Raw genomic sequence first — 72,089 nt, forward strand, 5'->3', positions numbered from 1 at the left:
CTTTTTTTCTTTTCTTTCACTGCAATACCCTGGGTGGAGACTGGTGTGTATATATCCACTGCATCCCCTGGGAAGGTGTGTCCTCAGATGTCACTCACATGCTGTCGTGGGGAAAGTGGTTCCCTGAGAGGCCTGAACACTTTTTTTTTTATCTTCATCCAAAATCAGTTTTTATCCTCTTGTGGAAAAACTGAAAAATCACAAAACAGAAGAACAGACAAAAATGAAGAGAATCCAAAAATCATGTCAACTTTAAATGTGCGCTGAGGAAAGACAAAGGAAACAAAGCCGAGAACATTTAATAGTTTAATTATAAGCTGCTGTATACATTCAGTGATTATTCCGATTTTCATGTTGCCAGAAGCCATGGGTGAGACCAGCAAAACATTCAGCTACAAGATCTAGTTTGTTGTATGCAATTTGTCCATTTTCATTCACATTTTTCCACATTGTACATAGTTTACTGCAAAGCAACATAAAACCACATTGCTGATGTGCAACACGGTTCTTCCGAGACCTTAGTTCATTCAAACACATTTCCACCCAGTCTGTTGTGTGGCGCTCGTAGGAGGGGAGAGCCCTGTTCGTACCACCCTGGTCTCAACCTTAACTTTGATATCAAGTGAACACAGATGGCAAAGGGTGACAGGAGTGCTGAGCAAAGCTATTCTGCACATCCGAGTGCCCTCAGTTGAAGCTGAAAAAGTCTTGTTTTAAACTTGATTGGGCCCGATAGGAAAGCGGCTCGTTAGACAGATATAGTAGGTGGAACCCTGTTACCAGCTTGGAGAACACTGGGGGCCGTTCTTTCTCCTCCTTAGATACTAAGATTAAGCAACATCCTGCAATCTGTAAGGTTTTGTTTGCATCTTTTTTGGTTTCTTTTGCTATCTCACTCTTAGCTCATTGAACTGACACACTAATGTTGGTGCTGAAATCGCTTTTTTTGTTGTTTTTTTTGTAGTTTTTTTTTGTCTTTTTACATTTTCTAGTAGCCCACACAGAAACTTGATGGCACAAGAACTGACCAATAAGAAACTCTTTACAACAAGGTAGACTGCAAGTCAACAGTTGCCAGGGGTCACACAGTAAACCAAAAAAATAATCCAAGTTCATTTTGAAAAAAAACAAAACAAATCAGGTTCAATATAAAAGCAAAGGACAAATGAACAAAAGCAAGTTAATTTCAAGTATAACTTACTCATAAAATAACTACACAGCATTAAATATTCTCATTATACATTTTTAAATTATTTATAAAATATATTTTGGCATATATGTTTTTTTTATTTTTGTGTTTGTGTAACAAACGCTACTGTAGCTTCAGTTGAACACCAATGTTTATTTGTTTTTTCTCTTGAAACAAAACATTAAAGGGATTGTCACATAACAACAGGTTATTAAAAATGATAATAGTAAACCCTATACAGAGTTTCACATAGCAAGACATGAGTGACGATCCCTTCTATCCTAGCCCCATAGTCAAAAGTCAAAAAAAGTACAAGACCAGAGCACAAAGTTCTAACTTGTGCTCCACTGGCTACAATCAAGGTTGGGCACAGGAGATTTCAAAAGCAGTAAGTCTTTTTTTTTTTTTTTTTCCATACAACTCAATTTGAACACAAGATCTGTCTGTCCCTCCTCGGGTGTTCAGAGCAGCCGGGCAGATAGTGAGAGTTCATTTAGCTCCATCCGTGATAAAATATAAATACTGTAAAGACCTCACAGTCTGATGACACTAGGATGTCCTCAGGGATACGCAAAAAAGTTTCTCTTATTAGTCAGGGAGAGGAGCAAATGAGACTGAAAGGCCTCTCCTCCCTTCTCCTGAATGCACTGAAAACCGTTGAAGTAAATTGAGGATATTTTTAGCTGAATCCTGTGTACGTCTGTTGTTGTTTATTACACTGACGGAGCTCACTATACAAAGGAACAAAGAGCGATTTTGGCAGCTAGAACAAACTGCAAAACCAAAGAAGGCAAATATCAGTTTGTGATACAAAAGTAGTTCAAAAGGCATAACTGTACTTCTGAATTGGCACCTCGGGTGTCCAAACACGGAGTCCTGCTTTGGCGCAAGGGCTGGAGAGCTCCGCCGGTCATGTCCACGCAGTCAACAGTAACCTGCCTGTCCACCAATTGCAGACTGATAACAAGAAAACTGAACAAAAAGCAAACAAGGAAAAAGTACTGCGACTACAACAAAGCCACATCCACTACCTTGGCTTGAGCACACAACTAGCTGCAGCATACTACAGTTCATCATGGTCAGCCCGAGCTGGGTCTTGAATATTGTATACTGCAAATGGGTGTGTCTCTCTACTTCCACAGCTGGACTTTCTTCTGTGTACACACTGCTATTGCGGGGTATATATATGTGAGTTTACACGGTATGTGTGTATGCATGTTGGTGTGTGTCGTGGAGAAGCTCGCTAAAGCACAATGTCCTTCAGGCGCTTGCTGCTGGGGGACTCCTTGTCTCGGCCATCGTGGAGAAGCGTGTTGATCTCCCTGACAGCCGGCTCACTGTCCTTCCCCTCTGGCTGCCGCAGCAGGCTGTGGTTGGCGATTCGCTCCGCGTCGCGGCATTTCAGTGTGTTGTAGGCAGACGACGGCTTGGACACTGGGCTCTTCAGGTGCACGGGGGAAGTGATGGGGCTGGCTGCCTCGCGCCCATTGCCAGCTTCGCGGACAGCCCCTCCATTGGCCTTGGGGCTACACACCTGAGACTCCTGAGTCCGCTTTCCCTTTAGCTCTCCCCGCTCCACGTCCTCGGGCCCATCCTTGCCGAAGGTGGCAAAAGTCCTCTTGGTGGTGCCGTCCTCGTAGTGGGGCACGTCCACTGTGGTGGCCTCGATGGACAGAGCGATGACGTTGCGGTTGTGTTCGGGCGACTTGGCACGCGCTGGGATCGGGACGCGAGGCATCCAGCAGCGGTCGGAGTGGCCTAGGATGCGACACTCATCCTGGCAGTGAAAGCCCTCACTGGGATCTGTTGAGGACAAAGAGAAAACACGGCTGTTAGCTTCGTCTGTTGATATTCAAGTTTTATACTCATTTGCACACAGATCTCATCATGTTAATTCTCCCACATGGCCCTCATTTGATTTTGGCATGCCGATTCTGCCATTAAATAGAAGAAAAAAAACAATACTGCATTGTGTTTTAATTAAAACAACCCACAAGTTAAACATTAGTGAACGATTTGCTTGACTTGTATTGCCTTCCTGCATCTGCTCAAGACTACAGTCCTGTTAACACTACTCACCGATAACTAGAGCTGGATGTTTGGGGCACTTCTAATACACCAATTAAATTATGTAATGTTAAATCAAAAGTCCATTTGCAGCTCTTGTATAATTGGGTTTTCGATAGCAACACTAGACGAAAGGCAGGTTTAAACAGTGCAATCAGATATCTCTGAGAGACACGCCAGACGAGTTGCGGTGTTGTTGCCTGGTTCGTCTCTTTCCCCCTTTCTGTCTCTGTCATCTGGCGCCGGGTTATAAATATGTAATGATGTTTAACGCTGGAGTGAAAAAAAGATTTGTCTGAGTCTGTATATCTGCACTCTTTCATACTTTGTTGTGTTGGAGGGGGGAGGACTTTCAACTCTGTTTTTGCATTGTCAAAAAAAAAAGGTGTCACGCTTCTCACACTGTAATTTTTGTTTTGCGGATTGTTAATAATTCATTTATACACTTAAATAAAATAAAAAATAAAAAACTGTACTCAATGCTTTCTCAATCTTTTCAATCTGTACATTATTTCACTTGTCTTTCACTTGTCTTAGAAAGAAAAATGATAATCAAGATAATAAAGATTAATGGATCAACTTTTCACAATTTTCAGCCTTGGAAAAACACAACAGTTCATTTTCTGGTATCTCTCTTTGCCACTGTGCGGTTGTGTTTCCCACCAGCTCCAGTCTCCAGCTTGAACTTGCCACACAGATATGCAGTGACACATTTCTAAGCCTCCCTACTGCTCGTTTCACTTCAAGCAAGAGCCATCCTCTGTTCCTCGGGCCCAAGGTGACAAGAGAGGATTGTGAGAGGGATTGCCATCAACCCAAATGCATACGTTTACATCTGGCAATCGCAGTTTGACAGATCACCTAATTAAAATCACTAATGATCTGTTTTTCTCCCTTCTTTTCCTGCACTCATGAGAGGCACCTCTGCTAAGGCCCTGGGGATCGATATTTAAAGATTGGAGACAGGCTTTTCAGAGCCAGATATGCCAAAGCTGTTTCTCATAAAGTATAATCTGATGAGACTGACAGCTAACATGGTGACTAAATGACTGAATGAATGAGTAAAGGGTATCATGGGCTGTTTGAACCCGAATATGGGCAGTAGAGCTCTGGAGGAATCATCTTGCTTGAAGGCAGGAAAAATAAACACCAGCGCCATGATTGCAGATGATGAGTGACCAGTGTCCACATGAATGCTTCATAGTGAGACAGAGGCGACACAGAATTATCTTCCTTTCATCATGTCCGTCCAAACGCAAACACGCACAATGACACACGCACACACACAGATGTGGCATTCTCTGCAGTAAAGGCAGCTTCAGACTCTCTCTCTCTTACAAAGGTTGGGATTGTAATAGGCATCTGAAACACAGTCTACACTTACACAAGCACGCTTCTTGCAGGCTTTTTTCAGAGTGGAAATATCAACGTTATGAAATAATTCTTCATACCATTATCCGCATTATCTATACTGCAGCGTAAATAGGCAGTTTACAAGATTGCTATATAGTTCAAATCATTTGATGAGACTGAAATGCAACAATGAGCAGATGGAATATATTTTCCAGAGTTGCGCTGCTGTATGTATGTAAATTTGCATGAATGCTGATTGGTCCGAGGAACTGCTCCGGCAGCAATCACGGAGACAAAAGGCATGAAGCTGGGGGTTTTGTTTAAACAGAAGGGATCCAATCAGACAGTAATAATGTAATCACAACAGAAAGTCTTTACCAGGTAGCAGGAACATGACGAGGAGCGCTGAATTAGAGGGGGAAAAAAACATGCCCACACACTCTAGATTAGATTGTCCACTGCAATGGTATTTCTAAAGCCCTTTCAAATCCCATGTTCTTTTATAATCCTATGTAACGGCTTTCTCATTAACTGTATTTTGAATTTAGCCCTTCCTGATGCCTTTTCTTTGATGGGTTGTTAACAATAAAGATGCTTTAGACAGTCAATATCTCAGCAATGGCAGCAAAACGTGGATGTGGAAAATGTGGAAAGATTACTTCATCACTGTGATGCATTAAAACCCACGTAATAAACTCATGTATAAAAGCATGTAACATGCATGTGAACATCATACTGTAACATACAGTAAATTTCAAACATTGCACTAAAATACACAAGGTGCTTGACGTGAGCTCTATATTTAGTAATCTGAAATTTCTCCCCAAATCTTGTTTGACATGTTCGACAAAGTAGATCTTTTTCTCCCCTGATTAAAGATTTACAAGCATCTTGGTAATGAATGCAGTTTCCTCTAAATACTTAGCCTTTTCTCTATAGCCTGAAGCACTTTCTAAAGCATGAAAAGCCTCAAGGCACAAAGAAATATAGACAAGTTGTGTGCTCTCAGCTTAGCAGTACATGCATATGCAGTGAATGCCATTTTCTCTCCTTTCCTTTAGGGGTCTATGGGAAAGCAACTGGGTTGTAAATGACATTGTTATGAAAGCCAAGTGCCATTAACACTCACACATCCTGCCTCAGCTCAGAGCTTCATAAAACGCAGATGTTGCTCTAAAGACCCACAAAAAATGGAAGAGGCAAAATTTAAATAAAAGAAGTGACAGGCCATCGACCTCTAACAAAACACAATCTCCTCCTAATCCAAAAAAAGGGAGCAAATTGTATAATGGTGAGCGATGAATTAATGGCTTTTAGAGCAGCAGTACAGTGGTTTGGAAGTCAGCAACTACAGAATGAAAGACAGTGAAGGCATCGCCTGCTGCGAATGTGCATTCAAAGTCATCAGGAAAATAAGCTTGCCAATCAGTTCCAGGAACAGACTTAAAGTACGGCATAGAGCAGGATGTCATTGGGAGCACTTCCTATCTACAATTTAATACCTATTAATTACTGAGGGAGCTCCATCGGGAGGCGGGGACTCAATGTGTTTTTTTAGTCTTCCACACTTAAAATACAAACAATCTAATGGCAGCAGAGGCAAGAAAAAAATCCATGTATCAAGTGCCATGGTGCTGCTATCAAATCAGACACACTGCACTTTAATACTGAATTAAGGTCCACAGACTGCCAAAGGCACAAGGGAGCACTTTGAATATGTACTGATGTGCATGGCGTTGGAAAATAATAAATATTGCCACTTCAAATAGAAAAAGCCAAATTCTCCTGATAGTGCTGGCCATGTTTTTCTGTTTGTAGTTACCTGGAATAGCATCACTTTGCATCAGCGTGGGGAGAAAACCCACACGTTCCCTGCCATTTCATCTCGCATCCGCAGCCTGCCAGCAGCCGATTCAATCCTGTGTCTCTCTCAATCAGATGAAGGCGTCTTAACTTCAAGTTACAGCGCACAGATCTCCAGCTTCAGCGTTGGGGATCCCACGACCTGACAAGCTCATTGCTCACATTACCCTCGCACAAAGCATGTAATGATCCCTTCATGTCATACAGCTAGAGGTGCTATTTGTTTGCTGCTAATGTGGAGGAAAAAGAGAGGAATCAGCGAAAGACTAAAATCCCCTGACATAAAAGGGAAGGGATGTGTTCACTGAGAGAGGCAGCTCCCCGAAAAACTCCCTGAGCTTTCGCCAGTTATTTTGCGTCCTGTTTGGCTAACACACGGAGCCTGGCTTGGAGAACACAGACGCTTCTCCCTCCAAAAGTAGCGCACACAGCCTGCAGGATGAAAACAATGATGTAATCCTATAAAATGAGTGTAAGCAGCAACAAGAAACAGGAGGCCGGATCGGAGGGCCAAAGACGGGCTTGAGTCGATGTGAACCCAGATTCAAGTGACAAAATCCTCATTCTGTGTTTCTTAGTTTAACTGGAGCCACGAGGCAACTGGGGACTCAGTATGACACAATTCAGTCAGTTTGGTTTTACAGCATGATGAACCCTAAAAAGAATTTGGAACAACAGCGTGGCATGATAAATCACTTTTACAAGGAACGTCTGCCACTTTTGGCTTAAACTACTTTTTTGTATTTCTTCTGTATGCTGACATTTCTGTTGTAGCAATAACAATAAATGTCCTGATTCTGCTTGTCATGTGAAAACAGACACTCCTGAACATGCACGCAGATAGTTTAATGTAGACGTCACTGTGATGCCACTGCTATAAAAGAAAAGTAATGATTAAAACAATATCCTTTTAGGCTTGCATAGGCTTTGCTGATTCTCTTTGATTTCCTTTAATTTGCTGTTTCTACATCACTGTCTCTCATATTTAAAGCTATCACACTGCTGTGACAAAGCTATCAAATATAGTCCTTCTATAGTCAGGGCGGACAATTAATCATCGCTGGTGATTGAAAAACCCAACAGCAACTCTGTCGTTGTGTTTCTTTTCATTTCAGTGTGAGAGGCGTAAAATCCAAAGAAATTCAATCTGTAGAAAGTTAAATAAATGTGGCTACCACCCTGCTGACCCCTGCTGAGGACAGCCTGGGAGCCAGAACTTTCTGCCATGTCTGAGTGGTTTACAGAAGGTTCTCCTTCGCAGCTATAAAATGCCGACCATTTTTCTACTCTCGTCTTGATATTCCAGTGTATCTTTGACAGTGAGATGGCTGTTTTCTAATTGCTCTCCATATTAATTTTCCATCCTGGCAGTCACATGGCAAAGATTGATTAAATCTAAATTGCTACTACAGAGTCTTGATGGAGCCTGTGATGCAGAAGCTGATGGAGGTATCACAAGGGAGGACATTTTAGAAAAACATGGCCGCAGCAGAACAGAGGAGCGACTGTGGTTGCTTGGTTGGTCGGTCGGTAGAGTCCAAAGTGCGCTCGAGACCTAACAGGCTTGGTCCCGCCTGATTCTGACGCTGGGGTTGAAGCTTAACATCTAGTCGGCCCCGGCTCCAGCAGAGGACAGTTCTGTGGCCAGCTGTAGCTGAGGTCTGGCCAAGCAGCCTCCTACACGACTCACCAGGGAGAGTCCAAGTGCTGCTGTCATCCCAGCCAGCCAATTCAGTCTGTGGGCCATAAATCAGCCTGGAGGCCTGGCTCCTGCGGGAGCGGCAAGATGGAGTGTGATGGTCTTGTTTTTACAAACAGTAGAGGGGCACCCTTACTGCACCATGCAAGCCATCATTCTCTACACAGCGCCGAGTCCTCTCCTTCTCCCCACAGCATCTGGTTCAGTCACATCAAGCTTCCCCTGCCGACACCCCCAGATTCCTCCCTCGCAGCTTCCCACACAAGCCCATCCTTTATGCTTCTCCTCCTTCTGTCCTCCTCTTTCATCTCATCAGTACTGCTGTCTCACGTACATTGGTGTAATTAAATAAATCCTTCAACCCAAAATCCTTTGCTCTCGTTTCTGCCTATCTGACCAGAGTCCCCTTTACTCTTCCAGTCAAATATTAATTGTCGAGGAAATTAGACACACTGGGCAGCCTTGTTAGTGCTGTCATGTGGCTGGTGAAGCCAAAGGTTCGTGCGGCCTTGGTTCTATTTCTGCACATTAGTACCAGTCAATTCATCAAGAACAAATTCACTGTCTAATTTATCCTGCACTGCTCTGTCTGACAACTTGTCACTTCCACCAGGCCTCCCCATGTCCTCCCAAAAGCTGATGCGACATGGCAAGTTAACTTGATTTGGAGCCAGTCCTGCACTCGCTGTTCTTTATAAGCGTTTGTCAATAATTGTTTTAAAAGGCTAACAACAGTTCAGACCAAATTCTGCAAATGTTTGCTTCCACTGCCTCTGTTCCCTCCCACACTGCTGGCCCATCCAGCTCTGCCTGTGCATTTTATAGCAGGTCCTGATATAAAGAATGAATTTCCAAACCGGTGTTGACAAACAATGCACTAGCTTCTAAATTGGTACAAACAGCATCTGTTTAACAGCTGTGTAACAGCAGCGGGAGGAAAAAAAGCAATCGCTATACTGTTTTATAAATCACTATGTCATCGCAGAGCTCTGTTTTGTTCAAAAGCAGGACCACTAGCCAATGGACTGCTTGATGTAGTGGAAACAATGCGAGCTGCTTGTCATGATGACATACGTGGGTGGGCTGCTTTCAATGCCCCGGCAACAAATACTGTTATGCTGAAAGGATTCTCTCACCTTATTGTGCCCTGCTCCCACCACCACTGGTTCCTAGAGGTTGCAGTTTGTCAGGAGCAGCGTTTTAAGGCAGTGGGAGCGTTACCCTTGGCACCTATCATAACACATACAATGCTCGGAGGGGCAGGATTTACAGAGGTCAGATCTTTTGTGATCTGTAGGTTTCCAGACCAGCCAATAACATAATTCATGCCCTGATTTTCATACATTACACACGCCAGTGACTGTTTAACTCTCTCAACAGGCGCTCTGAACTGGATTTAACCCAGACACAAAGGCACAGAGACCTAAGCCTGGCTGCATATGGCTGAACTTGGCTGAACACTAACAAAGAGAGGTTGCAGAGAGGTTCCCAAGATAAGCAACAGCACCAATACAATACATGTACGAATGTGTCCACAAAATACCAGACAGCCGCTGGGCTGTGGAGGCTGGTATCATGTCGGCCTGAACACTGCCCAACTGTTCAACCACACTGCCAATCCAGCAACATGCAGAGACAGAGAAAAAGGCATTCTTCCTTTGTGCAGTTTGTACTGGACCCTGAAATACAGATAATCATGATAGAAAAATTACCACAGCACAGATTATTTCAGGTTTCAGGTTTCTTTTAAAAAACAAAAAACAAGTGAATATAGTTGGACTTTGTTTGTAAACTACAAGCAAAAAAGACAAGCAAAATGCTATTATTTTATTCAAAAAAGACGGCCAGTCTCATGTACATAAATGGCCATAAATCTGTTGAGTAACAATGGAATGAAGATTAATATTTTCCTTGTGAATTCATGCTGATAAGAGGTTCATTAAGTGCATTTTGGTTAAAGGGGTGGGTTTATGTTCTTAGAACAAATAACTAGCAAATGTTAAAAAAAAAATTGGAATATGTCTGTGCTCTCCCCTGCTGGAAGATAATGATGCCAAACATATCGCTGTCATTGGAACAAGAAATCACCTTAATAACTTTGTGGTAGTAAATTAGATAATTTCATGGCCACATATAACATTTCCAAGAAAAACTAATCAGGGATGTAATTCAGTGATGAATTTCATCAGAGGAAATTCATCTTTGGGTTAGAAGTACTTTAAAGAGATAATTATTTTAAAATATGAAAGGTGCAGGATGAAAAAAAAAATGCAGTTAAAATCAAAATTAAACTGCAACTTGAGCTCATCTTTCTCGCATAATGTGATATATTTCCAGTTTAAGTGGGAAATTGTGGTGGAACATCATGCAGGGAGGAATCAGTGAAAAGTGTCCTGAGGCAAATGAGGGAGAATGCCAATCTTATTTGATTAGAGGGGCAAACTGTTTGTGAAATAAAAAATCAGCTTTTGTGCTTCTAATAGTTCCCGTAACCGTTTCACCACTTATAACACAAGCTTTAAGATGTTAACACGAGAAAATGCGATTGGTGTGCAGTTGCTGCTATTTCGGTGCAGCGTCACACTGCTGAGTTCTTGACCTTCATAACCCTTTCCAGCAATTCTCAGCCTGGAGTCTAACAGATAACAGATAATAGATAATAGAAATATTTTATTTAATATATGAAGGAAACCTCTATGTGTCCTGCAAGTATAATTTTTCTTTCTTGATTTGAAGGCACTAGTTTTGAGATACAAAAATCAAGGTAAATAAATGTCTAATAGTTTCGCAATTATTCAAAGAATACCACAGTGAAGAAAATTAAATAAATGAACATAAACTAATTAAACTAAGTCAAATTTGGCACAGCACCAACAATTTAGTTCCAAAGTTGTAGTTCAAGTGTGGTGTAATATTGTGATGAGATGTACTTCACTGTAATGACACAGCAAATGCCACCCTTGTCAATTCTCAGCGTCCAAATTGCCCCTCTAATGGTGGGCCTCAAATTAACCTGTGTTCTGGCGCTCCAGGCCGACAACAACAGTACAATGCACTCCCAAAACTCAGCACAGCAGGCTGCGGGTGTCCCAGTTGCAGACCCGCCCACTCTGCCATCCGAGCCAGCCAGACCGCCTGCCTGCCTCTTGTCTGCTTGGCTCGTTTCCTCCACAATGCATCGGCAGAGGACATCTTTAAATACACTGGAACAAATGCAGCATTTCTGTGTTTAAGCTTGACCGAGCTAGCAAGCTAATTTGCTCCTAAACCCTTGAGTCTGTGAGAAGCAAGGGGGACAGAAAGAGACTCTTAAATTACATCTGTGAAAGGGGTTGGGGGGGTAGATGAAAGCCACACGATGGAGAGGACAAGTGTTGGCTCGGGGACGGCGGCACTATGGAGTCATTGACGTTTAACTGCGAGAAAATAACCAGTAGTCATGTCGGATGAGTCGCCGAGGTCACTATATCATTCTGAATAAACTAAGAATGAGGTGTGTTATCAGCTGAAATTAATCCCTATTAAACAAGTGTAAGGGAGAAAACGCAAACTGCAAATGTCAGGGAAATATTTCTGTGGATGATGGAAAAATTCTTTGTGTGGCTTTGAGCTTTCCCTTAATAAACAGAGAGTCCATGACAAATTAAAGATGTTTCACCAATGCCAATATTTCTATTTGTGAATCCACGATTTTCATCCCCACAGTCAAAAAACACAACTCATCAAGTGTGGGGAAATAGATTTATGATTTAATGAATTTGAACAATGCATTATGTAAACACAATACTTCAGACCCCGTAAATGTGTCGAGCTCCAAACAACCAGGGACAGCACACTGGGCAGCATACCAATATCTTAGGATTTCCTCTCTCACTGTGAGCTTCTGTTTTGCCTCAAAAGAGTGGCCTTACATAATTAATATAATGTGGCTTCTCATTCAGTCATGTTCACTTTGTGTCAGCTAGGACTGTGTGTTTTATATTCCATTTCATCTTGTCGCAGAAGCACCAGCATGGTTCCAACTCTCCTTTTCTTCCTCTTAAAAAAAAATTCCACTTGTCCCTTTTCCCGACAATTTTAACAACCTCTGGAAGTAGGACACTGTAACACTGTGAGTGTGGTAGAATGTTTTATGATGGGCAGGTTCAGAAACATATACAGTACGAGTGGGTGGGCCACCTTGTGACATCCATTGTGGTTTGAAAAGACAGCCTCTCTGCTTCCCACCGGACCAGATTGACAGTGTCACTCAGGGACGCACGGCAAATAAAAGAAATAAGGAAAACACAGCGAGGGCCTCGCTGTGTGGAGATGCATTAGATTTACACCTGCTGGGCAGAGGAAAAAAACAAGAGGGAGGCCTTTCTAACACTATTTCCCTGCTACAAAAGGCCATTCTGGGTGGCATGGGGGAGGCAGGATGACTCTCTCCCAGGTTCTCCATTATTCACCACAGAGAGGTCTGCTCCATGATACCACTTAGTATCAGGCAGTCAAGAACCAATGTCCGTGGCATTAGCCACCCACCACCCTGCACTACACATATAGAGGATTGTCAGCAGTGAGCTAGTCAATGAGAAGAGCTGCAGCTCATATCTAAGACACACAGATTGAAATGGAGGTGGGAGCCTGGACTGAAGAAAAGAGAAGGAACTAATAGCCACATCTTCTCTGATTTCAGGAACATGACTATAGCATACATAAGGAGGATGGCAGGGGACTGACACAGTGGTAGTAATTGGATTTCTCAGGCCTTGTGCCCACTCATGATAACATGCTGAGTTGTGACATGAAAAGTCCTTATGTGTGGCGAGGGAGCAAGGTGCAGCAGAGTGGAAGTGACAGGTGTCAAAGATTCAATTCCTTCGCTCCTTGAGTTCTGTTTCTCAGGGGACAGCTGAGGAACAACCTGCCCTGTGGTAAAGCCAAACCCCGAGCTTGACATTCAGTTGCAAATCCGAGCTAGTTAAACCTATGTAGGATGCAGCGGAGGAGCCGGAGGAGGGGGATGGAGGCACGAGGGGGACGAGGGACAAGGGACGGGGGGTGGGGTGAGGCATTACTATGGATATAAGAGGTCACAGCCTGATTGCTTGCTTTATTTATTTTCTGATGCTAATGCGGGCTGAATACAGAAGGAGCGCAGGATTCCTAAGATGTGCTGGAGAACACACACAAAGGGGCCTGAGACCCCCCACTGAAGATCTTGCAGATGTTGGGTGGGGTGGGGGGTGGGGGGGTCGCGGAGTGTCTGGCCACAGTTTCCTCCCGGTCCTCGTGCCTCCAGCATTCTGGCCTCATCTTTAACGAGGACTGCACGAGAACAGGCACATCATTAAAAAGAGCCATTCTGAGACTTTCCTGTCTGCCATTAAACTTAACAGCCGACCTCTTCCATTACCTTTTTCCTCAAATTTAAGGAGGCGGGGGACAGTGGGGTTTGATAAGTGACATTTGGCCAGTAAGATGCATCCGTTGAGTGAATTCTGCCTCTCAGTTAATTATACATGGAGGGAACAACAGTGAAGCCTCCTGGAATGTATTAAAAGTATTTCCCAGACAGTTTCTGTAAATGAGCAGATGAATGTAATAAGTTATTGTAGTATTTACAGGGTCCACACTGACCTGATTTTACATAATATCCTAATGTGATATGATAATTAGGTTAATGCCCAGAAAGATGTGGTAGCCCAAAGGAAACACCTTATTAGCAGTAGCATACACAAACAGAGGGCCTTTGTGAATAATGTTTTAATGTTGATGAATTTACTTTAATTTGATTATCCGCCACCGCCAGCTACGCCACAGTAAAGATACACCACTCTGCATCCTGCTCAGCTCTTGACCTCTCTCACACATGAAAAGAGTCGCACTCATCTGACTACACAGCATGTACGCCACACCAGTCATTGAGACAGACTAGTCGGTAAACTTTGGTGTTTTGATCTTCATTCAACTATGATGACCCTGTTAAGTTCAGCGGCAGTAAGTGTTTCCTTCATCCGAATTACTTGGGCGCATGCTAATTTATTGGAGACGGAGTGCACAGAAGACAGAGGTTTCAAAGGATGAGACATTCTTCGATATGAGGACGTGCTGAAAGCTTGGTCTGGTGGAGATTGTTGGCCAAGAAAAGGTCAGCGGAGGCTCCCTGGGTCCACACACCTCAGCGGGTCCCTCCTCTCTGTGACTGTGCCTTCAGTCTCTCATCAATAGTTTATAATCTGGGTCAGTAGCAGCCACGACGTGCCTCCCACCTCTCAAAATGTTGAATTACAACATGGTGAGCTCATCCCTGCAAGGTCATCTAGGGGACAACGAGGAACACTGACACTAATTGGTGAATGAAAGATAGAAATGATAGAGGTGGTTTGGATGACTTCTCTTTAACCTCTGTTTAACTTCTGCTGAGTACAAATCCAAAGAGCACATTCTGCCATACAGTGCTTCACAGTATGTGCAGGGCCTCGGCAAGAGAAATTCTGCATTTCAGCGGCTATAAAATGTGACAGAATAAATCATTCTCACTGAATATACATGAGGGGAGCAGAATATGGAAATATTATAGCAGTATGCCTGAGGTAGTAACCTTTTGTTGCCACAACTGAGGAGGACGACATAACTTTACATATTTCTGCTACATATTCCATCTGAGTTATAATGTTGTCAAGAGAAACAAGGTGATGAGAACTTAGATAAAAACCAGGATGGATATGACAAAGGCATTGGGGGACATGGTGAAAATGAAAGAAAAATAGAACGCAGGAAATCTCAAATGGATTAAAGAGGATGGAGGTATAGTGTTTTTCCCACAGTGAGGAAGTAATAGGGGTTAAAAAAAGAAATGCACATTGCTGCAGCACAGGAGACCCCCCCCCCCCCCCTCTCTTCCTCTTCCTCCTTCACCCCAGCTGCAGTGATAAATGTCTCTTTGTATTCTGGACAGAAAACTGCAGGCTACAATATACTTGTCAGAAGACAGCTGATTTTCCCCTTAAACAGAGCAGAGTATATTCTTAATCTTTCCTTTCACAGAGGCAGGAGATAAAACAAATGCCTCACGCCAAGACACATAATGCCCAGAAAATCTCTCCCCATTCACTACACGTTTACGTGGCAAGTAGCTACCAATATCCTCCTGTGTGTACAATGTCTGTGTTTGCAGCAGGTGTAGCTGCAACGTGTGCAACTGCATGCTATTTGTACTTTCCCTAAATTTCACAGCATCCTTAATCCCTGCAGTATAGCCATGGTTCCACTATGAGGGCTCCTAAATGGGACTCAGTGCTACAGGTAATGGAGCTGATTATAGCTATCTGGGCTACGGGCCAGCTGCCAGACTCTGCCCTGCCTGGAGGGAGCACAGGCCGCCTGGTGTCTGATATCCTGGGATCCCTGTAATACAAGCCTTGCTTTGGCAGTCACTCTGTGACTATTCTGCCCACTTGCAGCCACATACCGTGGCTCCTTTGAGTTAGTCTATGTGTATAGTATGTCCTCATCAGGTTGTTTATGCCACATCAGTCTATTGTCATACCATCTCAGCAACGATTGCGGCAAGTCACACTTTTAAGGACCGTCAAGAGGCACCCTGCCTTTAATTTTCTGGTGGCCATATTTAACATTACAGCCGCAAACTGCATTTCTGACACTTCAAACAACAGTGGCTAATCAGCTGGGGACACATTGTGTTGGCACAGCCATAAAAATCTTTCTCTCAGCTGACCTCCAGCTATTAGAGTTAATATAAGAGTCACGCTCCTTCATTTTCATTCAAACTCTGAGAATTTAGATGTCAGGACCGACCCTGTCTTACATTTCTTTACAGCTAATCTGCAACAGCACATATTTTATAGGAAACATAATTGTGAATTACATTACATTATGGATTACATTTTCTATAAATGTAATGAAGATATATTGTTCATTTATTATTTGGCATCCCACAAATGTTGATATATGCTGAACGGCGGAAAAATATGCACAAACACTGTATCTATCAGATCTTCCAGCACAATCTGCTTTGGTAGTGACTACAACGTTATTACTCATTTTTATGGTTATGTTTATTCACTCGCAGCACTTGGTTAAGGTTAGGGAGAGATTAATTTGCTTTGGCTCAATGTCCCTTTTGCTGTCACGATATGGTTTCATGCAACAGCCTCTGAACTTGCACTGTTTGTGGGTGGGCAGGATATAAATAAAGTAAAGCATGGCAGAGGAGGCTTTGTTAACCTCTCATTATGTTGAATTTACATCGTGTGCAGAAACATGTATATGTAAATTATCTTCAAATTAGAATCCATGGCAGCAAGTCCACAATAAACTGGAGGTGCAAGAACCTTGTACTAAATAAAGACGCAGTGATGGTGAGAACGCCTCACACAAGTGAGCATTAAGTAGCAGTGGGAGGTGGTGTGGGTGAAGCAGGGACAGGGACATCTGGAGACAAACTAAAAAGACACGTGGTGAGTAAAATAATCAAATCTAAAGAATCTCATTAAGATTAATAAGTAATTATTGATGCATTACTTTCTCCTTTCCTGTTTTCTACCAAACAAGCAATTAGGTGCATGATTACAGTATAAAAGGAGGCTGCAATCTCTCCAGCCATACAGCCCTCTGTTTTAACCTAAGCTTGCTTTGTATTACAATGGGGATGGGGTTGTGCCCACGCAATGACCTCAAAGAATTAAAAACACAATGGTGCGAGGAGAAAAAAATGGCCACTGCCGTCCTTCTTCACACAAGAACTAGAATCAATCGGAGCCACAAAAGGCGAGGAGGCTGGAGACAATACTATAGCTCTACTACTTGAATTTCCCCCTATCCATAGTATTTGTCTCCTGTGCCCTCTCTTTATCTTTCTCCTTCTCTCTCTTACTTTTCCACTCCTCCTCTGATTAACCTTTAAAGACACACACTTGCCGGCCGCACACACACTCAATACGCTGTGTACACACTTTCAGACAGATTTAAAATTCAGGTACTCTCTCCTCCTTCCTCTCTGTTTAATGCACACTCTGCCCCCATCAACTTCGGCATATTACCTGTTCTTAATCTCCCTCCCTCTGTCTGGGATCACCCTGATCCCCCTGTTTTCCCATCTGCCGTCGATTGGGGCCCAGCTTGGCGAGATGTTCAACAAACAACTGTGATTCACTTGGTTTCTGCGGAGATTATTAACACACCTAGCATGCCACAGCATCATGAATAAGCAATGGAGATCCGGAGCCCTATTTTCTCTCCGTCTCTGTGTTTCCTCCCTCTTTCTCTTTCTCTCCCTCTCTCTTTCTCTCTCCCTCTCTTGCCCTGAACTGAATGCCAGGATTGTCTAGAAAATGAGCTGTCAGTGGAGGGCCTGCAATGAGATACATCAGGCTCATTGTGAGCCCTAGAAAATAATGAACTATTCCCATTTCTCTCTCTGATATGTTCAATACGCTATCCATGACAAGTGCAGAGAGATAAGCAGTCCCCTCTTGAGCTGATTAAATACACTGGGTATATTCAGGAGAGCTTTGGCAGAATGAGGGTTCAGGGGATGCCATTATAGTATTGTAACATTACTTTATGTTTCCCAGCCTGGGCTGGAGATGAAGACCTTTTGCGTGTGTTTTTTGTTTGTGTCTGTGTTCTTGTGTGCGCAGTTGAGGAAGAGCAGCTGGAGGCGATGCTTGTAAAAACTTAACAGAGAATCAAAACATGTCAAGTTTGTTTAAATCCTTCTTCACATCTCTTAACTTATTCCCTCTTGGAATTAACTGAAGAACTTTAGGGATAGGTCTGTGCAGGATTTTTCAAGAATTTGTTGGTTTACTTATGGAAGTACTGCAGACAAAAACCAACAGGAGGCCACAGACATTTTTTTTTTTAACTGAGAGCAGACATTAAAGTAGTGGTTTGAGCAGAGACAGACTTGCTTTACGCAAGTGAAATGTATGAAAATCACAATCTTCCATTTGAGTGATGAAGGTCTTTCCTGCTTTAACAGGGGGCAAAATCAATAATGGTCAACTCTGTGTTATTATATTAGGTGTAATTTCAAAAAGGCAGAGCCAGAGACCTCACTGAATCGCACAATTTCGTTCAGCGATGTCAGGCCGATAAAAAAAGATGAGCCTGGATGGACACGGCTTGAAAAATTTATTTTTTTTATTCCCTTCTTTTTCCTCAAGTCTCTACGTCTCTTATTGTTCATTACAGACTTTACTACACCTGCTAGCAAGCATTCTCTGGTGTGTTTGAGCATGCAGTGTGTGTGCACTCTATCTTCCTTAATGCTTGTATTGCACTGAGCTCTTTGTCACTGTCAGCCATTTTACCTCCACCACGGGTTCCACATTAGATTAGGCAAATCCAAATCAAAATGGATGGTCCCAGTATAGAGTTTATATGTTAATCTAATCATAAAACATCATAACACAACACATGTTGTTGCCAGTCCGAATCACAAGAAGAGTCTTGATGCTTAATTTAATCAAATGCAGTTTGAGAATCAGTCAAATCCTTTGGCACATTCACAGTTACGGTGGAGTGAAAGAAAGAAAAATATCAGTCCTACCTGTCAGAGAGATTGTTTCCTCTTTCTCTCTTTTTATTTTCCCTCGCTAAGACTGCTTACTAGACTCTCAGCTCATCTCTCCATCTCTGTCTCCCTCATATACACACACGCACGCACGCACCCTCCTGTGTTGTCAGCATAGCGCTGTTCCTGTTGCCTTCCTGATTCTGACACCTGTCAGCATTTTCGTTAGTAGATCAGAGAACTGCAAACTAGAAATGTTCCCGTGTTGAATTTAGGGCAAGTTTGCAGGAGAAACATGTGAGGTGCCTCTACTCTTTCTTTAATTCAACAGGGGAAGGGAACTGCTTGACTGGCACAAAGTTGAGAGATGTGGGTTGGAGATGTTTGCAGTCACTCGATGGAAACAGAGGAGAAAGACAGAGGGACATATGGAGGGAGAGGGAAAGACAGAGAGAAGGTGGAGGGGGGGAGCTGAAATCAATTAGGAACAGCGAAACCCTGTGGATCTGCTGATGGAAGAAGGGAATATGGAGAAATCTGTGGCCCACGGAGGGGGCTTCCATTCCTGGGCTCCAGCTTCAGGCACACACCCACAGGGAGCTAACAGATAGATGAGAGATATTCTCCAGAGGTGGAGGCCAAGGAATATGTCAGAAATAAAAGAGGCCTGTTCCCTGCTCTGGTTAATTGAGCAGTCGTGGATCCCTTTGAGTTTAATAAGCCAAAAGCAGGGGATTTTTTTCCCCCCACATCACACATTGACCTGGAAGTAATTCCAAAAACCAAGACCACAAACCTCTAAACCCATAAATCGGCCACTGTAAAACAGCATCATGCTCTCCATTTCCCTCCCACAGAGATAACTCGCGCGATTTAACAATGCATGAATCTTAATCCTTAAAAACCATGGCTCATCCATATCCAGGAGGAATTAAAGTATGAGCTATGACAATCAAAGTGAAAAAAAAATAGATTTAGCTCTCTTTGTCACAAGCCCCCTCTGAGTCTGTTCCCTTGCTTCTCCCCTGACACTAATGGTTCTACAGAGCCAAAGCTAGCATGTCACACATTTCAACCAAATCCCCCCCTAACTTCACAGACATGCCTATAAAGATAAAGAAGAATTCATTTTATATAGCTCTTCTTCTCAGTTTATAGTTACAGCGATATCATTCATTTTTATTCTAAAAGCAGATATGAGGGAGCCATTACATGTTAAAGATAGCCCTTCCTTTATAGATTTTAAGAGATTTAATGTAATTTGTTCTTCAGACACTTCCCAAATCTAATCCACTGGGTGAGAATATTTCAGGTCAGGCTTTCAAAAAGAGCGCACACGGCTCTTCAGAGTCTTGGCAGGGATTCAACAAAGAGGCATTCGCTGAGATTTAAGTCTAAAATCTATTCACAAGCACTTTGATGGAAGTTACCTTGGTACTGGCTGGTGCAGCGATAATGAATAGTGTTGTTGAAACCATGCCGCTGAAGAGGGGGGAAAAAAGCATAACTGTGATGGACAAAAGCCAAATCTCAAACTCCTCAATTGACACACGGGGAGAGAAAGAAAAAAAATGCTTCATGTGACATTATGCTGGGTTAGTTAGCGGCTGAAACTCGTCACACAAATGGATTCCCACATGAAAGCCCACAAGATGATGCGGATGCAGGGTCTTTGTGAAAAGGTAACGGCTTGTCTCCTGGGCAAACAACACCTTTACATGGCGCTGGGAATGGTAAACATTTGCACTGTAAAAAGCCTGAGAGTTTAACCCTTCCTCCTTCCCCCCTTCTGGCTTCCTTTTGTTCTCAGCACTTATCAACACAAGAAAACAGAACAATAATAACACACACACACACACACACACACAAAAAAAACAAAGCTTCTATCCGCAGCCTGTGTGTGTGCTGTTGTCCTTTGGCAATTGCAGTCTCTCAACTTGTTTTCTGCCTTAGCTGGCAGGAGAGGCGCACTGTACAACAGAGTTCCTCCCAGAAGACATCTAAGCAGCGGGGTGTTTAGTGAACATGCCTATTTGTTTTCTGACAATTCTCTCCTTTCACTCACAACTAGCGGATAATGTCCATTTTGTCGATTAAGACAGATGAGCTCAAAGTAAAACCACATCACCACACGGCTGTAACCACTGCGGTTCTCATATTATACCAAACTGTTCTATTTCTGCCACTGTACTCCTGTTGGTTTTCACCGAGGAAAATGAAGCAGGGAGATTGGGAGGCTGGTGTGCTCCTGAGGAGGCACACACACACACACGCACACACATTCACATACACACACACAAAAAAAACTGAGTATGTAAAATCCTCACACAACTGCGCCCTATGCTGAATCTGCCCATCTCTGTCAGCCCACCATGTCTTTTAACTATGTAATTACACCGTTGAGATGGTAATAGAGGGACGATTTCATTTGCTCAGTCATTAAATTTCTGCACGTGTAAGGATCTTTGGTCAATTCATTTAATAATTATGAACTCTCATTACTCTCTGGTGTGACCACTGCTGCTGACTGACTTGTAAAACAAAGGGAGGAGAAATTCAAGTGAAGCCATTTTTTTTTTAAGTTGTTAGTGTGGAGAATAGCCAGCCAGAAGTGAGTGTGTAAGTGACCGTAATAAGAAAAAAGAAAAGAAAAAAGAAGAGCAAAGAAAAGCCAATAACGAACCATCTAATTGTAATTCCAAACAGATACTTTGTTATCATGTATTCGTTCTGGTCAAAACAATGGACAGCACTGTGAAATAGCCTCTTGCCTCTGTTTACCAGCAATGTGGAGCTGCATTTCACATTCAGGAGGCATGCATCCATTTTGCTGAAACAGATACAATCATTGGTGGTGTTAATGAAAAAGAGCTGCCTGAGAGAGCTCTCCCCACTTGTAATATTCTTCATGTACATCATTTCTAATTGTCTCCAATAATGAGATCCCACCACTGGAAGACCTGTCAGCATGCATTTTTTAGAGGCACGGGGATTTTTGCGGGTTGTGAAGTAATTACAGTTGGCAACTAATAGTCAGCAAATTCACTTTTCATTGTTCATTACTGTCTGGTGCCACTGAGGGAACACCCAGTCCAAGTTGATTCTAATGGTCACCATACTCCCTGACCCTATATACGTCTATCTGCATCTCTCAGCTAAGTCAAAGGAAGGTATACGCTGCCAGCCATGAAGGTGGACCCACTTGCCTGACCCCATTCTTCTCTAAAAATAAATTGTAGATTGTATAATATTATTATGCCCCAATCAAAAAACACAAAGCAAAATCGCAAAATTGCTCAAAGTGAAGCATCTGGTAACTTAAACATGGCAGGAACCAGCCGAGGAAGAGCCTTCACACAGTGCTTCTTCAACCACACCCACACACTTCACAGTCCACTGATAAAAATAGATAGATAAATAATAAAAAAAAAAATCACATAATCTTCATTCCTTTATGCGGTTTTATAAAGTAGGGCTGCTTTTCGTTATCTCTTGCTCATTAAAATTTCTCCTCTATATATGAGCCGAGGAGGAAGAAAGTAGTGCGAGCGAGCGAGTAGACAGCCTCGCTCGGGCAGTGTTGGTAAAAAGGAACCAAAATTATGTCGATGTTAACTGAAGGAAGGAAAACTAAATTTGGCAAGACTTCCCGAATTGGAGCACGACACAAATGTAAAGTTCAGATACAGCCAGTGAGATCTGTAAAGTGCTGTCCTCAAGAGTGTGCTTTTAAAATGTAATGTGCGGTCTTTCCTCCTCACTCAGAATAAAATTGCTAATGTGAGTCATCCTAAAATGTCTGCAATTTTCACACACGCACATATGCGCCGGCACACACGCACAGACACACTGACTCCCGTGCTCTGCTGAGCTCTTGCACCTGTGCATGTGGTGTTTCCTTTGAGCTCGGTAAATACCCTCAGGTATAGTAACATCCTGGCCTGCTCCAGACAGCTTTATCCTACTTTTTTTGCTCCCTCTCTCTCTCTTTCTCCCCCTCTCTCTCTCTTGCTGACCCACTCTCTTCCTCAGTCTGACTGGCAGTAGTTAAGAGTGAACATGACCCTTACACTGACTTCTGCCAACCAAGTGGATGTCTTTTTAAACGGTGAGTCAGAAATGAAACATCAACATTAATTCCCTGCTAAATGATCCCACTGAATAATGGATGAGGGCACGTGGAGATATGTAGATTTCCACCTTCTACCTTTGTGAGCCTAATTGCTGCCATTCAAGCACATCTGAAGTCAGCCTGGCTTCAAGAGCAGACATGGCTACTATCAGTCAATAATGTTGCCTAAGCCTGTATCAAAGGGTAGCCTTAGCTGTCAGAGATCCCTCACATTAGCTGCTCTAACAGGACATCAAAGACAAAAAATCTGTGTTGTTATTCATACTTGCACTTCTGAGGCCTGCAATGGGCGTAATGCACCTTAAAAGATCCTCTAGTGGCATAAAAACAGACTCGAGCGCAAACACGCACAAACACAGGCCGGTCTTATCTTGGAAACTGGCAAACAAACTCCAAAGGATGTTGCAATCCTCTGCTCCGCAAACGCTCACATGCCGCACACTTCCATGCAGCAGCACATATTTTCTTACCTTGGTCTGGCAGCTGGCAAACATTGGGGGGGACAGTCATGTTCAGCACGTCATTGACAGCCGTGTCAACATAGTGTCCTCTCTGGACATCATGTTCACTGTCGGTCTGGTCGCTCTCCTCGTGGCCGCTGTCCTTCAGACTGTTCCCCTCCAGGTCCTTGAATGTCGATGTGCTACATGGGGGCCAGGAGGGAGGAGAGGAGAAATGTTGATTAACTGTCACGTCACCTTGTCTCGCATGCTCTCCTTCGTCCTTTTGCCTCTGATGGTTTGTGACTAGCTGTCCGTCTTTACCTACGTCCCTTTATGTGTCCTTTCTCTGAATTATTTGCCCTTTTTACGTGATCCATTTCCATGAATTCCAAATAGGTGAACAGTAATTTGTTTTAGGGTAAGTCTTTGTTAAACACTGCTCTTGCAGCTCCTGTGCTGGCAATAACCATGAAATAGGAAGAGGGTTTAAATCTGTTGAGAGCCTTTTTGGATTAGGTGAACATTTTTTACCTTCACAGATAGCACGGCAGCTACAGGGTGTTTCAGACAGGGACATTTTAGATGGATGCACTGACTTCAAGGACATCGCACTGAACAAACAGGAGGCACTGACTCACTACAATCAAACAAATACTGCAGTAATCAGGAATTCCTGGAAGGAAGATGGATGTAGGAAACGCTGGAAGCATACAAACTGAGCATCTGTCTTGTTTGGGGCTCACAGTCAATAAAGAGGGTGGGGTGGGGGGGGCACAATCAACAGCTGCACAGTAACAGCGTGATTTCCCTTCATTTGATTTCCATCCCACTGGAACAAATTCTGCTTTACAAACAACACTAAATAGGGGTGAATATATGAACATGTGTTCTTGTGCGAGAGAAAAAAAAATGTGTGAATGAGCGTGCGCAAAGGGAAGAAAAGAGGTTAGAAAAGAGTCAAAGGAAAGAAATAGAAAGTAGATTGAACAAAAGTGTGTAAACAAAAAGAAAGGTAGAGCAAATGAAGGACAGTACAAGGTAGCTGCATTCCCCAACCCAAGCCTCACACACTCCCGCCTTGGAAAGAGAGGACTGCAGTGGAGGTAATGTTGGCTCTCTGATGTTATCACTGTAATTGCACCTGTCCCAGACCATAGGCTCGCTGGCTCCTGAGGGAATTTCTTTGTAGTGTGCTGCAGAGGCCCCACACTTGAATACTCTTTGTTTACATTAATGCAGGGAATCTTTTGGGGGGGGAAATTGCCATAATGGCTTTTCAAAAGGCTGGGATGGCCTCAAACAAAAGAAAGCCCAGACTATTCCGTAGCTGCATGTAAAAAGGGAGAATTGTAGTTTGGAGGAGAGCCTTGTTAGAAGAACCTCTGCGGCTGGAGGGAATTATATGACCCCTCCATCCCAACCTCCAGCCCTGCATTCCTATCTAATATCTTGGCTCAGGTGGGCTGAATAACAATGCACAATGAAAACTATTCTTCATGTCTTCACCCGAGGAGAAAAAGAACATAATTATTAACTGTTTATGAATCTGTTGTGGAACAGTGGGGAAATCTTTTGAATACAATTTAATCATTAAGTACACACACAAGCCACATGTGTTACTGATGAACAGAATTACAGGAGGGTAATAAGGTTATCTGTAAATATGAAAATCATTGCGCGCAGATTCCGCTGCTCTGTGTAATCGAATAATCTGAAAGTATGAGTTTGTGGCTCTTTTCAACAAGTGTCTACTAAACACATTATTGAGTAAATGCTATTTACCCCCAAATCTTATCCTCCCATTGCACTTACACCGAATGGAAAACACAGTGGAACACATGCAGCTGCAACAGTAGCCGTGCACTCATTAGATAAAACAATTACAGATAACAACGGTAACGAGATGCTGCTAACAGTTCCTAATCAAGACATACCTTTTAATGAGGTGGGCTCTGCTGTTCACGTAACTGGAGTCAATGGAATAATTCTCCGTCTGTAAGAGAGCAATGCAGGGGGTGGGGTGGGGTGTTGGGGTTTGGGGGTGAATGGGTGGGTGTGGGGGTTGTGGTTGAGGAATGATAAGGAGAGGGGGAAGGGGGGGGGGGCAGAGAAGGAGAGAGAGAGAGAGAGGTACTTTTAATAATGGAAACAACCAAAATAATGTTACCAGTAATTGGCTTTCAGTAGAAATGTTATTTTACACAAAGGCCCCGGTGAGCAGCCGTGGCTTTCATAGGGCTGTATCCTATTCTCTTTCAAAGCACACACACAGAGAGGCTGACTGGGAGCTGAGAGCCGAGGAGAGTGCTGCAGTGAGCGCAGCCTCTCTTCTCCTCTTCACCCTCCCTGCTCTCGATCCCTTGCTCCCTCCCTCCACTGCCGGTCAGCCCACCGTCTTTAAAGTGTAGTCATTAGGGAGAACAGACTATCATGCAGACAGAGGGAGAAGAAAAGTTTCCCTTTTTTCTTCTCTGAACTCTTCACTTTTACCATGTTTGAGAAGACATTAATGTAGAAATATTAAATAAATAACTGCAAGAGAAGTAGATGAAATTAAGAGTGTACCAGGGGAATCTTAACTCTGCAATTGCAGATGAAAAGGCTTTCAGAATATGCATACGATAGATCTCTGACCCACATTAGAGAACACAGTTCAAAGGCATCCTAAATTCGCTTCTTTTTTTCCCCCAACATTTATTTAGCAAGGAGAATGAGTAAGAGCACATGGACAGTGGAGGCAACGTACACAGAGCAGGTAGCCCCTCCTGCATCTGCCAAGCATCTACTCACACCAGGCAAGATGTCAGAGGGCCAAAGGGTATCAAAGCCTCTCAAAGGACTTTCCCAGTCCTGCGAAAAGGCAGGATACGACCCTTTCGACAGTGTTTGATAAGATGCAGGTGTTTTCTGCAGAAAGAAAGCAGAACCTTCACTTAAAATTCCACCAGGCAGATACTGTATCCCGATAAAAGCTGTGAGTCAATGGCTGACTTCCGAGGGAAGTCTACAGTACCGATATCAAGGAAATGTTGAAAAAAAATTCTCCCCTATGATAAGAAAGGTTAATGTAGGCACAAGAGCACAGTTGCTGATTATCAAGCGGGCTACACATTTCAGAGAAGCCTGCTGTTGTGGTAGCAGTGGCCCTGCACAGCTGTCACACACAGTGACCAAACAGATTTGGATGTAAACTCATTGTGGGACTGTGAACACACTATCCTCATTAGATGCTAACCAGATTGAACATCTTGAACTTTTTCAGCGTTTGCGTGGAAGTGAACCAACAATGCCGAAGTGTCAGAGCAGCGAGGAGGATGGGAGTGCAGAGGAAATGTCAAACATTAGTCCTGGTCTTCTTGAATCAATTTTTGAAATAAATGCATAAATATAAATGATGCTGGCAGATCAGCTGCCAATGTGTGGTGTTTACCTCTGGCAAATAGCCCCCATGACCTGTTGGCACTCTATGAAAAATGTAAAAGCTTGTTAATCCGATCAATTGCATGTCGTTGTTTGTTTAGATTCTTGGTACTGATGCCATTTTTTCATGGCTTCAAAGACAACATGCTGGGTAGCGTTATCATCTAACTGAAGCTGGCGCTTGTCTCTTTAGCTGTTCGTTTAGCTGCTCATGTGCATGTCAGAGGTGCAGTTATCTTTCGGCATTCTCCAAAGTGCAGAGGTTTGCCTTCACTCATCAGCAGATAAGCTGTTGTTTTGCCATCTCACCTCATTTTCTCTTCATTATTTTTGCAAGGAAATTGTATAATGATAAGCAACAATGCAAGGGCAGGCGTCTGATTGGGATGTGCTAAATTATGATGCAACATGTTTGTGAAGGTTAGCATCACTCCATCGCTTTTTTTTTTTTTTAACATTTACCCCTAATTAAACTTTAACTCATTACTATAAAGAAGATAATTCATAAAAAGGAATTTAATTAACATTTTATTATTAGACCTTAATTTGGAGCACGCCATGTTTGTTCTCTTGTATTACCCCTGACTCCTTTTGTTCCCGTTCAGCTTGACTCCATTAAATATCAAAGGTAACGGCAGTGGCAACATCCTGCAACTCAGATTAATCATCAATTAAAAATGATCATATATTATTTTATTAATTCATAATTCATGCCACATTTCAAAAAGGTATGTGGGTTTTGTTTTCTTTCATACTGTAATCTTATTTCCTTTGAGTTTTAGACCTATAACCACACTGCGTACACTGTGTACTGTACACATATGTTTTGTTCTCTGCCTGCTCCACTTGGTGTAAGTGAGCATGAATTAAACTGCCTCATCCTCTACAGTGGCTGTGCATCCAGTAAGAGACTAATGAAAATGCAAGGCATGAGTAACAAGGGGAAAACTTCATTTAAAAGACAAGATAGAAAATTTCTTGTGAATGTCACTGTGGCTGCAGCCTGAAATTGGTTTGGACGGCAGGTTCTATGTGAGCACGGCCTGCAGAGGAAGGGAGTCTGCCCCTGCTTTCAAGCTGCTCCAGTCCTGAAATGGAACTGTACTTTCCATAATGCAATTCTCTCTCTGGATCTTTGACATGAAGCCCTGCGTAGTGTGTGGTAGGTACAACCAAAAGGAGACACTTGATAATTTTCCCACATTCTGTGTATTCTGCATCACCATCTCCTCCACTCCAGCTCATCTCCACCACAGCAGCCTCTCATTAATCAAAGGCTTTAGTGAAGATAACCACATTTCCTCTATTTATCAAATTGTCAGTGGAAATAAACAAAACACCCAACATGTGAGAGCATAACCTTGGGCATTGATGAGTCACTCATGAGTGCCTATTCTGAGGAGGAATCGGATGCATTAGCCCGAGCTTCCTGTAAAGAAATGTAATGTCTGCCCCCACATTTCTGATTGACCTCAAATTGGAGGACATGTCAATATATCTTTCTGGGGGGTCATGTTACAGGCAAGATGATGAGGACTGCTTAACTACAGCGAGGACGCCACAAATGGCTACTTAATCAGGTTGGACAATGTGTTGTTGTGATCTGAGCGGCCCCAGTTTGGCGGCCAGAGCCACTCTATCCCCATAATTATTGTTCCGTTTCATCTGGAGGACTGGAGGGAGGAATGTAGTCCCCGCTGCCGCCGGGTGACTGATAGGTAGTGTCAGGATGAGTGGAGAGGGAAGTGGAAAGAAAGTGGCGAGAGAGCTGGTGAAGATGGGAGGAAATGGGTGAGTCTTGACCTGCGGGAGGTTTGCGGTCCAGCTGCTGCAGCCCAGTAGCTTTCCCCTTTTCACCCTTTGCCTCTTTCTCTCCAGTAAAAAAAAACCTGAGGTACAAGGACGATGGGCTCGCTTCTCTGCCACTGAGAGGAAAAGCAATCTCCTCGCCTAGTTGCTGCCGTAAGATTTGATTTTCCTTCCTCCCACCGTGACAATTGGTTCTGTAGTCTGGATGCAAGTGTATTCATTGTGTGGGGGCATGGGGAGCACCAGGGAGAAGAGGAGGGGTGGGGGAGTGAAGACACCAGTTGTTACACCAGTAAACACCCGACAAGTTCAGCAGATGTCACACAGATAGGAGAGAAAGAGAGAGAGAAAAAATGTCACACAGCTGCCCTACTGTATGCGTTATCGGGGCTGACACAGCACATACATTTAAACAAGGAAGCGAGTTAGGAAAATATGGACAGATGCAGCGACATGCTCTAATAAGATGGTATTTTGAAAAGAAAAAAAAAGATGCACGAGATGACACCATCAGCAATCTGTTTCTTATTCAAGAATTTAATTTGTAGACCCTGTCTTCTTTTACGGTTAAAAAAAAACAAGGATTGACATGAAACCAGAATGCGATTTTAAATCACGCTATTTAACCTTGCTTAAAAATAAACGCGTATCATCAATCTTTGAGGCAAAGTTAATATTCAAGACAAACTGTAGCCACTTAATATGAGTTAAATTGCATAAAAATAGGCTAGAAGGTTTTCCAGCAGGGTGGGGCCGCTTACACAAGACTGCGTCGGAAAAAAAACTCAGCATCTAAAAGAAGAAAAATCGATTGCACGAGTGAATGTTTCATGTCTGTCATGGATGCGACTCTTTAATGTCATCAATTTGGCTGACAGAAAACATCCATCCATGCTTGTTGTGGACACAAAATGCTCTTACTGCCACACTAAAATGCACAGTTTAAACGTACAGAACAACAGACTAGACAGAATCAATTAAAACTGTCAGATCGAATTGTGCTGCTTCATTCTGTGTTTAAGCAGTCTGGAGGTTGTGCCTCAGTCTTCGTTTATTGTTGCTGCAGCTTGCTCATGGACTCCCCTCGGTCCCACAAGAAAATGTTACACATAATGTGCCTTGTTATTGATATCCCGTTGCTAAAGGAAGGGATGAGAAGAAAGGGATTCAGAGGGTTTACAGGGCAAGCCAGCTGCAATTAGGAAATAAAAAAGGCCTTCATTATGCAGCGAGGGTCGGCTGTGGTTTGGTTGCGAGTTGAGAAAGCAGTGATGGGTGAAAAAGTTAGTGGATGAGGGATGCTCAGTATCTGAAACTAGCTGTTTATACATGCATGCATTCCCAACCCGCCCATGTAATTTTGCAGTGAGGATGCTGAGGCGTGTGTGTGTGTGTGTGAGAGAGAGTTCGAGTGTGTGTGTGTGTGTGTGTGTGTCTCAGCGGGTGACTTCTCATCCTATACACTGTGTCTATGAAAAGAAATGCTTTACTTTCAGCCTCTTGCACATTCACATTCTTGCATACACAGACTCTCTCTTTCTATTTCCTTACAAAGACGCTGCTGCAACAATCCCTGACTCGCAGGGCTGCGCTGGCGCCCCGACCACCACGTCTCTGTGTCGACATCCAGCAGCACCTCTAGGCATCTCACATTCGGTCTGCACGACACCCAGAGACAAAGACACAGACCACCAAAGCACCTGCTCACAGTGGGTCTATATTTTGTTTACCATGTGAGGTGGAGAAAACATTCCTCAGCCTCTGAGCTGCCATAACCCTCCACCTCCGCCACCACTCTGCCCTCAACCCCAACGACCATCATCACCAGCTTCTTCCCGATTATAGAATTTCCCATAGATCCTCTGCCATCTGCTAGATTATAGATTTCTCTTTTCCTTTTGAGAGGGCAAGGCCCCTAAGGGAGGATCAGTGGTAAAAAGGGTGAAAGAGTGCCTGAGGCACAGCCATGGTTGTGGATGAGATTACATTTTCTATTTCTGTCTGCTAAAGGGGGCCTGCCGTGATGAATACAGAGAGTTGTTACCATTTAATATCAACTGGCTCCCCTGAAAACTCAAATTATACACAATCAATTGTGACAGAAGGGTACATGTGTGACAAATAACCTGCCACATTCTCTGCATCATTTCACTTCATCACCCATCAATTCAACCCAAAGCCAGCAGCACATTTGAGAATCAATCACGTTATGAAAGTGAGTGATTCCTGGGAGAGAAGGTTTTTAAAAGCTTCCTTGCGTCGCCGCAGCCTCTCTGCAGCCTCCGTAACCGGACCAAAAGAAACTGGGTGAATTAGGTGCCATAATGAGGTCACTTGTGTCCTTGTGCTGAGTATTATTTTAGCAAACTCCCAGCTTCTCCGCAACACAATGACACAGATACGTAAACACAGTGCCACTTCCTTCTTGCATTTCCACCTCATTTTTCCTGCCTTCCCGTGTGAAATTGAGTAAATATTTGCCCATTCTAACCAAAACAATCACTCCAACCTCTGTTCAACTAAGGAAAAGGTCCAAAGTACTCAGGCTTTTGCTTGCTCCACCTGTATATCAACCCCCTCCCCACACACACATAGGAAACTGCAGATCATGCGGCTGTCTTGTATTCTGGAGCTAAGACAATAGTCCAGACCAGTCTCCATGTCACTCAGCCTACAGGCTCCACAGAAGTCCAGTTAGTAGATATGTGATTAATTATACATACATTGATAGAAACAACATTCATTATTCATGAGCTTCTCAATGTCAAAGCTATTTCCCTCCCTTTCAGGATGATGAAAAGATTTTAAATAATAGGCCCCCTCAGCAGACGCCTGCATTCCAGCGGAGTCTGCTGACGCTAAAGAGGCTTAAGTCAGAGCTGTTGTCTTAGCGGGGAATCACTGGCCGGGCTCGACGTGTTTCAAACTGTTGGTGACTGTGTGGCTTCCTGTGCCGGTGTTTTGTTTTGTCTTTGTCTTAAGACAAACTAGGCTGGTGTTTTTAATCCTTTCACATGGAGGTATATAGTGTCCACTCAGAGTGAATAGAGTCTACTGCGTCACCAGGCACATACAGCTGGATAAGGTTTCATTTAACACCTGTTCAGCGCTCAGGTTTGCATGTGTTTTTTTTTTTCTTCTTTCAGACTTATTCTATCTGCGTGTCAGAAAGAAAACCTGAGTATCTCTATGAGATTACGATTCATGGTTTTACATAGTGAAAAGGGGGGAGGGAGGAAAAAGACTTGATTATGTACGCTGTTTCCTGAAAGAAATCGGCTTACTTTTCTTAAAGCCTGTGGAGCCCAATCAAACTCAAATAGCAGGAACTTCCCCTTTAGGCGAGTCTTGAGGGATTTTCTTTAATTTGGATGTCAGACGGAAAAGTTTTCACACTCCTCTCATCTCCAAATCTGTTAATGTGTATGGCGCCACATGAGAGAGGTAGATGGAGACTTTTTTCTTTTTTTTTTCTCCACAGACTCTGGAAGTGTTGAGGGTAACATCGAATCCAGGTGGATTTTGTGGTTTCTTCCGGGGCCGCTGGGAATATGTTTTACAAACATATGTTTATAGCAGTCATTTGATTATTCTGAGTGAGTTACTAGATAGCATTTTCCCTCTTGCATGTGCCCTATATTAGCCAGTGTTGAGGGGGAAAGGGGGGAGGGGGGGGCACGCTAAATTAGTGCACAAGGAATTCCCAAAGGTTTCTCCCATCTCCCCTGGGCTGGGCCTTAAAAATAAACATTCAGAAACACTGCAGATTATGTAAACACATTTCCCTTAAATGCTTGCATGAGAGCAGTTTCTGAATAAACAGCCTCTCTTTGAGCCACTTTTGAAATCTGTAAACTTACAAATATATATTTTTTGATTAACCCAGTGCTCACAAGGATGACAGAAATTAGAGATCTGTGAATCTGTGAGGAGAGCTTATCAGCTTGCACTCTACAACATGGTGGAGCACGGCTTGGTACATTTTCTCTTAGCAGCTTAAAGGTGGCTGCCAGTCACATCGGCGCTGCTGTAGTCTCTCTCTCCCTCTCTCTCCCTCCCTCCATCTCTCTCTCTCCCCCTCCCTCCCTCTTGCTTTTTCTCTCGCTGACTGTGACAAGGCATCTTTCCAGACATTTTAGTTGGATGGAGATTTGCAGCAGCTCATTACAGACTGGGAGGCTCTGTGAGTGGATGCAGTCACTCGGAGATGGATTGAGTGGGTCTGTTTATTGACATGCCTTAATCTGACACTGGGTAAAGGGAATGAGTCACCGCCTCCAGACACACTACCACATCACAGCCACTCCAGCAAATAGGGAGGCAGCACCCAGGATACAAGTGGAACTTCATCAGTGCTCATTAATCCAACTACCCCGGGCCACTCGCTCAAACAAACCATGTTTACTCTGTGTGTTGGCCGGATGGAGGGGTGATGGAGCTTTTCAAAGGGCATGTGTGCAGGTGCTCAGATCCGCAGCGCACACACAAATGCGCATTCTGTCGCCCCCTCCTCCCACCTAAAACACACACACACACACACATATACAGTATACAAACATGTACTTCAGACTTCAGCTCATCAAAAATCCCGCCGCCCTCTTAACCCACAACCCCCCAAACACAATATCTACGCACACCAGCTGCTAAAACTCAGTCGATGCACTTTGTCTCGCAAATCAGAGCTGGTGCGCAAAACAGGGGTGGACGATCGGGCACAATGCCAAAGTACGTATCACTGAAAATGGGTTTTTATTAACCAGATGGGCATCCGAGATCTTTTAGCTCACACCACCACAAGGCTTCTCCTCACAGTGATCCAGCGATGGCGTTAGCTTTTTGATCCAGTTTTTGCCAGAGCTTCAGTGGAAGCACATCTGGTGCTAATATTTGGGATGGTCCTTCTGGGCAGCTGTCAGTGCTGGGATTGACAGCAGAGTATTAGCTGTTTGCACATCACCGCCACATCTGTAAATCCAGCTTGTTAACAGGAGTAGGACAGGCTGCCATCAGAGCGGAGGCAGAACAAAACAACATCAAATGCTATGTGGTCCAAGCGTTTTGTTTTCCATTACACTGCTCTTTAGTACATTGTCTGTGACATGTGAAAATGTGAAGCCTTTATATTTTTACATGAAAGTGTAAATTTGTGAAAAAGGAACAATCTACACCTCAGCAAAAACTAAAAAAATATGTGCGAAATGTGTAAGACATTCACAAACAAAAATAAATCTCTTGAAGAATGCGCACACACATACACACAGGCAAAACAAACACAAGTCTGTGAGACAGAACGGCACACACACACACACACACACGTACAGTTGCAGTGGGGCAGAAAGTCGGAGCGGGCCCTGCTGTCGTCTCCGTCAGGGACAGCTTGGGAGCAGGGCCAGTGGAGAGGGGGCCAGATGCAGCGGGCTTGACCCATTCATTCACGAGGGAGGGGGGTGTTTCAGCTGCTGAAACACACAGGGATTAGCCACACTGACTTCATTTAATTTAATTTGTATTAGGGCCATCTTTGGGGGCAAACATCGTTTTTCACTGCGGGGGATATACGGGGTCATGGAAAACAGCAACAGACGGCGGATCGCTGCGTCCTACCCCTGCAGTGGATCCACAGGGGAAGGCATGGCACTGTATTCTCAAACCCCACACACACACACACACACACACACACACACAGGCACACACACACACACACACGCGCACACGCACGCACGCACGCACGCACGCACAGGCACACACGCATACACACACACCAGCACATACCCCGTTTCCCCCCCTAATTATGTCTATATTATTAAGTCAAATCTATCCTGCTGAAATGCATCTCAGACCATGCATCCACCTTTCCTCAGCTTGGATACTTGAAATAAAGACCTTGAATCCTTTTGTTCTGCCACCATAAACAACATGTAGTAATTTTCGGCGCTTATCAAGGCTCTGCTCTGTGCTTGTGTGCCTGTGCATCTGTGTGTGTGTGTGTGTGCCCGTGTGTTGCCAACACGCACACTAAGCTGTTATCTACCAAGAACATATCTTAGGGGTGGATGTTTATCTATGCTGATGCAGATTGGAGGAGTTCTCTTTGTCTCGGTGCACTGGTACATAATATTATTTGTCTTTTGTTTTTCCACCGTTTTTTTCTCCGAGGCTGATATAGTTTGATATCCTATGGTGGAGAAATCCTTTTAGTTACCCCCAGGCATCTAATGTGCTTTTACTTGTAATCTGGGAATTTAATAAATGAAAGGGAGAGGGCAAAAATCTGCACACAATCGAATACAACCCTTTGTATTACGTGGAACATGACTTACAGTGTTATACGCACAAGGGGAGAAACAACTGCAGCGAGTGAGCGAGTACCCAACATGCCCACTCACAATTTACAATAGCTCTGTAGAAAAAGTATGGCAGCAATCAGCGATCAAGTCTGCTATAGCCAAAGCCTGTGGTCATAGGACGGCATCCTTTCTGTCTTGTGCGGGTGACAAACTCTGAAGGGAAGCTAATGTACCATGCACTTGGAAAAGTAGTTTTATTACAAACACATCCAAAAAAATAAAAAATAAATAAAGGGGGAAAAAAACGTGTGAGCTGCAACAGCATTGCTTTGTCTCTGCTAGACAGAAAGGACTGTACTGCTGGAGCCTGTTCAAGACTATCAGGCGCTCGCTAGCAATCGTTTTTTTTTTTTCTTTCCTCTCTCCCTCAGCCCCTATCAAAAGATGTTACTGTGTAAAATGTCAAAGAAAAAAGAGGCAAGAGAAGTAATCTCCTTCTCCTTTTTGATCGCAAGTGGAATAATTGGAACCCTCTTAGGCTCATTACATGAGTTGCCCGCCAGCCAAAAGACGGCTCCAACTGCCCCTCTTCATTCATGTTCTGGCTTTGAAAAATATTGCTTCCTCTAGTAACAACTCTTTATGAGATGCAATGACTAGAGGTCCTGGTACCTACATTAACGGGTAATCCCACGATGCCTTTGAAAATATATCTTTCAACTACCACTGTCAAACATCGATTCCAAGCAATGGGAAAGAAACAGCAACAATCTGGCCCTGTAATAATGTCATTATGCATATTGCGCGGCACACAGCACCCTCGTTCTTTTTTTTTGGCAATGCTGTTCTTCTCAATTACATAAGGTGCTGCATACATGTTACAAGTTAATTTGGATTCCTATTACTAATAGGCTGGTCTTCATTGTTATTACAACTATGCTTGTAATTATTGTGACTCTAATTACTATTACTGTATTACCCAAATTGCCCTTATTCTGGGTTTAGATCACCCGCACTGACGGTAGCCAAGACATGCCTGTGAAGAATGGCACCAATGTCCCTTCAGATAAATCCAGTATAATTAGCTGTGTGCCTTACAGGGCCTGTGTGATGGTAATAATTAGAGCTACTGTAGCAAAGGTCATGCAAAACAATTTAGAGAGGATGCTGGCTGCATGGGTAATGGGAAGAGAGGGGGAGCGACAGAAGGAGAGGAGGGCTCGGATGAATGTGAAGACTCCTTTTCCATCTTACAGAGGTGGAAGGAGTGTGGTTGTTACTTTGCCTCTGCACTTGCTTCATTTTTTTTTTTTTTTTTACCAATGCTCTTGAAATAATAGAAATTGAAAACCAATTTTAATGGCAAGTAGACTCCCAGCTAACATAGTTTAAATGGATCCATGATTAGATTTCAGGAAAGTGCTACAGGGTATATCTGTGAACTGGTATCAGCTGAAATCGATTCACTGCTTTGGAGGTGTGATAGCTGCGCCATCACCCTGTTGTTTCATCTGTTCATTAGCTTGAGTTTTAATGTATTTACGCCTTCCCGTAGTTATCAATATTAATCGTTAGTGTGTGTGAGAGAGAGAGATGGAGAGAGACGGGGGGAGACAAGAGAGCAAGAGATGTGTTGCTCCACCCAAGTGCACAGGTTAATGAGCTGAGTCAAAAATGTTGACACTGAGGTAAACAAGTAGTCACACTGAGCTCCTTCTATTTCTACACTCCCCCCATGTGGCTCGGGTCTCTCTGTAACTCCCAGGCTGCACCTAAGCCGAGAGCTCAGGGTTCACAGCCTGAATCCACCAGGAATTCACCTGCTCCCTCACCTCGCCACCGTCACACCCTGGTGAGATAAGTAGCAACCTCACACTCAAATATAGCATCTCAAACAACACATATGCTGATGTGTGCTGGATTGGTCTCGATTCCCTCTTGTAACACAGACGGCCCCCTCCTTCTCCTCCCAACTCAAAACAACACTTCATTAGCAGTGACTGATGCAAACAGTCCAGAACTGGAAGGATAAAGCTTTTCCATTTTTGTTTGTAAAACTCGCCAGTTCTATGGCCGCTCAACAGAACAAACAAGTGTTTTGCACATTTTTGCTCATTTATAAGAAATAAAGCAGAAATGAAACACTGAATTACATTACTGTCCAAAAAAACATTGTTTGGGATTTTTAAATGTTTCCCTGCTCTCTCTGCAGCTCGTAGCTTTCACAGGTCCACTTACCAGATCGTTTATCAACAGGTTATATTTGTTTTTTTTAAATTGGTAGAAAAATCTAAGTTTGGGGCTCTATATGAGTGTGGGGGGTATTTCTTAGTGAAGAGCAGTGATTTCCTGGAGACTTTGTGACTTCACAGTGATTATTAGCAGAGCACCACTGGCACTAAAATGGGGCTGGCTCATTTTGTTGAAGAAGACAAGCTATCTCAAAAGCTATTATTTCTGTATGATAATAGTAAATGTGGAATTAATGTTAAATATAGGCAAATTTGCACATTCTTTTCATTGCGGCTTTGATCAGTTTATCGCTGACATATTACTCACATGATTTTTGATATTTTTTTATTGGTCTTAAAGCCACATTTTTTCCGCCACAGTGGCTGAGGCCGTCATGTCAAACAGTTAATAAATGTCTGTGCGCAAGTGATTAAAGGGAACAAGCGCTACATCATAAAGTGCTGCTGGACATCTGATTTAGCTGCTTTATTCGGTTTGATTCAACTTACTGATGAAATTCTCTGGGGTGGTAGCAGAGGCATACTGTATGCTAAGATCCATATGTCTTTGTGGCGGAGGGGTTTTTAAAAACCGTAAATTGTGATTATCATTGATCTCAGTCGTCAGATCCCTAATCTCTGTGACTCATATCCACACTGGCCACATTGGGTGACGATGAACCGTCCTCCCCCACATCTGAAGTCCCAAACAAGTGTTGGGGGAAGCAGTGATAAGCAGGTCCTTATCCTTTTAAAGACACTCCCGTAATCCAGCAGTGGTGGGAGGAGGGAGGGGGCTTCAGCTTTAAGGGACTTAGTCTGGATTATAGCTAGTCCTCCAAATTAAACCAAAAGTCAGCTTTCTGCAGTTGCTCATGCAAGCTGGCGACTGGCTTGTTACCAGCGCTGTTAACAAGGCGAACGATGGAGGTCTATAATTAGAAAATGCTCTCACTCAGCCACTGGGCGAACAAACGTTGGTAACACAGTAGCAAAACTCCACCTGTTCCCACCTGAACTGATTTTTCAGCCCTTCTCTCCCTCCTCTTGTCTCACTTCCCAGCTGACCTCCTATGACTACACACTCAGAGCGTCCTCCATGCTGTGTACCTGACCCTCGTTGCCAACCAGCTTAGCCACAGACAAGCTTCTCAGCCAGGGCAAGGCTGCTCTGTCCCCACTGATGCTGCTTCCCACAGCAAAACAAGGCCAAATCTGGGGCTTAGAGGCTAAAATGATCATTACTGGGTAGCGAACAAATGAAAAGTCAGAACACCACTCCCATGACTGTCCCTCCCCATCATTCTTGGTATTTTATGTGCCGTCCTATCGCACACGCACAAAAAGAGGGCAGCCACAAATTAACATTTAGAACGGACAAACCATTTGGCCTGATTTTGAAAACTGAAAGCTGAGAAAAACAAAGCTAATCCTGGATTCTCTTTTTCTGTGGAATATGTAATTTATACGAGTAAAACAAACTTTTTCACAGCAGTAAATTAGACAAGGGGTGTGCATTAAATATAAAAGTGGAGCCAGAAAAAAAAATCTGCATATCAACATGTCCAATCTTGTGTGTTTCATGAAATCAAGAAATCTTCATCCAGATGTATGCATAGGAGTAGTACTATCAATCATCTTATGCATCTGGGAGCAAGAATGAAAAAAAACTCCACATTTTAAATATATTTAAATATTCAAGCAAAAGTTACCCTATTTATATTCCAAAAACAAGTGGTCAACAATTCCCTTTCAGAGAATATCCAACCACTTTTGGAAGCTTACTGTTTCCCCCTTTGCTCGTGGTGTTGGTGCTAAGCTGGGCTAAACAGGGAGCAAAAATCTCATCCAGCTCCCCTTAAGAAAGCAAGTCAGTTAATTTCCCAAATGTCATATTTTCTTCTTCTATGTTTTAGGGTTTTATTAATATTCCTTTGATGATGCACTGAAAAGCTTCTAAAGAAGTATTTTAACTAAACAGTGTATTCATGCTCCCATGTGTGCATGAATGTTCGTGCATGTATTATATATGTCGACATATGAAGGGTCCTTTCTGCCTGCTTTGATGTTACAATCGTGGAACTAGATAAGAGTACTCAAACGCAGCTCCACACTGACCCTCTTGCCATGCTCCCAGACGGAGCAGTCATCCCCCGTTATTAGAGCACAAAGATTATGAGCAGTCTTCCCTTTAATAAGTACAGACACAGTGCCTTGCCTACTCGCTAGCTCCCCATAAGACTGGACTGGGAACAGCTCTCAAATAAAGAACAGGTACAGCAGAGAAATCTTGAACTGAGGAGGTTACTGGGGAAAGTAGTGCACTCGGAGCAGTCTGACAGAGGCCAAGTGCTTTTCATTCATTAACTTGGCTGCCTGAGCTGTGGTATGTCAAACGGCGGACGTGAGGGGAAAGTCAAAACCGACGTCCCATTGTGCTCCACAGCCAGACACAGACTGAACCCTGAATATTGTTTTCTGATCCCAAAAGGGAGCACAAAGAGGCGGGTGAAGTCGTTATCAATTCCTTTGCAAGGCAATCATAACTATTATCATTAGTAGTGTTTTCATCCTCTGCGCTCAGCCCAGAGTAGATATCTAATCTATTCCCTGGCACACATTCTTGTCTTTCCAACTTGACCTGGTATCACTCAAGCAAAGAAATGCTTTCCCGCCTCTCTGGAAACTAGATATGGGCGTAAATAATATGCCTGGGCCCCTTCTGAAAAGCCCTAATCCTGGGAAAACAAACCTGAGTGAAACAGGCTCACCTGAATTGCTTTCAGGAAAACTAGATAATCAAAATGCAAAACAGCCTTTGATAGAAAAATGAGCCGACTTCTAACAACAAATCCTCTACACCTAACATCAGCAAATTCTCCCCCTGAACTTTTATTTGTATGTTGTGTTTGGGTTTTTAATGTAATCACACAGCATGCGGCGCTCCATCAGTGAGCTATTCTGATTTATGTCAGCCTGAATCAGACTGACTGCTCCGAGCTTTTCAGACATCATGAATGAGAAAAGGAGCCACACACTGAACACATTAGGGGTCCCACCATCCCTGCAGACAGGGGGACAATGGGCAAGGGGAGCGGAGATAAAGGAGGGGGATAACAGGGGTGAGGGAGTGGTTGACGCTGGTCGGGCAGAGAAGGGGAGAAAAGAAAGGAAGAGGCCCAAGACACTGGCCACACAGGGCAGGAGGAACGCGAGGGCTCCGAGAGGCCTATGCTCGGTCATAGCCCATTAGGCTGGCTGGGTGAAAATGCTACAGCTCATTACATGCTCTGCCTCTGTTCTGTGGATGAACAATGCACAATTACGATACCCTGCTGCTCCTCTAGCCCCTACTGCTGCATGCCTCTGAGGCGGGCGATATTGCTGCTATAGTGACTTGCCTGCCAGCAGCCTCCGTGCTCATCAAACATCCCATACATGCGCTCCCTAATGCAAATCCAGGTTTATCTTAGAAACAAAAGCAGTGTATGAATTTGCTGAAATGAAAGGAAGTGGAGGAACAGGAAAAGGCTGCTCCACCGCTGGAGCAAACAAAACAAAGGTATAATGCAGCATTTGTGTGTGTGTGATACAATGATGTTTGCGCCCTTTTGTCTGCTCTGCCGTCTTTAGATTCTTGTTCTCTGCACTTTAAAAGAGGCAGACATGACAAAGAAATAATTCTTTTGTTTTCCAGCTGAATTAAGTTTCACTGGATGTTACAATTACTGTAAAGCCAGGTACAGCGCCGACATACAGCTCCAAATATAACAACAATTAAAAACACTTAAAGTGTAAGCAGATGACATCGAAAGCACCGTAACTCTATCTGCAATGCAGTGACTAACTACACTCAGGATTCATCTATCCACCAGCAAATTGGTTCAAGTCTTCCTCCGTTCCACTCCACAATTATGCATGCAGAAGTTGACATTTAATCTGATGGGGGAAATGCTAACTAACATCCTCCTGCTCCCTCTTTGTTTTAGGCAAAAAACAGGACACTTGGAAAGGTCATTCTTCCCTGGTGTCAGAGCTGGCTGCTTGGAAAAGTTTTCATTCACAGCGAGCATTGTTATGTTCCTCCGAGTCCCTCCCCCATTTCCCTGTCACTCAAAAAGCACAGCATCAGCACTCAGGAGAAAACCCTGGGAACGCGCTTAACAATGTGGCAACAAGTCTCCTAACCAGCGCTTCAACTCAGACAGGACAGGGGGGAGAAAAAAAATCAAGCTTGAATTTTAAATGACACCTTTTCACTCAGCACATTTGGATGGAATTTGTTACTGGCTGTCTGTAATAATAACTGTCAATAGTGGAGATTTGTAATTTTCTCACTTTGTTTACTTGGCGAAAATTATTCTGATTTTGTTGTTCCACAATAGATCAGAAGAGAAAAAATGAATTTCCCCACAGACTGATTGTGAGTCCCCTGCTATTGTTGTCTAAGATGAGGAGGACAAATATGCACTGAAGGTGTACTTACACTGCATGTCAATACAGATGTGCAATAAGTCAGATGGGCAGAGATAGGAACACACACTGAATATAACATTAAAAACAGCATTATAGAAATAGAAATATATTTCACCCCTGGCCATAACAAGACTTAAAGTTTGTATTTTAAATATAGGCTGACCTTTTCTATCCTATTCAACTACAGGCATTTTCCACCGTGGGCAGAAATATCTGCATTAATGAGGGATGGGCTTGTTTTTATTTTGTTTTTTTTTATTCTCCTGGAGCCTTCAGATGTCATAAGTTTTAAGATTTGTTTAGTTATATTTATTTCCTTTGAAAAAAAAACACCTTAGTTTTGCTCTACACTAAACACTGCAGGGGTTTGGATGTGTAAACTTAGCAAGGAAATGTATGAGACACTGAAAGTGATCACTTCAAAGTGCCTTCATGAAATGTATTTTTTGATAGTGTATTTCCATGTTACAGTAACTTCCGCTGGTTTGGGACTTGACAGTCCAAAGATTTCTATGAAAGAAAACACAATGCGGCATATTTGTGTCAGAGAGTTTAATTTGAGAAATAAATTTTAAAAATAAAAAAAACAACGCCACGGGAAACTCATTTAAATGGGTAATTACGTCCGTGCAGCAATGCTCGCAGGGCTTAACAAGGTGCGTAATGATGTCCCCTTCCCCGACGATAAACATCACCACTATGTCCATTTCCTTCACTCCATTTAGCCTTCTCTCATTTACGGGTGGACCCATCAACCTATGAGCCAGATGCCATTATACCCTTTTGTGCACGTGGGTGCGTGTCCGGCAAAAATATTTTAACATAAATTCTAAGACTACGAATGCAGTTACATGACTATTTTTGGCTCTGGGAAAAAAAAACTCTTCCTTTGATGTTTTAATAGGTTTAAAGGAAGTTAATTCTTTCCACATGATCAAGCTTTTAAAATAATTTATAATATATTTTCTATTTCAGTGCTGTCAACTTGAACCAAGTAAAATTATCTCAAAAGATGGATGAATGATTAAGAAGATTAGTACAGTATGATTCTGCTTTATTATTTTGATGTAATTGTGTGCTGGTGTGTTGTCAACTGATGTACAGAGGGGCTTAAAAAAATGTCTGTTTGCTAATGTTCTCAAGATGTTCAGCCGTTTGACAGTTTTATCCTGAGCTGTCAAGATTTTTAAGGAGATAGAATCAGTGCAAAACCTCTCCCACAATCCTTGGCTAACTTCATTTTCTACCTTTGCAGGTACATGGATGTAATCACAATATTTGTTTTTTTTTTCAAGGGAAGAAGAAAAATCATGAACTAACAATAGAAAAGTGATATTATTGCTTTCCATGGAGGTTGATGTGGTTTGTGCAATAAAATCTATTCCTCATCCTAACACCACATTTTACAGAGAAAAATAACATGTTTGAGGCGGCAGCAATACAGGTTGTGGAAAATCATTGGGATCCTATAAATAGATCTCTCTCCCCCTCTTCTCTCACTCTGTCTCTCTTCGTTTTTCTCGGCCTCGCTGTTTCTCTACGGTATTGCTCCCTCTCTATGCTCTGTACCAGTCACATGTGGTTAAGGACACATACAGTGACATGTGTACATCAGCCGGCGTCACTCATGTGTTTTGACTCCTGAGCTCTTTTGGCTGGGTGCTCTGATCCCAACGAGAGGGTGGTAACCCGGCGGGCCTGGATGCTTGTGACTGGCTGCCCGGGGTTGTTATGTCATTTCATTGTACCTCTGCAACATCGAGAATGACGTGCCGGGGTGTCGCGGGTTGGGGTCAAGGCTATAAAAACCCAACCAAGTGTAAAACTAGCTGTGGTTGTGCATGAAGTGAAAACCATCTTGTTGAGTAATGTCAGTAAATCATGCCACAGCTTCACCCGTTTGGTGTGTTAAACACAGTGGGTGGAGCCAGCTAAAGGGTGTTACGAGAGGGCACTGGGTACATCACTGTCACGCCGTTAATTTATTTCTGACAGACAGGGCTTTATTTCACCTGATAAACACTGACACTTGAAAAGCAGAGCCTTTCTGAAGCCCTGCCTTACAAATAACCTCTCTTAATAATTAACAAGATCATCTGCCACTCAATCAGTGAGCATTTGAAGCTTACGGAGATGAAACAATCCTCTCCTGAATCCTTTGAAAGGAGGAAACTTAAAAGAATACAACATACGCCCTCCACTCCAACACATCATATAAATATATAAATATATATATATGTAAATAAATATAAAACACTGACTCTTAAGATCAAGCAGTTGTATATCCATTCTCTTATTCCTATTGCACAATATCTGTATATCTGTCTTTGTCTCTTTCCCACCGTGATTACTCACTGACAAACTGGTGAAGGGGTTCTGTAAGACATCAGCTTTACTGGTGCTCTGCAGCTTTTTACAGTGGGAATGTGTGCTGAATGACTGCACTGAATATTTAATCACTATTTTACTTTTTTTTTTTTTAATCTGTAAAAAGATCTTATCCCCTGCGTGTAAATAGGGACTGGTTTTAATTGCTTTCATACATGTCTGAAAACCTTGTGTTGAAATGACAGGATAAAGATTATTTTTTAATGACCCCTTCTTATGTAATTCCAAAGTTCATTCTGTTTTAATGTCTCCAGTCGTGCGGCTATTTTTCAATTAGATTTGCTGTAAAATTCAGACCCATTCACTTCTATTCACTTTCAAATGGCATTGAAAACTGAGAATACAAAGCTGACAGAAACAGCCAAATTCCGATCAGGCGATGAACTTTTCCATTTTGAAAGTTCTCGCCAGAGTCCTTCAGGAACAATGTGAAAGCTGAGACAAGAGACTGAGCTTTACTTCCACTTTCTGCTTCTCTGCTCTCCATGTTGTACTTTCCCCAAACACACTTTCAAGCAAGAGTTAACGTTCTTTGCTTTCTGTCAGTCACGGCCGTGAAGTAAAGACAACGTGATAACAAAGTGTATTTCACCCTTGAAAACCTGCACTACCGACTTGACAAAAAAAGTTGATAGGCTGCTACGATGATGGTGAAATATCAATGTTTCCGGTTCTGTAAAAGTGCGTGGTGGAGATGGTGTAAACGTGCACTGTGGAGAAACAATTATGAGCTGCAGTGAATCTGTAAAAATGTCATCAACACTAAAGCAAGAAAACGATAGAAACTATTGAGGAAATATTATGGGAGACATTTAGAGCTAAACATATCTTAAACACTAGGGAACGATGACTATCATGACAACATTAGAGGAGCACTTCAAATTCAGAGTCACAACCATGTTTGATTATCGAAAATGTTGGATGATGCCTCTCATTTCTCCTTCTCTGAGATTCTGAGTTGGTCGTAATGATGTAAATGATAATGTCAAAGCCCATATTTCAAATAAATGTGACGCTCCATAAGTAATATTGGGTGTGAGTGTGTATTCATGAATACATGTGTGGGGGGAGATTGGCAGTTTCAACAGATGTGTAGTGTGCGCTGACAGCATGACATCTACTTTGCATGCTCAATATGACACGTTTGAATGCTCCCATGCATATTGTCCTGATGTGAAGTGATAGCGAGGGATGTGCAGCCTCGCTGGAACCACTCCCTGTTGTCTCTCCTACATCAATATCAAAACGTCTTCCTTACTAACAGGGAAACACAGCCAGGCTGGTGTGTACTGAGATACCTCGTCAGTTGTTTTGTTTCAATTTTCATTTTCTCATTTAAGGTGCTTTGATTGACTGTGAGAGCTGAACAAACAACCGTAAAATGTACATCTGAACCTGCCGCTACAGTGGAGCATCGCAGAGACTCACTATGGCTACAGTATCTTTAAGGAGAGGAAGGAGGCAGTGCAGAGAGAACCTGGAGCATGATTGCATCAATTATCAATTAAGTTAACATGGGAGGTGCACTCTGTACCGCATACTGAACATTTCACACTCACACACACACACACTTTTTAATTCATTTATCACCCTCTTCTGATTCATTTATCACCTATTTCTGATTCATTTATCACTGGTGTAAGAGAAAAAGATTAATCAATAAAGATAACTTTTTTTTCCTGCTCTGCTCATTATTTAGAATCACAGGTGTGAGAAGCCTTAGTGCACATTACAAATTCAAAAACACATTCTAGCCAAAGGCCATTCCTTTACTGTATAATTGTTTCCCCACCAAGTGATTCACTATAATTAAGCCATGGAAGACAGCTCTATTCTCCTGTGAGCGTTCATATTAGTGCTACCACAGGCAGGTCTAACAAACATCTCACAGCTGATGCTTTTCAAAACAATGGACAGCCATGTTCAGGGAGGTATATGCTGGTACACATTCTCACAGGGGAGAATACAATATACACAATGCAATTGAACGTATGAGGCCTTTGGGGAGACCTGTCACTGTTATCTTGGCCAAGTCTGCTGCTGTATGTGTGTGTGTGTGTGTGTGTGTGTTTGGGTGCGTACGTGGGTGTGTGTGTGTGCCTGTGTGCTTTGTCGGAGGCAGGAAAAGCTCGACTCCAGCTGCTCCTACAGAAGCAGGATGCTCACTGCCACACATGGACCAACAATGGAGGAGAACTTTGCATCGATCAAAAACATAAACTACAAAGAGACACGATCCCATATTCTCTTTCCCTCCATTAGCAAAGCAAATCTGACCTCGTATCCACATTCTGATGGCTACGATAATTTTAAAGTACATGTTTGGAAAATAAACAAACATAGAGGAATCATTGAGCCCTGGTGTAAAAACAAAAAGGCTCTGCCGCTGAGGATAAATGAATCATGGATAATTATGAGGTTGCCCTCAGGATGAAAACAATTTTTTGGGACAAAGCAGCCTCAGTAATCACAACAGTGCAGCCACTCGTGTGTCCTAGCCAGTCAATGGGATATGGGTTGAGGACTTGTGGAGTCAAGTGGTTTCAAGCCCAAGCTTGCTCATTGTAACAAAGCAATTATCAGTCATTTCACTGCTGTTTGTTTGCGCTATAAATGGTATTGTAATTATACTGAAAACATTTTTCATTTAAGAGCAACATTTGAACATACTGTAGAGCTTCTGTCTCTTGCAAATGTCACAACGGGGAGGAAAGAAAACAATGACAACTGTCGTTGTGCTGGGGTTATTGTGTTGGAGGGTAACGTGTGCTCTCGCTACCGCTATTCCTCACTGACTTTCTCAGTCTCTCTCTCCCCCTACACACACACACACACACTCTCTCCCTCTCTTTCTGACACACACACTCTCTCTCTCTTCTCTCAGTCCAGGGAAAATATGCAAAAGACGGGTCAAAGAGATGTTTGTCAACATCATGTGTAAGGCGGCGAGCGATAGAAGCTGAATGCTAAACAGGCCCTGGCTCTATCAAACCCATCAACTGCCTCAAAGAAAATGAGAAAACGTAGTCGGGGCTCAGACACCTGGCACTAAGACTCATTCACCCTTGCTCACTTCTTCCCTCCTTATCTCTCTATCTGCCCTCACACAGCTCTATCAAGATAACTCCAAGCTTTGCATATGGAATCATCAAAATCAATCTCCAACCCTATTTGTCTCCCTCTCCACTTTTTCATTAGCTGAAACAAATAAAGGCTCTCCTAATCCTGCGGCAAATGTGCTTTTATTGGATGGTTAAGCCACAGAGACAGCATACTGCTGGAGCTTTCTACAGCTGAGGCTGATTTCCTTCAGAAGCCAAAACCACATTTTTTTGGCTGAGGAAAGGTTGTTGTTGGTGGTGGTCGTGACCTGCGTCGCGCTACCTACCAGCAAATGCAATCACAGCATACGGGTCACTGCGTGAACCTGCTAAATCCCCCACCTCTGCCTCCACTGACCGGATAATGCTACAGGACAATCCCCGACAACATTTCTCATTCTTTCTACCTGTGTTACTCACACACACGCTCAGTCGGAACCAGCTCAGACAGGCCCAGTAAATCAGCATGCCTGTAAGTAGGTCTCATTGACCCCTCAGGATCCATCGGTGCCTGGATCTCTCTGGACCATCCAGTCAATACATCAATAACCATCTTGTGTTTCTTGTTTTAAGACCCCCACTCCCAACCCCACGCCCCCCTCTACCTCCCCCCTCGCTGAATGTCAAACGGAGATTGGAGTCATCAATTACAAGTGTGTGAGTATGTGTGTGTACGTGGTGCTGGAGCTTATTTGCTGCTGTCTATAGGAGTGAGCGTGATACACTTTCCTATAAACACACACTGATGCACATTTTCTCTCTCTCTCTCTCTAACACACACACACAAACATAAATGTCCCTTTCTCCCATGGGATCAAGGAGAAGTGGGTCATGAAGCGAGAGGGAGGCAGGTTGCCCACACAATCCAATAGACCAGTTCATACATACGAAAATCTATAAACTAAAGATCACTTGGTCGGCATACACTCTGTCTGCTTGAATACTCTTTCAAGTCAGAACTTCACTGCTCTGCTGGAGCCATGCATGGGATGTCAGGGTAATTCAATGGCTGGCTGTGCAGAGCGGCCATGCGGTAACAGAGCAGCCAAATGGACGACACACAGATAAAGCATTTAAGCAATGATTATTCTTTCTGCTAGCACCTGAAATGACGTGTGGTGGAGCTGATTAGTTGGGTCAATACACCTAGCAGGTGCTCAGGCTCTTGTGCTTTTTGAAATAGCTCAGCACACACACACACAAATGAAAAAAAAGGTAAACAAGTGGAGTTGGGGTGGGGTTGGGGGTTGGTGGGGGCAAATAATCCACTTTGTCAGGCCTCCAAATTCTGCTTGGCAAAGCGCTCTCACAGGTCAGCTCCAGTGTCTCGGCACCTTGAAATGCCTTGAAGGATTCTGCTCAGATTGACTGGCATAACGTCACAAGTGCCACTTCAAATAGCTCAGCTTTCCATCAGCAACAGACAGACATTTCACTGACACTGTAATCTGTGGTATGATGGGAATGCTAAATATCACAAGGCCGTGATATACTGTATGTTGAAAGGTGGTGAATAACATATCAACTCATTCTTAGTATTCAGCACCACAATGGAGACCTATTAATAAGAATTAATTGGAAAAAAAAATTGAACAATGCGCTGGTTATTAATCAATTTTAAACTCAAACACCCCCCCACCCCACTATCTTCTATCTCTAACACCCAAAGCTGCCCAGCCATGATTTAGAACAGAGCACAGTGGATTGTATCTCACCTCTGGCAGTGGCATGCCGTTGATGATGAGGTCTGGCTGTTGGTGGCCCTGCCCAGTGAATGGGTGCTGATAGCCATGGTTGGGAGCTGCATTGCGTGAGTTCTGGTTCTCCACGTTGAGGAAGGTGCTCTCGGAGCGCCTGCAACCCAGTGGCAGGCTCTGCTGGTGGTAGTCGAAGTAGTTGAGCGAGGAGGTGAGAGACGAGCAACTCACCACATTCATCTTGTCTGTTTCCTCGACGTCTCGGGGCACCAGGCGGATGTCGTTCTTGCTCAGCTTCTTCTTCTTGCTGGACTTCTTCTGGTTGCCATAAGAGTACTCCGCCACCCTGCGCAAGTAGAAGAAACTGAACAGACTCAATAAAGCAGTGTTCTGCCTTCCCCTCCCCTGTCCACACGGTCAAAAAGATCGCCCACCATGCCAGCTAGGGCGCTGTTCGACCATGGGTGCCAGACAAAAGGCGCACTGCCCCGTTGTCCGGAGTGGAACAACACACTTAGGTGATTCCCCACTCCCGGCTTGTAATGGAGCTGCCATCCCTTGTTTGTTTGCATTTGCATGCTCAACAAACGACATGTCACAAACAGGCAGATAAGATGCAAACATGCCAAAACCACAAAAAAAGCAAAGCAAAAGGACACACGGATACTCAGCAGCACTACCGGTATATGCAATCATATTCAAAGCACACAGCCCACACTAATTCCATTTTTTCTGTCATTATCAAGCAAGCCCACTAGCAAAGCGGAGTGCAGGAGAACTGCAGATTCAAATTCATTTAGCTGCTCTCAGTGGCTGCTGCAAACTTGAACTGAATATTTTGACTTTAATAAGAGAAAATGAGCAACACAGCCGTGTTTTATCAAAGGATCCTCAGACTGGGGGAAAATATCCATTCTTCGCACAGCCTTGCAGTTTTCTACAGGAGAACAGATGCTATGTGCTCTATAGTGATGACTACAAACTTCACCAGACATATTCCATAATTTGTGATGTTTTTTTGTAATCTGCATTACTTCAAACTGTGAAAGAGACTATTTTTAACTGTAAGGCACTGAGTGTATGGTTTATTTCACCAACAAAACTACAGTTATCCATGAAATTGCAGCATCCAGAATGTCTCTGTTCTCCTCTCTTGTCTTGTCTGCAACGTCTCTGCTATACCAGCCCCCACTGGCCTCTGTTCCTCACTAAAATGCAGCTCTAATCCTCTGTCACTTCTAAAATCACACTGGCTAAGGAGCACCATTGTAGTTTGTCTTTTTCATTTTTCTTTCAGATTGCATCTTGAAAACAGCTCCCACCCCCATTCTGCTCCCCCTTGATTCAGAGGAAAGAAAATGGGCAGCTGCAAGGGTAGAAAATACTTCATTTCTTTTTCATTTATCATTTTAACATGGTGTCTCTCTACTCTGTGCATAAATTGAAATCTGGGAGGGGATATCTTCAGAGTCAGACAGACTGACAGAGGACAAGCAATAAATTGGAGATAACTGCTCCTCATATTTGAGGTGGCGACTGAGAAGCTGAACACATCAGTACTGATTAAAGCGCCCAGCAGGGAGAGAGGCTCACATGAGGAGAGTAAAGTACTGAGAGCAGTTTTGAATTTTGAATTTGTTGTTGTCTGCGAGTATTTCTTCACTGAATGAAAACATATAACTAACACATGAAACACGCACACAGTATGTGCTCAAGCTATTTAACGCATAAACAAGGTGCTTTCGCTCCATTTTAAACTGGTTTGAATAACACATATGGTGTAGTTTAAGTATACGCTCAAAGATGTGAGTTTACACTATTACACTGACAATCTAAATGTAGGATCACTAAAAAATGTGAGTACTTATGCTTTGTGACAGGATTTTCCTCAGAGGTGCTAGAGAGAGAATCAGAATTAATTTCAATAATAAAGAACTGTAATTAACAAAAAAACACGGGCAATCAAACATTACAAGAGAATATAAAATATCAGAGTAATATCGGGGGCGTTTCGGAACATTTTTCACAACTACATGTTAGAAAATGGCCTAACTTCACTTCAAATCAACAAAATTATGTTTGCAGCAAAATATGATTATAGCTTCAGGTTAAATTCTCAAATCCAATCTATATGTAAATTTATAGTGGTAATGTGGCACAGGAAAATCAAAGCCAGAGCTGATGTTCAGATTGATGAACAAAACACACTGTGCACTGTGCAAGGTCCAGAAAAATTATAATCCGCTCCTTTCCAGGAAAATGGCTAAATAGGTTAATGACTATGATGTGTTTTACATGATTTTATGAAGCAGAAAAATAAAACTGCAATCAATCTTTAAATTATTAACACTGTTCCATTTTATCTTGTCATAGTTGCTGCTGAAATTCTTCCGTGGGAAAGAAAAACAGAGGTAAATCTGAATGATCCTGAAGGATAATCACACTAGATTAAAGCTGATAACAGCCAATCAGCCACGGTGGACGTTAAATAATAAATGTCTGGGACTGCTATTGAACCACTGGGACGTTAATTGTCCGGCAACACACCCGCAAATTGAACATGACAGTTGAACCGTCATATTTATGAGTCAATTGGTTACAATGGAGGGATTAAAACAATCAATCACGTTTCCCTAACACGGAACAGTGAGCCTCAGCAGAATGTTTCTGATTTAAAGCAGTCGGGTTTATTCAGGTCTGTCTCAGTAACAGCTGTGGGAAAAAAAAAAAAAATCTGCAGTCCTCACAGTCAGGCCTCTACATGCTGCATGACAAAAGCAATGCACTGACAACTCGCAGTTTCATTCACGATGACGGTCACACGCACAGGCGCTCTTTCTCTCTCACACACACTCTCTGTCTGTCTCTCTCTCATATGCACTCACACAGACACACACATACACATAGGTGCACACAGATTTGTTCAGTACCTGCAGTTGTACGTCCGGATCTCCTTATTATCCCTCTTGCACTTCACTGCCACGAAAATCATGGTGACAAAGAGGATGGCTGCGATAGAGCCCAGGGCGATGATGAAGATGAGGGACAGGTTGACAGGTCCAATAGGCTCCTGTGCGTTCAGGTCTGGTGAGAGGTACACCACGATGTAGGCCGACGCGGAGAGGGAGGGCTTGCCGTGGTCCCTCGCCACCACCGTGATCTCGTAGGTGGACTTGGCGTTTTCTCCAAACATCCTGGTGGAGCGCACCTCTCCGTTCACCTGGTCGATTTCAAAGAAAGCCCTGTCCCCCTCTGAGATGGTGTAGGTGAGCCGCCCGTTCTCACCCTCATCGTAGTCGTCTGCCTTCACCTGGGTCACCATGTAACCCACCCCAGCGTTTCGGGGGATGGAAACCTCTGCTGTGCCATTCACCAGGGGCGGGTTTGTCATGACAGGTGTGTTGTCGTTGACATCCAACACCACAATGCGCACCGTGGCGTTACTTGATAAAGAGGGGTTGCCATTGTCTCTGGCTAAAACTTTGAAATCAAAAGTCCTGGTGTATTCATGGTCGAATGATCTCATGGAGTAAATGCGGCCAGATGGGTTTATGCTGACATATGTGTTTACATCCATGTGCTTAATCTCACCAGGGACTATAGAGTATGAAACTGTGCCATTCATCCCCAGGTCCGGGTCTTCCGCTGATACTGCAAGCAGACACGAGCCTGGGAGGTTGTTCTCCATCACCATCTCTTGATAGTGTGGCTTGAGAAAGTGGGGAGGGTTGTCATTTTCATCTGTGACTTTGACTACCAGAGACTTTGTGGCGCGTAAAGGAGGGATGCCACTGTCCTCCGCTTGGATGGTCAGGTTGTATGTGTCCTTTTGCTCTCTGTCCAGCCTGCCATCGACTAGTATAGTGGAGAAGCTTTCATATTCTTGTAGTCTGAACGGAACATTGCCCTGCAGCCTGCACTGCACTTTACCATTTGCCCCAGAATCCTTATCTGACACCCTCACTAGTGCAATGACATATCCACGCTGCGCGTTTTCACTAACTTCCACCATCTCTGTGTTCAGTGAGAGCAAACTGATGACAGGTGGATTATCGTTCGTATCCATCACATTCACTGTGACTTTGCAGTGAGCTGGGATAGAGTTGGGACCTAGATCTTTGGCCTGGACGTCGATCTCATATATTTGCGATGCCTCATAATCCAAAACACCGTTGACGGTGATGATCCCGGTTCGGGGGTCAATTTTAAACGCGTCCCTCGTTTTCTCGGTGACGTAACTGTTGAAGGAGTACACAACCTCTCCATTAGTGCCCTCGTCAGGATCCGTAGCGTTCAAGTCTATGACTAATGTATTGATGGGGGAATTCTCCATCACATTAACAGTATACACTGGCTCGTCAAAAACAGGGTTGTTGTCATTAGAATCTATTACCTTGATATTTAACTGGACCGCGCCTATCTTTGGAGGGTCTCCTCCATCTTCTGCGCTGATTTCATATGAGTAGCGGGCTTGTGTCTCCCTGTCTAGCGATTTTTGCACCACAAGCTCAGCAATTTTGGAGCCGTCCCCTCTGGTCTTAATTTCTAGTCCGAAAAGCTCATTTGGGGTGATGGAATATGACTGAACTCCAAAGATTCCCGAGTCCGGATCGCTTGCCCCCTCTAGGGGAAACCTGGTACCAGGGGAGGCATTCTCAGAAATTTCAATGTCAATGTGGCTCGTAGGGAATCGGGGTGCGTTATCGTTCAAATCCTCAATTTCAACTTTGATGACACAGATCTCCATAGAGTTTGACATCACTTCTAGGGAAATAACACACTTCGGATTCTGTCGACAAACTACATCCCGATCTATTTTCATTTGGGTTGTAAGGATTCCGGCTGGACTGAGTTCCACCCACCGTGGTTCTGAATTGGAAATAACCCGTAAGTACGGGGGCTGCGGTGCAATCTGAAATCCTTGCTTCAGCGCGTCCCTCGTCACGTTTCCAATCACTGACCCGGGCTTCATTTCCTCGTTTATTCCATACTTCAGGTTGATAACAGCCTCAGACCCGACCCAAAATAAGAGGAACACAGCAATTATTTGTATTAATTCCATCTCCTTAGTTTGCATTGTACCTGTTGAGTTTTTTTCTGTCTAATAAAAGAAAAAACCTTGATAATTACGCACGAGAACGCATGTCAGAGAAAAGAGGAAAAATGTTCCAAATGAATCATCTCACTGAAATGTCCAGAAAAAAGTGTTTAGGTGACGAATGGCTCTTGTTTATGCAAATTATATCATGATGTGAAAGCTATAATTCTAACAAGTGCCTTAGCCTATTTTACTCTTCTCAGGCAGAGCACATCCTCCGGTTCACTGCAGCGGGCGAAACATTGGGGACGACAGATCTGTGAAATCATGCTGAATCTTCTCACAACAGTGATTTAGCCGTGTAAATCCGTGCAGCTCTTATCAAGCGGCAAACTGGTCTTACACATGACTCGTATGCAGAACTGTCCATTTTCAAGAGGGCAGAGAGGAGGGGGGGGGGGATGCTCTAACTGCAGAGACACAAAAATCACAATTCCTGTGAGCAAGTCCACACTGAGAAAAAAAATGTCAATCTTCCATGCAAGTGATGGGCTTCAAAAGTCCGTGTTAAATTCTCCGTCTTGATGCCTGCATATATTTAAGTCGCATTTTGGATACACACTCTATTACAAGCAGTGGTAGTATTTCCTCTTCGGACGGCAGCTATTGGATTTCAAACTGCACATCTGATGATGAGGAAAAGAAATCTATAAAGATCTGCAGTCACAAAATTATTCAACAGCTTAAGTCCGGATATGTTTGCCTATAGAACAGGGGGGTTGCAAAGGCAGGAATGTCTCATCACATCACTGAAGTCCCGATTACCTTCTTATTTCCAGCAGATTTAGTCTTTCATCCCGTCCGCAAGTCTTGGAGCTTTTACTTACTAATTAATTTCCTCGCAGCTCACTCGGAAGAAAAGGCTGCACATATCCCGGCAATTAGTCCATGCAACACACACAAAAACATTCACACACACAACAACAAAAAAATCCGTTGAAAATGTAGCCAAAAGCCAGTGGGAGGAAACGAAGCAGGAGCCTACTGTATGTACAAAACGCAATTGATGTTGGGCTGCAGCAAAGTAGCACAGTCGCCTATATCCAGCCTGGTGGAGGCAGAAAAAAAGAAATCACCACTCGTTGCCAGTAGCCTGTCTAGTTGACTCCAACAAGCGTTCCCCTCGCTTCACTGGATCACACTGGCGGACGCGCAGCTCCGAGCCGAGCGCTCAGTCTCAGGACCCGCAATCCCCTCAGCCAATCAGGGGTTACACAGGAGGGCTGGAGCTGCTGGTGGGTGGGGCAAAGTACAGCAATGAAACACGGCCAACTACCTGTTCTCCTGCAGATGGACGACTCAACGGGCAATTACAGCGTACAAGTTGAAACACCAAGCTGTGGATTTGATGATCGTTAGAGCTCCCGGTCTAAAAATAAATAAATAAAGTAACCGGGGTCTGGTGGGGGGACCCGGGGATGGGGGGGGGGGGTCTTTGACCGAGTTCCCGTCGGTGCCAAAGAAACAAAGAGTGACAGACTAATTTCCCCCAGCAGAGGCAGAGACGAGATGTTAAGGATAACTTTTCACCGATGTGTCCTTGTTTTCTCTTCTGCTACACCGGCCAATTATATGAGGCGAGTCACATTTTTACAACACAGATTCTCCCGGTGGGGAACCTGAGTGTTATCTACAGCCTGGATGTTTGATCCCCCCGTGACTTGTCAAAGTTTGGCCGCCTGTGCGCAGCATCCCCACAGTGGAGGTCCCAATGGCATTTCCGGCATATTTTAAAGCCAAATATACAGTATGCCTGTTGATCCATACAGTTGTTGCAACTGTACGTGTTGTGTTACATCATTTACACCCTTACGTGGCCTTTACTGTGCACTACGTTTGAACTTAGGCAGCGTGGTGAGGCAATTCTCTACAACGAAAAAAAAAAAACACATTAGAGATGATGGTTCCCATGTAGCAGAAAACACGCTGGGAGGAAATCATGGCCATAGGTTAAATCAATACATCACAACCCACGGTTTTTCTTTCCTGTCACCAAAAAAAGAAAACTATTTCCGGCTAAATAATGCCCTGGGGCCTTCTAAACAATTACATTAAACACAATGGGACACAGAGTTTAATGTGCTTTAAAATGTCAAGATCACGTGTTGGTGATGCGCATAATTGATTTTAGTTCATTTCAGGTCATCAACAACAGTCTGTTTACTATTGTTAATTTAAAGGCATCAGGTGACGTGGACCGAAATGATGTGCTATACTTATAGATGGACATGCACTGTAATAGAGTCTGTGTAATAATAATAATTAAGAAATAGTTTTCGTTAATGAAAATTAATAAGCTGCTCTCACTGTTATGAGATCGTTTATGTTCGTCAGCAACTGAGTCCATATTTATAAAGGGTAATAATGAGGTGGGTGGACTATGACCTCCAGTCTGTCGCAAATCATCATAAGAATAAGAAGGGGAACAACAAATCAATTATCAGCTATTATTCAGTGCGTCCCTTCTGCCTTATCTCCATGTAATTCGGAGCGACATCATATCGAGGCTCCTTGTGTGACGTGAACAGTCCGCTGCTGTCACACGTCAGACAGCACAAGTAAGAAAACCACTCAGCCAATCTAGCAGAAGGATAAATATGAAGTTCCTCTAGTAGCCCTGCACATATTGCACACTCTTCACCCTCCCTGTAATCTCGCTCTTCTCATTCAGATAGAAGCGACACTCGCTCACAACCGGTCCACACACATGCATACACACACGCACTCACAAAATCACACACACTCCTCCCATGCAGCCAGCCAGCCTGCCTGCCTCTCACCAGCGCGCACAGTCGCCACCGCATCCTGTGGAGGGCAGGCCGATTTCAAAGTCACAAGGGTGACACCTAGCGTCCGCAGCCGCAGCTCGATCCTGTTATTCCAGCTTGTCTTGCTTTTTTTTTGTTTTTTTATACCCCCAGACTGTTTCACCCCGAATGAAAAACAACAGTGTGCCACAGGAATAACAATGAAACCCAATGAAACACGCAAGCGAATCAATTTCCTCTTTATATTGGAATAGAAGTCGGCAGTTTGACCACAATTAATATGCCATCCCAGAGGTGAATTAGTTCTGAGCCATATCCAATCATTGTTAATCAATAAAGGGTGATTGAACTGTATATGAAAAGGGGAAATAAGGTCATGATTGTGCAATATGGGCATATATTTGCCCTATTTATTTATACTTTTATTTAGTAGAAAACTTAACCTGTGTCTGTCTAATAAATGCTCTTGGATCAATAGTGGCAGCTTCACTGTGCTTATTTCAGAGCCCTGGGCGGACACTGCTGACATAAACCTGTTAATATAAATCAAGATATATGTGGGTGAGCACTTCTGTGGCTCTATCATACCGGATAAAAGAGCAAAGAAAAAATCATTATCCTCAAAAGTTTAGAGTTACTCATCATCACCATGTCTGAGTCTGTAGGAAAACAGTGACGAAGCCGCACTATCTCCTATACCAGAATCACTGTTAAATGCCTCGGATGTGATATACTTGTACTGAAAATATTTTCTCTTCTGTTTCACAATACAGTTGCATCTTGACAAACAAGCAAGTATCAACAAAGCAACATGTTTGCTCTTCCATAACACTTTTCAAGACAAGTCACATACGGAGAACGCCAGAAGTATCTTTAAGCTCATAAATTCTTAATGTCATCGAGTTAAACAACCGTAGGCGGTGGCAGGGGACTTTCTTTTCCTCGGGGCTTTCTGATGGCCATATGTAGTGCATAGTACACTTTTGCATTTCTATCAGCCTGAGATGATGTTGCAGAGGCTTGCGTTGCATTAGGTAGAAGTGCTCCTTGCTCACAGTGTCAGTTACAACATTACACATTAAAATGTGCTTTTAGGCTTACATGATACATGCAGGAGATTAAACAGCAATAGATTACAATAAATTGACTTTTGTTATTGTACTGTAGGCTACCTTCTGTGTTTTTCTTTATGCATTTCTATGAATACTGGATTTTTACAATAGAGAGGTTCAGATTTTTTCCAATAACCTAACAACACAAGGTTAAAAATCCTTTGTTTTTGGTCTAATTTGGAGTGCCACAGTGCATGATGACGGCTAAGAGGGTTAAAAATGTTGCCGATGGTCTACCCCATGCAGTTGAGAGCAGGGTGGAAGGAAAAAATGGCAACAGCTTTGCCTGGAGCAGCAGGGTTGATCATAAACTATAGTGCAGTAATTTAGCCACAATGTATTTCTTTCTCTCAGAGAGCGGTGGCATATTTCATTTATGAGCTACGATCTACCTCAATATACTTCCTGCTGTTGACGTTCCTTTGTGTCCATTATTGATTTTGCCACTATGTTAAAATACGTACATTTTGTGTCGCGAGTGGTGGCACATTTAGTATCAGTGTTTGTTTTCATCACCAGCAATTAGTCGTTGAATGAAAGATGGAACCTCATTGTGAGCATGTAACATGTTTACTTGTCGACACTGCATTAAACTGACAGTGGCTCAAGCTAACGAATGTCTGACTGACTCCACTTAATGTTGTGGTCTCCTTCCTTTTTTTCCCACCATCTCACAGTAGAGCCACTAGTATACTGTAGCTCCTACCAAAGAACAAGTATTTACCTAAAGAAAACAAACTGGAGTTTGAAAGTGATAATTACAGACTAGTCGGGGAGCTCTTCAACATCTAACACAATGCTGTCAAAGTAAAAGAAAAATCACAGAAAAACTGAAAAATATATATATATTATTGAAGCAATTTTTATTTGTTGATGATGGAAAAAAGTCAGAAAATGGTTGAATGACAAATTATTAAATGTTGACAATATGATTATAATTATTTATGGCTCACCAACATATATCGAGGCTTTGGAGAAATAAATAAATCAAAATATGACATTTGCATTTGCATTTACTGTCGAGGTAAGAATATCTACATGTATTTCCAGACATGTATGAAGCACTGTACTGCGTGTGCTTCGAGGCTTTGCAGGGGTTCTTTCTTAAACTTGGAAGACAGAAAGCGGAGCTAGGCTATTTAAGTCCATGGGAATTTCACAATCTCACACTGGTTTTGAGCATATTTGAAGCGTTTGTGGTGGAAAACTTGAACCAGTACAGTTGAAAGTACACAGAGAATGCCTGATTTTATTTCATATCAGTTTTTTTCTCCGCTGCCAAGGAATGGCACATGTCTGTAGTCTGTCCCTGCTGCTTGCTTGGAAAGGAATATCTAAGCTCCTCTGACAGATGCTGGCATTATCACCCCTATGTCCTGCCCGGCACTGGAACTTGGCCCACGCACAGACACGGACTTACAGAAGCTAGCTACAAGACAGCGGAGACAGACAGCGGCGCATTGATTCTGAATGGGTAAGATGGCCACGCTTATTTTGGCTGGAGCTGACGATGACGTTGTTATTATGGTCCCCGTCCATGCAGCGTCTCAAAAAAATTGATTCCTCCTGAGTACCCCTTGCCAGAGGCATAAAAAGGAAGGGGAACTGACAGGCTTAATCTATGGGCCTCTCGTCAATGACGATACGCCCTCCACTCCATTCCACACCATGCCTGTCCATGATACATCAATTAGTATCAACTCTCACCATCCATCTAAGGGTTCACAGAGTCCCCAGGGCTCACTAACATGGCTGGAAGTACAATCCAACCACAAAACAAGCTCTTTTTCTGCTCTTCACCAACTATTTTTTTGTTGTGCTGGTGGTTGTTGTTGTTGTTGTGGGACTTTTAATTTAATTCTCTTTTTAATCCTAATTTCCCCAAAGCACTGGCCTGGGACCCCCATTGTGCTTGAGTTGAGGAACGAAGAGTACAGTGAGTACAGCTTGGCTTTGTGTCACTCAATCAGTGCTAATACCACTCAATACCATTTCTTTCCCTCCCTTCACTTATCTGTGAATTCATGAGTGGAAATAAAGTGGCAGTATTTGTGTTTGTGCCTATTGCGGGCACCATGCTTTCCTCTATTATCTTCTAGAGTGGTAACACAGAATAATACTTCAACTTTCCTCATGGCTGTTGATGATGCATTTGTTTGGGCACAAATCTCTTTTTTCAGAGCTGCTTTTGATTGTCACGTTTGATTTGATGTGTTCCAGTGAAATGTCAAAGGTTTTCCTCAATAGCCTCCCAGAGGCTTAATGAAATTACTGCTTTTGCCTTGCTTTGCCTGGCATGAGCAGGGGATGGATGCAGATGGTCTTGTATTAGAATGGATGTGGTCCTTGTTACATACAGATGCAAATGAATGAAAGAATTGTTGAATGTGGTTGTTTGAAGTTGCGTGGTTGGTGGGGCTCCTGATCATCAAAAGCTGCATTGATTTAATATGCAGTTTGTTGATGTTGAAACAATTAATAATTAGTAACCCAATGACCCATTTGCTTCTGAAATGAAATATGTTTAAGAGAAGCTTGTTCCATTTGTGCATAATTTGTTTAGCTATTTATGCTGTTAGATGGCAATTAACAGACTTTGTGTACAGTCCTCTCATGTTTGGAGCCAAATGTGCACTCACTGTTTCTCTTTGAATGTCTCCATGATAAATAGCAATTTAAACTCTAAATGGCTATTTGTTAAAGTACTCTTCTCAAAGTGAAATTTCAGTTTTAAAACATTAGCAATTCACTTTATTGCACATTATTTAAAATGCTACTTGTGTAATTTTCTCATTTTGAAATTACTGTACAATAAAATTAGATCTACAAAGTCCAGTGTAAGAGAAATATGGACAGTTCCTGGCCATAACCATTTGCGTAATCATCTTTTCTCTTTTAACCTCTTATTTTTCCTCTGGAATAAATGTAGACGTCCAAGTAGCTCAGCAGAATGGCAGATAATATAATATTCCCGTGCAATAGTTTATAGAAGAAAGAGAATAAACTATAGAAAACCATTATCAAAATGAATGTAGGCATATATTCAGATAGAACCACAGGACAGGGAGAAAACCCTGGTTCACTCACTGTTTTTCTCTTCTCCGCCTGATAGTGCTACATTTTAAAGAGAGGCCATGCTTTACAGATTGTTTGGAGGCTCACATCGTTCTGGATAGCTGCCATTTACAGCAGCAGTTCTCCCAAATCAGCAAATAAAAACATTTCATCCCCTGAAAAGGATTGACCTCTGAGCACCATTCTTTTAAACATTCCTGAATTGGGAAATCAAACATTTTCTTGTAGCTGTGAAAGCTTCAGGCAGCTGGAGTCAGTGAAAGATATTCTGAGTCAGGACATTTTGGACCAAGTGTGCTATATCAATTTCAGATCTTGGGGCTGTGTGTTTTTGAATCCTTGGCTGTTCAAACCATGATATTTAACATTCCTCTGCATAGCATGAAGTACAATAGGTGTAATCACTGACACAATAGAAGGCCGGAGATTTCCTTTTGATCTGATTACTCCTGTGTGCAAAATCAGTTGTCTTTGTTAGGAGGCCTGGGCCGTCACAAAAAAAGAAAAAAGTGAAAAAGCAAAAAGCCACACAAAGCCTCTGACTAGACAATAGACAGGATCTGTGAATGCACGTTTCTGTTCACCTGGCGTATAGTCAATTAGCTTTGTGTTGCTGTGTTTATTCAATGTCAGCTCTGATTAATAGGCACAACATGGTGGATAGAACACCTGAAAATGTAGTGTGGTGCCTGGGTGGGACATTGTTGCCATCTGATACCATCTCCACAACACGGTGCTTATCTCATCCCCCCACCCCTTAGGGGTGTTTACAGCTGTTTTCTCGTCAAGACAAATTAGTGCGGCTGTGTACCTCTTTCACCCCCTCAGAGTGGAGCGGTGAACAGAGACATCATGGTCACTACGTTTCACTTTGCTTTTGGATTAGTGCACGCTTGCACATGCTTAGCTGTATTTCTAAGTTGCTGACACATGTCAGTTTTAACTAAATGTGTTTGTTGATCTTTGTTTTCATACCCCGAGGAGCAAAGAAATGGAAAACATATGGTTGGGTTTTTTTTTTTATTCCCACTCTAATCTGTCTATCTAACCTAATATGCAATTTATTTATTTATTTTTGATCTGCTGTGGCTGATTTAGCTGTGCTAATACTCTAAATCCTGACTAGCCTGACCAGGCTGTGTACTGTAAAATGAGAGAATGAGGTTATATTCACGGAGGATAACCTCCCTCCGAACAACACACACACACACATACACACACATACACACACCACCCACTCTCTGCCCGCCATGGCTTTTTTTCTGCCTCCCAAACATGGCTAACAAAACAGCTGCGCCCATTTTCACTTAAGACAGAGACCTTAGCCATACTATTCAGGAGGTTCTCACTCTGACGAATGTTGACTTCTTGCTGGTGTAAAATTAGGCTTTGTTAACAAAATGACATTTCCATTCACACTGGCCATGACAGTGTTGTTAGTAAACCCCAGGCGGGTAAGCACAGCCACCCCTGCGGGCACCCATATGTTGTCTGTGTGATAGATGCAGTAGCATGAGAGGGGGGCTTGTTCATTGCTTCTCATAATGTGCCACCAGTGCCTTCATGGTAATGAGGACTTTGCCCTATGATGGTGCCATTTTAAAATGTTGCACTTCATCACCTTAATACTGGGCTCCGGCAACATTTGATGGCACAGGCTCCATAAGGCTGGGCACAAATTAGTAGGTCTTGTTATTTCAACATTAGCTTGTCAACACCTCATCTTAATTTCAGCGCTGAACCACATCTGAACCTTATAAATGGAGACCTTGAACGCTTTGGCTGCTTGTGTTGAGGAGCGATAGGAGGTGAGAGTGTGTGTGGGTGTAAGCACACAGCCGTATTTGTGTCTATGCCACTATGTATGGATGCGAGTGTGTGTTCGTGTCAGCATGTGTCGAAAAGGCATTCTCCTCCTCAGAGAAAAGTGAATTCAAAACAACATACACAGGAAAAGAGGGAGATAGACCGCGAGAGTGAGCGAGAAGAGAGAGAAAGAGAGAGAGACAGAGAGAGGAAAAAAATAATCTCATGCTATGTTATCCCTGCAAAACCTGACAAACCACCCCCGAGACTGATCTGGCTTAGCATTCAGTGTGGTTAGGGGCTTGTTTGTGCTCCTATGATTGGAGCAGGCTGGCTAAGCTGGCCTCATAACAGTCCAGTCACAGTGGAGCCCCAGTGGAGTCACGCTGCCTGGGGATGGCAGGCCTGTCTCTATCTGGCCACAGATATCAATAAAGGCAGCAGTGCAGTCTTCTGGGAGGCTGGACAGTCCAAATTTTCTCCCCTGAAGGAGGGTTATTAATTGTCCCGATGTTGTATGTGGTCTGCTTGCACAACATGGTTTTTTGTTGAACATTTCGAATTCCAGGCATGTATCCCAGAATGCAATTAGTCCACCGCCATTAGATCAAGCGACACATGTCTTCTTGCCTCGTGCTTGGTCTGGAATAACGGTGAGGGGAGGGAGAAAAGAAAGAAATTAGTATGGAAATTAGCTGTCTTCAAAGCCTTTGGCGTTAAAGGTGGTGTAAGGTGCTACAGGATGGTGGCACTTCCCTTTGCAGATATCTGAGTGAGAGAAAACGCAGGGATACAGGAGGATTGATTTTCTTGGGAGACTCATATCCCTCTGTGCAATGTGGGATTAAGGAAATGGCACATGAAAGGCATATCATGCTGTTTAGTATACACTAATTGTGCATCCGGTACGCAGTGGTCTGGGGTAAGCAGATTGTATTTTAACATCATACGCTGATTTGCAATCCATGGAGAGTTGGAGGTCCTTAACATTTTAAAATAAACACATTAGAGTTTGTAATCTTTACCAGAGCCCAATGGAACCAAGCCCAGACCTGAGAGACGAGTCTGGTTTGTCTCCTGATCCTTTCTTCACTTCCTCTGGGTGTTAGGACCGGTGACAAACTGACACAATGTTGAAGCTCCACTGCCGTTAACAAGGACCCGTGCAGAAGGTTCATTTTAATCCAGTGCAATTTAACCATAAACTCATCACAGCAATACGTTTTTTCTATTCTGAAAACTCGTGACAGTATTCATGTAGTTTTACTGTTCTATGTCAGATGATGCTTCCTGACTTCAGCCTCCATGACAGTTCAGGGCAGATGGTGGCAGTTACTATGAAAACCTGGGCTGTAGCTGAATTTAGAATAAATTACCAAAGCAACAACATATGTTTAAAGGTTAAATCTGCAATTTGTCTCATGACAAAACTTCAAGTAGCATAATGGAGCACATGTATGATCTTTCTGGGGGTGTAGAGGGGGAGAAGTTACAGATTACACTCAGAAGGTTGTAATTCTGACGGAGGCATTCACCGTGGAAATAATATACCAGGTGATCAAATTATCTTGAGATATTAATTAATAAATGCATTATAGGGTTAAAATTCATACAGGTGGCATAAGCCTGATTTACAGTATGCTTCTACATCAAGATGTTGGCGTGCCTCCGCAGGGCCCTCTGCGGCGCCACAAACCCCTACGCTGTAGCCTGAGGCAGTTGAGGCGGTGAGTTGCACAGCAACACGTTGCCTTGGCGCAGAACTTCGAAAGGTGTACAGTGGCGTCGAGGCACTGGCATAGTTATTGCGTGGAGTTGACGCAGAAGCATAAACCAGGCTTTAGTGTTATCCGGTTGTACACTTATGTGCAAGTTACCAGTTGCAAGTTATGTGTTAAGGTCAATGCTTTTCTCGGAAGTGGTATCAACTATAGATCGCAATGTGCTGCTGTGTAATAATGTGTGAACAGTGAGACATGTGTGGACTGATAGAGCCTTGGCACATCAGCTGCAGCATGGTACAGAATGATACCTACTGTATGTTACCAATAAGCTTGGTGCTACATTGTGTGCTTTTATGTGGTACTGTCCAGTTGTAGACTGTTTTTTTGGTATCAAATACATGCTGGATTTGTATGTCATATTTATACACTCCATGTTGACCTTTAATTAAGCAACAAAGTGTTGCCAAAATGCATCTGACTGACTGTGACAAAACTGACTTTTGCAATCATTTTATGACAAGTAATTGCTATCATTAATCTAGGTGTAAAAAACACCTACCTGGTGTCTTTAAACACACATATAATTTTGTTTAACTGCAGCCATGGTTAAAGTTGGACTGACTTTAGGGGAAAATGCCGTGACTGTTGCTATCGTAAGCAAAAAGCAGGGGTGTATCCACACCAAAAAATCTCCCTTAACAGGTTTTGCAGTGCGACAATGTCACGCTATTCCTTCCTTTGCTTTTGAGACTAGAGGTCCTTAACAGTATTTGGTAGGAGAACAAACAACTGATGATGTGTTCTTTGGTGTGGGCAGGCTTGTTGGCGAGCAACTTGTAACGCAGTTTCTTTAATCTTTAGGATACAACCACTTCTTGATTAGTCTTCACTTGCCAAAAATAAAGTGTGCAAGCATGAGGAAAGTCATTCCCAAGGTTACATATATTGACTTACTTATCGAGGTTATATTCTATATATCTCTCCACTGCAGCCACATGTTCTTTCAGCTCTCCTTTTATTCCATATAACCCCAAGGCATCCTAAGGTCCTTAATACCTGAATATTTAAGATAATTGCTCTGTCTGGCACCTCCTGGATTCATTATCTCTCTTGCTATGTAGTGGGGTGGTACTGCTTATTTTGGCAGGAGGCAATCTGGCCCTGAGGCAATGGGGATTCCTTTCCCCCATGTGTCAGCTAATGTTTACCGAGGCCCGAGGAATGAGGATAGATCACAGGATTTCATAATCCACTGCCCGTACAGTGGAGCAAGGGCAAAAAAATAATTCTCTTTGTGTCAACAGTTGTTTCATTCATGGGTAATTTCCCCATAGCTAGCCTCACGCTGCAGAGAGAGAGAGAGAGAGAGAGAGAGAGAGAGAGGGGAAGAGACAGTAAGGGAGATGTCCACACTCAAGTGCTCTGCCTCCCTGGAAACTGCTTAATGATTTGGTAGTAAAGCCTCGCTATTTGTATTCCACCTGAGTTGTTCCTTCTCATTCATGTGTCTTAACCAACCATGTATTTGAATTTATGAGAGCTATATAAGTCAAGGGATGCAGATGATGTCAGCAATTCTTTAAGGAAGGGTGACATCTCTGGAATCGCTACTCAACAGTTTTCTTCTTGCTCCCTCGGCACTGGCTATTTTCCACGTTGTAGTTCGGGATCAATGCACTGTGGAAGTGAACTCTGAATGGCAGCACTGGAGGTAAAACTCACACAGACCTGAGCACTGACTGTGACTGTGAATCTGAATTGAAGAAATGTGATATTCCATATGGTCCAGAGCAGCAGGGGCTCCTCTTTGATACTCTGTTTTAGTTTCTGACTCAGGTGAGTGATGAGCTTTATTACACATTAGAAGGAGCATACCCTGCAAATGGATGAAAAAAAAGTAAAGAAAGAAGCACTTGTGTGAAGTTTAATATTAGGAACTTCAGGGGTGCAATGAAAATTCATCAGATAGCCGCCACTGATGCTGCTGCAAAATATATATAATGGGAAACACTGATTGCTAAGTTGCTTTGTGCATTACCACAGCCAACTATTAATCAGAAGAACAGAGTCAGAGCCTGTATTGCTTTAGCCACTCTGTATATTTCATCCTCATGCAAGTGCACAATACAAACAAAATGGGGACCCACTCATAGCAACTCCTTAGTGCTGCTACCGGTCAAAAACTCCACGGGATACTTTTAAATTATGCAGTGTGCAACGATCACACATGGACCATTTTTCCCACTACCCACCTTATTAAGTCTAGTCAAACAACAGAGACACGAGAAACAGCTTCCTCCAGCCTCTCCTGCAGCTACACTGTTAAACTTCCCCATCAATATGTGTTTATACTGCTGTCAGCGCTGCAACCTGGGTCCTCCTCTGCTGCGTCTCTCAGTGATCACGAAGGTGGAACAAGCCAACACTGTTTTGTGGGTGAGCCGTCGTGGCCCCTGGCAGACCTCGGGATGTACATTCGATGCATACCCGTGTACTTTTTCTCTCCCTGGCTCTTGACTGATATCTGGGCTGCACAGGACTGCAAAAGCAGGATCATCTTAAGGTGGATAAAGAAGGACTTTCACTATCATAACCCTGTGGATTAACTGGTGCCTTCTCTATGCTGATATGAAAAAGCACTGCAATGCAGGCACAGTATGAGGGTACTGCAGGCAGAGTATGTAAGCCAAAGGTGCATTGTTTGGCATTGTATATGTGTGAATAGGTGACTCATAGTTTCCTGTTCATTGACTACAATGCCATCTTGGCATTTCTTCATTTATAAAGGAGCTGCTATATATAGCATTGGCTGTTAGCTTACATCGGGGCTAATGTGGTCATTAACAATTAAACTGATTTGATGCAAATAGTTAATGAGTAATGTTCCTTTTCTTGGGTGGAGCGAGCTGGCAATGTTACTATTTCTGAATAACATGGCAACTAAGTGGTAACAGCAAGATGTTTTCCTCCAACATGGCAGCAGACCAGTTAAGCCCCCGAACCTGCTACTGTGAGATACAAACCAGGGACAAATTCAAGGAAAAACCAACATCAAGTTAGGCGTTGGGCCTCCACAGGCCACTAGAGAGGCTTTAATGCACCTTGGCATAGACTCTATAAGTCAGTGGAAGTCTACAGGAGGGATGAACATCAATCTTCCATAAGATTCCCTGAATTTGTGCTTTGATGGTGGAGAATCCTGTTGAACAAAATCTCCTATAAAGTAGATGTCCAAACAGGTTGGTACCTGGTGGTCACAGCCAGGGCTCCACACTGCCCCTAAATAGGGGCATTTTGTGCATGTGCAACCAGTAAATTTGCTTAGTTTAGAAACTAAACCAAAGATTTTAAGTTAGGGGCCACTGTGCTCCTAGAAAAAAAAAGTTAGTTTGTAGCCCTGACAGCATATTTATATACTTTCAATACTTAACAAACCATTTATCGACCCTTACTGCCTCTTCATCCTATCTTGCCACTAATTTTCCAGGCTTTTGCCTTGATTTGCCACCTGTCAGTAATCACCATTCCTGCTGAGAGCCTTTGTGAAGTTAAGTCACCACTGGGAGGCAGAGGGTCGTTTCTGCTTTACCACAAGAGCTACAGTAAAAAACATGAGAGTGACTCATGGTCTTCTCTCTGCAGCTTTGAGTCAAGTTCTCTGTAAAGGTGACCTGCTTCGGCATTGTTCCAGCTGCGTATCGCCAGGTCAAAGTGCAACTAATAACCTTTTGGTGTGAATGACAAGTGGTAATACTTCACTACACTGGATGCACCAGTGGCCATTGTGTGGGAACCTCATTAACAACTGCTTAAGTGCCCTCATAGCCTATGGTCTATGGCAGGACTGTGGCTTTTCCTGTCTGGATGAGACAGCTGTAAAATACGGACAGTGTCTGTTGTACTGTATAACATCAGAGGCACCTTCCACAGGAGCACAATTATTGATTTAAATCCTGCGTTCTCATATGTTTCATTAACTTTTGTGAGAACACGATTGATTTCAGCAGTAGGAGATCTAGTTCAGCTGGAGGCAGTGTATAAATTGAATTTAGGTCTTAGGTTGATAGACTATTTGTTTACAGTATTTACACTAGCTGTGGATTATTACATGGTCTGCATTTGTGTGTGTGTGTGCACAAACAGTTTTACACATGTCAGAGTCAATAGACATCAAGTCTGTGCATGATGGGTCCTCAGAGCACTTTGTTTTCTCACAAAGAGCTCCAGCTATAGATTCACTTTCACCTGCCTTGACCAATTCCCATTCCTCATCCAGACTAATGCATATTAAACCGCCACGTCGCTGGTGAGAAGAAGAGATTTCTGCCATTACATTGTAAACAAAAGGGCCAGTAAGTGTTATACATCAGCAAATCAGAGGATGATGGACAAATCATCTGTTTCAGAGACTAATCCCGGTGACCAGAGCAACATTAAAACCTTAATTCTGCATTTTTGAAACAAAGAGCAGAGAGGTCGGTGCCCACCACAGCGTCTGGCCCCACCTAACTGGAAGCTCACATCCCCTCAGTGTTAGATAAGGTTGTAATAAGATATAGTCAAAGCCTGGCAACTAATCTGATATTTCACCTCAGTGAGAGATAGGGAAGATATAAAAACGTATTAGGAGTGGGCACTAAGAGGATTAGAGTATGGAAACGGATGTGTGCCGGCGTTTTAATCCACTCATGCTTAACCCTTTCAAGCTGCCCAATCTGCTACACGCAAACAATGATTATTTAGTGCTGCTTTCGATGGAGCCGCGTTGCTCTTGTTTCAGAAGTAAGTCTACACACACACTCGCACACACACGGTGTCAAATTTTCACAAAACACTGTCCCCCTACCTACCACCACCAACATCATTATAACACCCCATACCTCAACACTAACAACTGGGATAGCATTTCCATACAGTGTAGAAATGAGCAATAGCATATATAAATCTGTGTATGATGTGTAATGATGTTTTTATATGGTGCAATAGCATTCATACAATGGTAGCTTCTGATATACCAATTCTATTTTTTATTACATATTTTATTACTTGTTTATTAATCTTTTTTTATTGTTATATATTACAGGTGTGTGTTTCTAAGTGTGTGTGTCGTTGTGTGTACGTGGATGCGTGGAATGTTAAACAAACCGTTTTAGGGGCTGCACAACAAATTTTGCTGTAGGACAAAGCTCAACGGCAATAAAGATATTGGATTGCATTGTATTGGATTGCAAACATTGGTTTTAATATAGTCGTTGATATAATACATTCCCTGGCCGCTTATATTAACCCTAACCATTACAAATAAATATTGACCGCAACCCCAACTCTCATCCTGACCTAACACTAATTTTACCTAAGACTTAACCACCAAACAGTCCAAGGACCGGCCAAATGTAGTAACAACAACCAAATTATGTCCACACAACCACAGAAAGACAAGTACAACCACACAAACCACTACACACCCAGATTTACCACCCTCACACATTTAATTTGGTTTTGTGAGGGGAAAAAAAAAAAAAGGTGAGCAGCGGACTGACAAGCTCAGGTTTGATTAAGATTCTCTGTCCTGTGACAACTCAGCTCGAATCTGTGTCTCTGGTGAATTGCTCTGGATTGAAGATTGACATTTGGCGGTTGGTTTAGCAGCTGTCTGACTGTGTGTGTGTGTGTGTGTGTGTCTAGGATTCGTTTACATGTGCATTTGTTCACTTTCAGTCTGTGTACATTTGGGCACTCACCCGCAGAGCTGTGTGCATTTCAGTGTTTTACATTATGTGTGCATGCTCTTACACAAGTCCCTCTCTCTGGGTACACCAAGCGCTTAGTGGCTTAGTGCAACCTAATCTCACATAGCCACGCATCGAGAACGTACGATTAAGTACAGCCAGACTGTAGAGGGCAATTAATCTTTCCTCTACATCCAGACAGGAGCTCTAATTTCGGGGTGAGCCGATCACAGCCCAAGTGTGCTTTGTGAAAGGTGAAAACACACGTACTTGACCTTTTGACATATGTTAACGCTCGTATTACTTTCAGGGGGGCTATACCGTTGAGGAGGCTTCCAGGAGGAATTGCTGCAGTCGAAATGAAGCCATCACTCTGGGAGGGACAGCTGTTATGTGGGATATGAGCAGTCAAGCCCAAGAGAGCAGTCATGTTCTGTCATCCAGGTCTGCCCTGAAGGGTGGCGCTCAGCAGCCCACCAATCGTGGCTGTCTATCGGGACGTGACCCTTGTGACTGCGCAGCGAGCTCTGAGGAAGCGTGTGTATGTAACCTTACAGAAGGGCACGGCCATTAATAAACTGTACGCTGTGGTGGGTGGTGAGGACAGGGAGAAATAACAGGTGTCAATCTTCATTACATGTGATCTGCCGCCTCTCCAAATTCCAAATTATTCCCCAATTAAGAAGAAAAATGAAGGCAAGGATGCTCCTTGGATTTGACATCCTAATTAATTACTTACTTCACATGAAGAATTGACTCATACTGCATGTCACCTTGGAACCCTCTTATGTGTTTTGCATTTCAAAACTAGAAGGGAGCTCACTGTAAAAACAAAAGTTTCAAAGTGCAAGGTGCTTTAAACTGTTTTGACAACGTATAATAATGTATATTATAATTATAGTTTGCTGTTTAATTATGTTTATGAAAGCGTGTGTATTTCATTTCTGTGATATTGTATACGTCAAAGTTATTTTTACAATACAGGTATATTGGGAATGACAGATAGCACACAGGTTTTGAATATGCGTCTGAGTTGATTGTGAGGCACTTCAACAGCCATGATGGCAGAACTCACTGAAGACATAATTGGCTATAGTGTGAAATGGGCTCGGGTTTTATTATCAAATCAGTTGTGGTGAATTAAAGCAGTGTCTTTCATCCTGTCCCCTCATTCGTTATTTAGTTCCCTCTTGCCATCCCTCCGGCAATTCTATCCCAGATTGTAACGGGCAATTTCATTCTTACAATCAATTATAGGTTGATTGTGAATGGTTTACTGTGAGGGGGAAAATGTGAAAAAGATTGGAAATATGATTTTTACTTCCATGGGTAACTGTACCAATACGGAAAAAAAAAAAAAGATTTTATGACTGTCTCTTGCTGTCCTTGTCTTCCCCTCAGCTTTATACACACACACACAACACACATACACACACAAGTCACCACAAATATAAAGTTCTTTACTGGCAGCACAACAGATTTTTGCATAAATTTAACTTTTCACTGTAACTGGTGTCCTTGTGAACAGCATAGTGATAGTTTTTCAGCATTACAGATGGCTTGAGAAAAAAACACTCTGGAAAAAAAATAAAAAACTTCCCTCATAATCATGTCTGCAACATGACAAGTGGAGAGGAACATTGAGCATCATTACAGGGCTTGGCTCCCTCCACGTACAGTAGTACATCAGTCGAAGCGTCTCATGCGTGCTGAATGTATGTCATTCTAGCTTAGAGACGCCACCCTCCTTTGGTGCAATTTTTACACTTGGCAGGGTGATTAACGCACGTGATGCACTAAATCTGGGTTGCCCAGAAAGCACCAGTACTAGATAGAGTGGGACTCAAAACTCTTTTCCTCTTTTGCCTTCTGGCTCCTCGGGCTCACACTGAATATCAGTGGGATTTTCTTTTCTTTTGATGATCACTGCTAAACAAATATTTGCTCCCTGAAAGAACAGCCATGTTTGTGTGTTATTTGAATTTTGAAGACTTCCCATGTGTTTGCTTGTCTGTGCACTGTTGAGTGCTTGTCAAATCCAGAAATGAGAGTTCTATATTTCGGTTTTCGCTGCTCTATGTGAAATATGAAATT

At 43.0% G+C, this 72,089-nt stretch overlaps 1 protein-coding gene across 2 annotated transcripts; it reads right to left on the reverse strand.

Moving 5' to 3' along the window:
* Window positions 1-293: 293 nt before the first annotated feature.
* pcdh19 (protocadherin 19) lies at window positions 294-53,760 on the reverse strand (the record flags this gene model as incomplete). Of its 2 annotated transcripts, none has more annotated exons than XM_083980866.1 (5): window positions 294-2,992; window positions 23,302-23,474; window positions 25,209-25,267; window positions 48,702-49,047; window positions 51,614-53,760. In XM_083980866.1, the coding sequence occupies 5 exons, from the start codon at window positions 53,758-53,760 to the stop codon at window positions 2,433-2,435; spliced, it is 3,285 nt and encodes a 1,094-aa protein (XP_083836992.1). In that variant the 3' UTR covers window positions 294-2,432. The 2 variants fall into 2 exon arrangements, with proteins under 2 accessions (XP_083836992.1, XP_083836993.1); XM_083980867.1 differs by having other exon boundaries at window positions 48,702-49,029; window positions 51,614-53,531.
* Between the last annotated feature and the right edge of the window lie 18,329 nt (window positions 53,761-72,089).

Source organism: Trachurus trachurus (assembly GCF_905171665.1).
Source record: "Trachurus trachurus genome assembly, chromosome: 10".
NCBI lineage: Eukaryota > Metazoa > Chordata > Actinopteri > Carangiformes > Carangidae > Trachurus > Trachurus trachurus.